Below are 72,089 nucleotides of genomic sequence, written 5' to 3'. Positions count from 1 at the left end.
AACTTTTGGATTTAGAATGCCAAAATTTGACAATAACTTTTAACAAAGCATCTCACTTGAATGTATAGTAAAATAGCAACAAATTTTCGAATTATGGGCTGAAGTTTATGTAAGGATCGAAGACAACCTAAGAGGGGTGTGAATTAGGTAATTTAAAAAACTAGCTAAGATGTGAGTTATCTTTTTGAACTTGCTTTCTTTTTCTAAAGAACCTCACAGAGAAACAATTGATGGACTAGCACAAGTAATTTGTGAGTAAAAGAAGTAAACAATATATATATTGCAAGATAGTAAATAAAGGGATAGAATGGCAAACCAAGTTTCAAACTTGACTAAGTTTGAATATCACTTTATATACCAAGTTTCTTCAAGTTGATCAATTTTCAACCAATCTCTTATGTACAAAGGAAGGATCACTTCCTCCTTGCCTCAAGTCTCACTCGATCAAGTAAGGAAGTTTTACAATCACTCAGATAACCCTCACAAAGCTACACTTTTGAAGAAATAGAATCACACTTGAAAAGCTAAATGAAGATTACATAACTAAGAGTACAAATCTTCTTTTTGGAGTATTCTTACACTTGAATCACTCAAGATCTGATGTAGACTTAATGTGTAAAAGTTATTTTGAAGAGTTGACTAATCTCAATTTATAGGAGACCAAAAAATTCTTCAATTAATGTTGTCAACGGATAGAAGGCAGCTGGAGAGTCAACTAGCCGTTGGTAGTGTCGGACGTCCAGTACTCTGATTTTCTGCGTCCGAACGAAGACAGTGAGTTCAAGACAATTTCTTAAGATTCTTAGGACGTCTGGTCCTTCCACAGTATACATCCCAAAAGTAAACTTGCAAATCATCCTTCATTTCTTTCGGGCGTCCGATGCTCCAGTGTTTTGCGTCCGAAGTATCGCAACATTTGTCGGACGTCCGGTACTGAGGTATTATGTGTTCGATAGAAATCAGTGATCATAGAAGATTTGGCTTATTATCTTCGGACGTCCGAGTGTGAGTTCTTCATGCGTTCGAAGTTACTCAATGGTTGTCGGTCGTCCGATATGGTCCTTTTGTGCGTCCGACAGCTATTTCAGTAATTTGCCAAACTTTGATCCTATTTTGGATTCAAGTCTTTGACCTTGTTTTTGTTCCAAATCCTGAAACAATCTCTTCAAAGAATATTAGTAACATCCAATTGTTTTGTAATCATCAAAAGTTATGAACTGAAATATACAATCTCCCCCTTTTTGATAATGACAAAACATTGGATGGAGCAAAAAGAAATTTAGAAATTTTATTGCAGCTCCCCCTTGCGTAATGCGAGATTCGTAACTCCCCCTCAAACTGACTCCCCGTTCCTTATAGATTTCATGACAAGAGTATTCGCAACTCCCCTTCACTTATAAGATCCATATCCATTTTCTCCCCCTTTTTGTCATCATAAAACAACCATATGATCAATAGATGAACCAACCAAATTCGTCAACATTCAATAGAAATTATCAATTAGACGAAATAGATCAAGCAAAACCAAACAGCAAAGGATAAAGACATTCATTCACAGCAAAGGATAAAAACATCCATTCATAGAAGAAACATAAAAAAAAACATCAGTTAACAGAATAACACCAGTTTTACAGACCAAAAGAGGATTATGATCCTCAATACATAGCATACCAAAAGTTTTTCAATGCAAAAGATGAACTATTGTTCTAATGAGTGCAGTGTCCTAGTAGTGCTTAGATGATGATTTTAAATGATCCAGACCTTCTCCTAGTTAGACAAAACTGCTTAGAATCCACTTGGTCTTCTTCTTCAGTCTCTTCATCTTCTTCTTCAGTTGACTCTACAGTTACAGGAGCTTTGCCTTTATCTTTAAATTGAGAGTTAGAAGCATGTGCCTCTGGAGTGGCTTCAGTACCAGGAGTATGCTCTGTGGGCTGAGATCTTGACTCTTTTTGATGAGCAATTTCATTGAATTCAGGGATTGGAGGCACAAGGAGATTCCTTTTTTCAATAAAAATAGACTGCTGGGTAGGGGACATGGTCATCATGAGACCATCTTCAATGAGCAGAACGTGTTGATTGAGGTTCTCAAGCAAGGAGATGACCTCAGAATTGGAAGAGAGTGACTTGCTGGCTAATTTTCTAGGGTGGATGGTGAATGGAGAGACATACATGGACTGATCACGAGGAGTCTTAGGAGTGACAGGGGTTTCGTGAAGATTCTTTCTCCTAGTTTCTGCAACAGTCTCCTTATAACACCAATGGCCCTCAAAAAATTTCAAATTTTTTCTTTCAAAATATGCTTGTGAGAAAACTGTTGAAGCACAGTTTTTGGGTGATTTTTTAGTAAAAGGGATTTTAAAATGGGCAAAGATAGGAGTTAGAAAATTTTCATAAGAGAGCTTCCTACGACTATCAGTGCTAATCTTGAGCAGAAATTTCCACATCACAAACCCAAAGTCAATTCTGACTTTTTCAACAAAACAGTAAAAAAGATAAAGCTCCATTTTGTTCGCATCAGTTCTGTAGCCATCAGTGGGCACCAACAGATTTGAAATGATGGTAAAAACGATCAAGTTCTGAGGGTTAAGATCTTCTAATCTTGCCTCAGCAGGAGTGTTGAAGTGTGATCGAAAATAGGTCATGAGTTTAGCAATGTGAAAATGATACTAAGCAGAGGGATATTCCTCATATGAAAAGAAATTTGCAACTTTTCCTTTAAAACCAACTTCAATACTTGTTTTCAGAATGAAATTCACAATGTCAGGAGTTAACGTGATGTCTACAGAGTTGACCCTAGAGATGAGTTCAGTGTGTGAATTACCCTTTCTGAGATTTGCAAAGAATTGATAAAGCATATCAGGGCAAAAAGTATTAGGGATGGACAGAAGATGAACCCATTTTTGGAACTCAAAGAGTTTAATGATAGGTTCGAGGTCAAGCTTATGAAATTTAGGAGGAGAAATGGTCTTTTGAGTGATGAATCCCTTTTGTGAGACCAATTTAAATTTGTCTCTGGCCTCATTATCAATGAATTTTGGCAGAGGAGAAGGTTCCTTAGCAGGCTGAGTCACTGGTTCGTTTTCAGAGCGTTTCTTTTTTGCAGTTTGCTTGGCAGATAACTCAGTATTCTGAACCTCAGGCCTTGTCCGTAGAGATTTTTTGGTAGATGGCTCAGGGGTGTGCTGAACCTCAGCATTTTTCTCTGCATTTGATTGAGCAGTGCTTCCCTTTTGGGCAGACATTTTTCTTTTCCCAGGTGATTTCATGACAGTTACTTCTGTGAGGGCCTCAAAATTTATTATTTTAATAATATTAGTATTATTACTCTTTCGTTTATTTATTTTATTGTTTTCCTTAATTTATATATATATTTTGAAAAGTTAAATAATAAATGTAAAAATAATTTTATGTTACAAATAACTTAATTGTGCACAATATTAAACTATTTGATTATTGCCAAGTTAAATTAATATTTCTTGATGTAGATTATGTTAATGCTTTAATATTAATTTTTTGAATTCCGATAGCTAATCTTAAGTGTTAATAATGATTAAGTGTTAACGGGAACCTTAGCATCAAGACGAAGTCGATATATTTTAGACAAAACCATTACAAGTACACTTAGTATACTTAGGACGTAAAAATCTCGATAATTGAATTTTTCGCGAGATTAGTACACTAGTAGGCTATCGAATTTCTTTTGGGGTAAAATCTTGGAGTTAGTTTACGAATGAGAGCTTAAGTGGAAGGGGCGAACAAGTTGTTAAAAGACCAATTTGGCCCTCCTCCATTTCAAATTAACCATGTAGCCATGGAACTTCCTAGAACAAGCTCCAAATACAAATATTTCCAGCATGCCGGCCTCATCCTTTACACTTAGCATTTCCATTCCAGTCGATTCCATTTTCTTTATCTGCTCCACCATTCCACCAACCATAAAGCCGGCTCACACCCCACTATCATACTCCACTATATCAACTACATACCACCACAACAACACTCCAATTCTATTTCTTCCTCCTGTCGTGAGCCGAGAGTGGGTGAGTGAGAGAAAGAGCCGAGCCTTTTATTCTTTTCCTTTCTGTCCGTAAACTAGAGAGGGAAGAGAGAGACTTGCTGTTCATTCTTCCTTCCATCTGTGAGCGAAGAGATTGAGAGCCAATTTCCTCCATCCTAGTCGCAAGTTTGAGCAAGGGAGAGGGAGAGCTAGCGGGCTGCAATTTCTGGACTGCCGAGAGGAAGAAAAATATTTCTGCTGCTAGCCGTGTGTGTGAACTCCAAGCTGAGGTAATTTTTGGACCTAGACTAGTTGTTTAGGGGTAGATGATGTTGATTATAAGCTTGCATGTGGTGGTTGTGCGGTTGGATGATATAGATTAAGTCACAAGAAAACTGGTTTCGAAAGAATTGGAGTTGCCGAATGAGTAAGCTGGAAATTTACAGCCTTAATTGGCCAATTTGTGATAATCTGAGTTTAATTGTGTAGTTAACTAACTAAGAACTGGATGATCAAGCTTTGCATGAAGTTAATTAGTTGTGAGAAAGCAAGAAAATTTAAGGAAAACAAAATCTGGTTGCATGCAAGTCAACCGAGAGGAATTGAATGAATTTCTGGTTGGTTAGTGTTTTTGATGTTGTTCAAACTTGGTTTTGGATCAAACCTGATAGATAGATCTTTATTTGGTGATGCATGTAAGTTTTATGGTGACAAGCTTGAGTTTTGTTGCTGGAATTCTTGTTTGGAGGACTGCATGGCCGCTGGAAAAATTTCAGCTTAGCCGATGGTGGTTCTTTTGAGTTTTAATGGATGTTTTGGTGATTGAAGCTGGAAAATCCTGTTGTATGCCCTATATGACCTATATCTAGTATTACATGTTGAATTTTCTGGATGGAAACCTTGTTGAAAATTTTGAAGTAACTTGCTGGAAAATCTGTTTTGTTGGCCGAGAGAGAGTAGGCTGAAACTCTCTTGTTAATTTCGAAAATTCCATGATAATTGGCTATAATCCTAAGTAAAACATCTTATAACATCGTGTTCTAGTTTTCATGTTTATGTTATTGATTTTTAACACTTGAAAAGCTGGTGAATTGGATCATGAACTGAAGGAATTATGGAAGGAAAATATTTTTCAGCATGGCCGAGAGAAAGGGGTTGAGCACTTGATTAGTTTTCCTTCGAATTTTAGCTAAGATTCTTGTATTGGATGTTTAAGAATAGTTTGTAGATTGCTAATCACCTTTTGCATGTTGAGTTGAAGTAAAAATTGAAGAAAATTAGGGACAAAGCTCTATAAGTAAACTACTATATTGCTGGATTTTTCTTGATTGTCGAAACAAGAAAAGAAAATCTGAATTCCTAAGGGTAATTGTGTGTAAGCTAACCATGACTTTCTTTTATGTTTGAGTTAAAATTCTACTTGACTTGTTGTAAGAAATATTTGTTTGATGCCAAGAGCTAATGATTGATGAAACTCTTGGCCATTTGAGTAATTTTTGCAAGAGTTTAATTTTTGGAGAATATGTTCAAGTAGTTGGCTGAAATGTACTTGGAAGGTCCATGGGTTGTGATTTGCGTTTGTTTTGATACCTTGGACTTTCTTTGTTGAATTTTGTTTGGAACTGAATCTGTTGACACTTAGGGCTAATGATTGATGAAGCTCTAGTGATATTGATGTTTGGATTGTGATTTTACTATATTGGTGACTTGGAATTCAAAGCGCAAATGAGTTGGAATCGTGAAATCCGTTTTAGTCTTTTGAATTCGAGTATTTTTGATCAAGCTTTATTGAAATGTTTTGTCTTAATATTAAGTTATATAAATTGAGCATAGTACGTTAATATTAAGATTTAAATGTCGGGACTTTTAAAACCTTACTAACTAGTTAAGTCTTTTCTTTGCTCAAACTAGCTTTATTACCTTTAAGAAATAATTGTATTAACTTTCAAACTTTAAGTTTTTCGTAAAATTATTCCTGGCTGGTTGGTTTTGAGGTAAGTTGTTAAAACATGAGATTTTAATACTTTTAAAAAGAAAGGTTTGGAAACACTTGTTCGGCAAGAAAACTTGTTTGAATTAAATTGGTTTTAGTTGTACCTCTAGAAAGAAAAGTAGTTTTAAAGGAATCATACGAAATATTTTATTATTTTACCAGCTTTAATTCTAAGAGATTTATTGATTTATTCCGAGAAAATAAATTAGTTTTATACCAGATAATCTTTTGTATTTAAATCAAGAGTTTGTATAGTAAAAGTTATAGTTTTTAAAACTTGGTTTTCTAGGATTTAGCAAGGACGTGGACTTCGATTCCCAACTTGACTTTTGAGCTTCACTTTTGGTGAGTGTCCCTGCTTGTTCTATGCTTATTTGGTTAAAATGCTTTCGTGACTCGATATGCGATAATTGGAAAATGATTGCTGGTCCATCGAAGTGAGCAGTGTGTACTTTATCACACTAGCCTTTCGAGTGGCGACTTGTTTGAAGTGTTTTTCATGAATATTCTGCTTGCGCTTACTATAAGTGTTGGACGTAAAGTCGTTGGGTGAATTTTTCGACCAGTCTATAAGTGTTGGACGTAAAGTCGTTGGGTGAATTTTTCGACCAGTCTATAAGTGTTGGACGTAAAGTCGTTGGGTGAATCCTTTGACCAGTCTATAAGTGTTGGACGTAAAGTCGTTGGGTGAATTCCTCGACCAGTCTAAGGTATACTCGAGTATTACCACTTTCGTGCTTGGCGTGCCGGCCCGTAGGGGTGGGCAAAAAAATCCGAAAACCCGAAAACCCGATCGACCCGCTCCGACCCGCTCCGAAAAATAGGATACCCAATCCGATTTCTACCAACGGATCAAATAGGGTCGGGTACCCTAAACATTCGGATACGGATACGGATCATAAAAAGAAAAACCCGCGGGTACCCGACCCAGGGGTATAATATATAAATATTAAAAATATAGGGGCAATTGTATAATATCTTAAGTTATTAAGTATTAACCCTAAGGTCCCTGACCTAAATGATTCCATTTTAGTGGCCGACACTCTTCAGTCTTCACTTTACTTTCCCCTTCTCCTTCTCGAAAACTCCCTTTCTCCATCTCTTCAATTTCTCAAGTTGAACTCAAGCCTGCAAGCCTCAAGCAGACGATTCAACAGAGACTTTGGATTTCGATTTCTCAAGCCTCAAGCAGAAGCTGTACCTTCATCTGGAGGTTTATTTTTTTGTTTTTTTGAGAATGCCGACCTTCAATAGCTTGAGCCTTGAGTTCTTTTGTTTTTTATGCTTTTTCATTTTAAAGTTGAAAACTTTGATTTGTTGAGTAGTCTTAGTGCTTGAATGCTGCATCTTGCTATTCCAGACCCTAATTGCTTCCAACAATTCATATGCATCACATTGCCTGCATCTTACGTTTCAAAGAAAGAAAGACTGGAAAATGCATATTTTTTTGGGACAAATAAAACAATCTTTTATTTACTGCAAGCGAGATGAACTCCAATCTTTTGGTCACGTCTTCTGTCATGAATGGATCAGAGAGAGTAAATATACAGAAATGTCAAGGAAAAAAAATAGAGTTTCGAACCGTTTATACCTCAATACAATAGACCATTGGTAATAATTGGTTGGGTTACATGTGCAAGTTTGGCCTGAAGATGGAGACTGAAAAAGCCACAATCTTCTAGTGTGGTTAATGTTCAAGGATAAAGCTTTTGAATTCTGACGATGAATGCCAATCTTCCATCACTTGCGTCAGTTTTCCATTTCTTTTTTACCAAAATTTATTATTCTTGATGCACTGAGCCCCTATTCTTCATATACAAGATTTTGCATTCTTTAAATAGGGGCGGGTACCCTATGACCCGCCCCTATTTTTTCGGGTATTCGAAGATCGGGTACTCGAGAACGATCGGAGCGGATTAGGGTCAAAAAAATAGCGACCCGATATATTAGGGTCGGGTCAGCCAATTGTCATTCGGGGCGGGTACCCGACCCGTGCCCACCCCTACCGACCCGGGATAGGGGTAAGATTGGTGGTCGGAGTTAAGAAAAATAAAAAGATCTACACGGACCTTAGGTAGTGAAAGTTGACGGAGGATCGACTACGGAAAATTTTGATCAAGCTCGTGGAGAAATGGTTCCTGAGAGCCCCTGTATCCTATCTTGTGCTGTTAAACGCTTTCCTAATTGGTTACTTTAATTGAGGATAATACTCGTTATTGTTTTATGTGATTGCATGTCTTGGGGCACTACTGAGTTTTAGCTCACCACACAATATTTGTTTTCCTTAACAGGTTTTGGCATTATAGAGACTTGAAGCCTACTTGTCGTTTTTGTGAATATTGTATTGAATCGGACTATGTAACTTTTGTTTTGGGTTGTCACTTGAAGCTGGAAAAGTGCAAACCTTAAGTTTTGGCTTGTATGAATTTATTTGAACTTTATGAGTTCACTGTGTGGTTTGTAATGTATATTTGTAGTAATGTATCAAGCTAGTTGGAAATGTGTTTAAGAATGATCTTTCAGATGTCCAATGACAATGTTATCTCTGAAGTTAATGTGTTCCTAGTATTTTAGTCGTTCAAAGGTGTGGATTATTCGGGTGACAAATTTTGTTTTGGTTTAAGTTATACGTGGAAAGGGTTTAGTCGGTTTTCTTGCGTGAGTCCTAGCGAGAGTTAGGCAGGCGACCTGCCAATCCTCTGGTTCACCTTAGGGAGAAGTGAGGCCGCCACAACTTCAGCATCGGTGGGTTCCTCCATTTCTTCTGCATTCCTACTAACTAGATTTTTTTCAGTGTGATGCTCTTCCATCTGCTCATCAGATGGCTCAACAGTTGGAGCATCTCGCTTCCTTTGAGCAGTTTGCTTCACCTTTCCACCTCGATTTGCAGTTTTCTTTTTGGATACTTTGGTGGAGGGTTCCACAATTTCAATATCCTCATCCCTAAGTCTAAAAGAGCGTCCGACCCCCGCAGAACCACCTCTAATTCTAACCATGATATAATGTAGTTGGATGTTGATGTAAGAAGTGGTGCAGAGTGTATGAGATAGATGAAGAATGCAATATAAATTAATGTTGATGCACGAACCAACCACAAGAAGTCAGTTTTGAAAGTTTAGGGTTTCGGATACAAATTGGGGAAATATGAGGCAGTTGAAAGTTGGAAGAGGTTATTATGTCCAGATAGCGGGCAATAGGGGTGTAATGGTGTCGATTGAATCAATTTCTTAGAACTTGATTAGAGGAGAGAGTAATTTGAAATTTGAATTTTGAGAGAGAACTGAAGGGTTGCGTCCGAGACAAAGAAAGTAAATGAACTTAATGAGGTTGGTGGCTACCTTATATGAAGCAATTTTTGAGTGTCGGACGGCCGAACGAAGTGACGCGTCCGACGCAATCGTCCGAACCAAAATTTTCTGAAAAAAGGGATGAAGAACACTGTCGGACGTCCGTTCTAATCTATCGGATGTCCGATAAGAAGTGACCAAAGAGAAACTTAGAGAATTTTTTCTGAGACACCCAGTTTTGTTCTCAGATACACAAATTGATCCAGTGGAAGGGTTTTTGTGAGGATATCAGCAATTTGATCTTTAGAACAAACATATTGAACACAAATTTCACCCTTGTGGACAAGATCGCGCATGAAGTGATGCTTAATGTCTATGTGCTTAGTCCTAGAATGTTGAATGGGATTTTTTGTCAAATTGATGGCACTAGTGTTGTCACAAAATATCGGCACATAATTATACACTAAACCAAAATCATTCAATGTGTTTTTAATCCACAACAATTGAGCACAGCAAGCACCAACAGCAACATATTCTGCTTCGATTGTAGATAATGAAATGACATTCTATTTCTTGCTGAACCAGGATACTAAGCAATTTCCAAGAAAATTACATATACCAGTTGTACTTTTTCTATCTACTTTACAGCCACCAAAATCAACATCAGAGAATCCACACAAGGGAAGTTCATGACACTTAGGATACTAAAGGCCAAAATTCAAAGTTCATTTTAAATATCTAAAGATTCTTTTTACCGCATTTAAATATGATTCCTTTGGACAAGAGTGAAAACGAGCACACAAGCACATAGCAAACATGATATCAGGCCTATTAGCTATTAAGTAAAGCAAGCTACCAATCATACCTCTATACTTCTTTTCATCAACTTTTGTACCTTTTCATCTTTGTCAAACTTGGTAGATGTGCACATGGGTGTTCCAACTTGCTTTGAATCCTCCATTCCAAATCTTTTCAGCAGTTCCTTGGTGTATTTGGTTTGATTGATGAATGTTCCATCTTGAGTTTGTGTCACTTGGAGTCCAAGGAAGAAATTTAATTCTCCCATCATGCTCATTTCAAATTCTTTTTGCATGATTTTGGAAAAGTCCTTACACAGTCTCTCATTAGTAGCACCAAATATAATATCATCTACATATATTTGTACAATTAGAAGATCACGCGAACTTTGTTTAGTGAAAAAAGTAGTATCCACTATACCTCTTTTGAAGCCATTTTCAATCAAAAAATCATTCAAACGTTCGTACCATGCTGTTAGAGCTTGTTTTAAACCATATAAAGCTTTTGAGAGTTTAAAAACATGATTTGGATAATTTTCATTTTCAAAACCAGGAGGTTGATCACCATATATTTCTTGATCTATAAAACCATTTAGGAAAGCACTTTTAACATCTATTTGAAATAATTTAGAATTTTTGAAACATGCAAAAGTCAAAAACATCCTAATAGATTCTAACCTAGCTACGAGTGCAAATGATTCTTCAAAATCTATTCCTTCCTTTTTGAGTATATCCCTTAACTACCAATCTGGCCTTATTTCTAACTACCTCACCTTTGTCATTCATTTTGTTTCTAAATATCCACTTAGTGCCAATTATAGGATGATCTTGTGGTCTAGCAACTAATGTCAAAACCTTGTTTCTTTCAAATTGATTTAACTCCTCTACCATGGCTAAAATCCAGTTCTCATCTTTCAATATATCAACAACATTTTTGGACTCAAAATATGAGACCAATGCAAAATTATCTATTAGTTGTCTAGAAGAGGAACGTGTTCTGACCTTTTCGGATAGATCACCAATGATAAGTTCCTTATGATGGTTTTGAACAAATTTCCAGGCTCTTGGAAGATCATTAGGAATGGTAGTGTCTTTGTCATTGTCATCCCCAGCTGGGCTGTCTTGATTTTTACCTTCCTTTGAATCATTTTCTAATGAAATTGTGCCTTGGCTACTGATTGTCAGCTTCTTTAGTTCTTCTTGAACACCCGCATCATCATTTTCACCACAACTTATGGAAATGTCACTATTAGATTCATCGAAAGTGATATGTATAGTTTCCTCTATAACCAGAGTTCTACGATTATAGACTCTAAAACCTCTCTTATTTTCACAATATCCCAAAAAGATCTTCTCATCAGATTTTTTATCAAACTTACCAAGATGCTCCTTGATGTTTAGAATGAAACATTTGCAACCAAAGACTTTAAAATAACCAACAACAGATTTTTTATCAAACAACAACTCATACGAAGTTTTGTTCAAGATTGGTCTTAAAAGGACTCTGTTCATGGTATAGCAGGCAGTGTTTACAGTTTCACCCCAAAAGTACTTTGGTAAATTGCATTCACTAAGCATGGTTCTAACAGCCTTTTGAAGAGTTCTATTTTTCCTTTCAACCACTCCATTTTGTTGGGGAACTCTAGCAATGAAAAACTCATGTGTGATGCCATTGTTGTCACAAAATTCTGGAAAGTCACAAAAATGAAATTCTATTCCGTTGTCACTTCGAATTTTTATGATTTTCAAACCAATCAGATTCTGAACCTTAGCAAATAGAGAAACAAAATTTTTAAAAGCATCATTTTTATGTGCAAGAAACATCACCCAAGTGTATCTAGAAAAGTCATCAATAACAACAAAATAAAATTTTTTGCCACCAAGGCTTGTGGTTTGAGAAGGACAAAAAAGATCAAGATGTAAGAGTTCTAAGGCTTTGAAGTAGAAACACATTTCTTGGATTTAAAAGATATCTTGACTTGTTTTCCAAATTGGCAAGCATCACAAATACGGTCTTTACAAAAGTTGAGTTTTGGAAGCCCTCTAATCAGATCCTTTTTGGAAATCTCTTATAGCAAATCCATATTCAAATAACAAAGCCTTCTATGCCACAACCAGGGATCCTCATTTGTTACTTTGAGACAACTGAGGCTGGAAGAATCAACTTTCTCAAGAGTAACTACATAAATGTCATTAACTCTTTTTCCTTTGAAAATAATGTTGAATTTTGAGTCAAGAACAAGGCATTCATGTTTTTTAAATAACACAAACAGATTCCTATCACATAATTGACTGACACTTAGCAAGTTATAGCTCAGGTTGTCAACTAAAAGGACATTGTGAACAAAAGTTTGACCATTCTTACCAACATCACCAATTCCAACAGTTTTGGTTTTATTATCATCTCCAAAAGTAACCTTTCCACTTGCTTTTGGCTTGAGCTTGATGAACTGTGATGTATCACCGGTCATATGTCCTGAGCATCCACTATCTATGAACCACTTTGATTCTTTAACAATATTTACCAAGTTCACCTCTTCATCACCAATGACCATGAAGGCCACTTGAGCAGATTTCTCTTCTTTTTCGACTTCACCTTCTGAATTGTAGTCATTCCAGGTGATCTGAAAATTGTTGAACCTTGGTTTTCGTTCAACTTTGCTCTCATTCTTCCTTTTTTTTGGACACTCATTTGCATAATGTCCAGATTGGCCGCATTCCAAACACTTATCAGTTTGCTTTTTATTAAATTCTAGTTTCCCTTTATTTCTCAAGTTGTTGGACTGATTCTGGAAGGAATTGCTTGAGCCACATTTTCTGAATCTTCTCTTGTTGAGTATTCTTTTGAAGCCTCTTGTGATGAGTGCAATGTCACTGTCATCACCTTCCATATCTTCTCTATCCAGGGAGGCTGTATCTTTTTCATCTTGTGAAGCTTTCAAAGCAATACTCCTCCTCATCTTTGTGTATTCTTCTTCCTGCACCTTGGATTTTAGTTTCAGCTCATAGGGTATTCAGATCTTTAGATTCCTCTATGGCAGTCACCTTGCTCTTCCAATCCTTTAATAAGGCATTCAGAATTTTTCTGTTTTTCTCACTTAGAGAGTAGTTTTTCTCAAGCACTTCTAGATTCTTGATAAGATCATTGAATCTACAGTACATCTTGTCAATATTTTCATGAGATTCCATCATAAAGGATTCATACTTAGTGACCAAAATGGACTTCTTTTGCTCTCTCACATTCTCGCTTCCTTCATGGATTTCTCTAAGTTTATCCCAAATTTCTTTCGCAGATCTGTAGCCTTTGACTCTAATGGATTCATTTGAATCTAGAGCACTATATAATAAATTCATAGCCTTGGCATTTAGAATAAGATGAGTTCTATCTTCAGCAGTCAACTCACTTCTTGTTTTTGGTCTCGGCCTATGGGTATCATCATCAATAATAGAGGCATCATATGGACCCTCATTAACAATAAACCATAACTCAATATCGATAGATTGTAAGAAAATGATCATTCTCTCCTTCCAACTCACATAATTTGACCCATTGAACATAGGAGGTCTGGTGACAGATTGTCCCTCAAAGAACATGACATTGTTGGTTGTCATTTTTACTCCCAAGCCGATTGAGCTTAATCTCTAGGAGACCAAGCTCTGATACCAATTGTAAAGATCGAAAACAACCTAAGAGGGGGGTGGATTAAGTAATTTAAAAAACTAGCCAAGATATGAGTCACCTTTTTGAACTTGCTTTCTTTTTCTAAAGAACCTCACAGAGAAACAATTGATGGACTAGTACAAGTAATTTGTGAGTAAAAGAAGTAAGCAATATATATATTGCAAGACAGTAAATAAAGGAATGGAATGGCAAACCAAGTTTCAAACTTGACTAAGTTTGAATATCACTTTATATATCAAGTTTCTTCAAGTTGATCAACTTTCAACCAATCTCTTGTGTACAAAAGAAGGATCACTTCCTCCTTGCCTCAAGTCTCACTCAATCAAGCAAGGAAGTTTTATAATCACTCGGATAACCCTCACAAAACTACACTATTGGAGAAATAGAATCACACTGTCGCGCCCCACTTTTCGAAAGTGAAATGAATGTGTGATGTGATGGTGTGTGAAGTGTGGTGTGAACGTGTGCAAAATGAAAAGTAAAAGGCCATGGGACTTTGGAAAGCGACGATTTGGCCAAATGAAATTTAAAAAGGGTTTTTTTAAATATGAAAAACGGAGTCGCCACTTGGTATAGATTTGGGGTGTACCAAGTCACCCAAAAAGTGTTTTTAAAGACAAAGTAGTAAAACCCTTTTTAAAACGACTCCTAGTCCACGTAAGCCAAAAAAAAGGTTCGGGGGTCACGTTTGACAAAGGGGAAGGCAAGGATAGAATCCAAGGCACCCCTTTGACCTAGCCAAGGCTAGTTGCGCGACTTAACCTTACCTTTCCTAATTTTCTACCCAATATATGTTCGCACGTTGGATATGACTATATGAATGCAAAACGGAAGGAAAAATGCAATCCTAAATTCTACGATGTCTCTTGTGAGGCTTTTGGTCCCAAACCACATGAATTGTGGCGGCCAACAAAGGAAAACCTCATAGAGGTCGATTAATGCAAATGAGATTCAAGCGTGCAAGTGTGAAAGTGTATGAAAGATGCAAGAAATGCAAGTGCAAGTGTGCGAAATTGTATAAAGGTGCTTGTGTGAAATTGTAAAACAAATTCAAGTGTTTTCGTGTGCAAGTGTATGAAAATAGAATAATAGATATATAAGGTAAAGTGGAATTTCATTTGTGAAGTGAAAATAAGCAAGTGATAGGTAAAATGTAGTAAAAGTATGGTTTGAGAAATGTGAAGAAATGTGGTTAAGAGAGTATGTAGGTGATAAAAATGAAAGTATGACCCTAGAGGAATGCAACAAGTCGGGTACGGGGGTGGACTCCTAACTTTTCGACTTGATTTTCCCTTTGATTAGAAGGCAAAACTAGCGTGCTAAGGCTATCGAGTAGCCACACTCGCTCGTTTCCCTTATCAGAAGGGGACACTCAAGCAAAATGAACCCTATAACTAGCATGAAATGCAAAAATCCTAAAATGGAGGGAAAACGGGTTCGAGGATCATGCCAAATGATAAAACTAAGGAAAATGCGTGATATGTGGTGAACAAGCAAATGATATGCTAATGAGGGGAAATCCCTAAGGGTCTAGCGTTGGACTAGCCCATTCTATGAATTCCGACTAGCGTTGGACTAGCGGAAACGTACATTCATCCATTCCATTCATTCATGGCTATGAAAGCAAGTAGACATGCCAAAACACTCGTAAACACATAGCACATAGCATTTAGCATGCTCGACTAGATGCAAGAGCCTAGTAAAGCAATTAAACATGTAGCAACAAAAACAAGCAACCAAGGGGAAGGGGAAGTGGACCAGATGCTCTCCGAGCCCTATCTATTACAAGCCAAGAGGTGTACACATACCCCATAAAACTTAAATAAAAGTAAAAGCAAGTAAATGCACGCAAGAAGGTAAGGAAAGCGGAGTAGGCATGCATGTTCACATAACACGTAGGAGCACGTAGAGTCAAATGAAATGCAAATGAAGGATAGAGTGTACCTCCCTTGAAGCGACGCCCTAACGTAGTGAAATTACTAACTTACCCTCCAAAATAATAAAAAGGTCAAGGTACCACTTAAATTATCAAATAATCACATGAAACAAAAATTAAATATGAAAAATGAAAGTTAAACACTAAATTGAGTCAATTAAAGTATTTACATAGACAAACCAACTATGTACAAAGCGATTAATGCAAGTGGGACTTAATTAGAAGGACATGAAAATTTCTAAGAGAGAGAGTAAAATAAAATACCAAAATTGATGACTTAAGATGAGACCCATAAAAATCAAGTGCAAAATTGTGTTTAGAACACAAATCCAAGCTAAAAAATTCTATTAAAACTTATTGAACCTCAAAATGCATCCTAAAACTCACTAAACGTCTTACCCAAAATCATGTCAAAGCAAACCCAAAGCAATTAAGATTCTAGAATGACAAAAGTGATTAAATTATTCAACTAATTGGACCATAACAAGGCAAGGGGGAACTTAGGGGGTTAAAGTGCAAGTGTTTTAGGACCTAATTGTAAGAATATGGAAAGTAATTGGGCCATAATGCATTAGATGGAAACCAAGAGGTTGGAGTGCGATTTTTGAAAATCATTTTCATGCAAAAGCCATGCAATCACGTAGAAGAAACTTTCTCTGCAACAAATTTCATTTCCAGCCGTGGCTTCTTTCTTTCCACTTAATTAGTTCAAAACAATCACCATTTCAATACTTCAAACAACTAGTGCAACACAATCATTAAGCACACACCTTATTTCCCCTTAAGAACCCCTTCTTTTTAACACCAAAGCCATGCAAATCAGATTTTTTTTTTAACAAAACATCTAACAACCCAAGCAACTTCAGCAGCCCGGACCATCTTCAATTAAAAACATCTAACATTCTAGATAACAAAAATGAAAGCTAAAACCGTAGATTATGAAAGAAAAAACTTCAGCAGCCCAAGCAATCCACGAAAGAAAAACACCTTTCTGCAACACCTTGCCCTTTAAGCTTTCCGCAGCCAACACAAAATCCGAATACCCATTTGTTTTTCAAACTCCAATTACAAACCCAAACACACACAGCTTTAAATTAGACAGCAGCCACATCACTATCACCATCCAAACAGGCAGAAAACTTAAAAGATCTCATGCAAATTTCTGGAAAGAATATGCAAACGTTGGACAAACAAAACTGCCGCAACTTTTCCTCAAAATGCAGATTCCTATGAAAACTTTCGTGCCAAAATGATTTTAAGTTTCAGCTTTCGTGCAAAATGATTTTAAGTTTCAGCACTTCGCATGGCAGATTCATATCAAGCTCATCATGCATACAAGGGAATGGTAAAACCAGAAAATTTTCATGCAAATTTGAGATGGCAAACTAAAAATCCAGCAACAAGAGAAATTTCAGCAGCCAAGCTATTCCTATGCAATTTTCACCCGCAAGCTGCTGCAACTTCATGAGCTCATAGTGCAACTTTCCCAGCCCAACATCAAGAATCCAAACAACGAAATGCACCATTTTCTAACACCCAAACAAGTAGCAAAATGCAGCAAAGAAAGTTGCAAAGACATATGTTCCAATCAGCCAAAGAATCGAATGAAACCTTCTCCATTTCTGGTTGCTAAATTCAAGTCAAAAGCAAACATTCATCCTTATTTCCACAGCATCCAACATCGAACAGATTTTCACTAGTAAAAACCAAAGCTAACAAACCCATCAATCAATACGCAATCTGACCCAAACGAAAATGGTATATTCAGTAAACATGCATCATGAGAAAACCATTAAATGCAGAACGGTGGAAAACCAGACAGCAAAGGAAAGACCGCGGCAAAGAAACATCAAACAGATCTTGTTCTTCGTGTAAAAACATGTTAAATCAAACCAGGGAGGGAGATATGGCTACCTAAGAAGATGATTACGGGTTCCGTTGAGAGTGGAAATGTCAGGAAGCGCTGCTGATTCCAAAAATAAAGCCGCGGACGTCGCCGCTACAGAAATTCGTGCTGATGAAGCTGTCACTTTGGCTCTTGATTTAGCGGTCTTCCTGTGATCTTTTCCCAGAGATTTGTGAACGAGATTTCCTCTATGACCTCCCAAGAGTGTGCAGAAATCAAAAGGTCCTTCAGAAAGCTTGAATCAAAACGGGAATCTGGTCCTAAAGTAGGCCAATTCACCAGCCAGGCCGAACTTTTGCAGAAGGGATTCCTGCAATTTTCCTTCTGTCATTGCCCGAAGCTTTTTCTTCTTGTCCTGCAGCTCACGGCCTCCCCTCCTCTTCCGTTTTCTATCTGCCCAGAAAGTCACTTTCTTGGTGAAGCTCTCTCGGCGACAATGGTGGCGGCCTATTTCCAATTTTCATCCGTCTCTCACACTCCTTCTCACCCTTCCTTAGCCGACAGCCTCTCTCAGCTTTCAACCCTCCTCAGCCTTTCTACCGTAACCCCTTTCTATCTTCCCCCATTTTTCTTTTCATCAGCTCTCTCCCCTTCTCTGTTTTCTTCTCCAGCCGTCCGTCCTCCCCAGATTTTTCCGAAACCCCTCTCCTATCCTCCCTTCGTTGCGGCTGCCAATCCCTTCTATTTATATCAAGCACTCAACCCTAAAAACCTCAGCCACTTCCTCTGAAATTTGCAGCTAAGGAGCTCCCCAAATTTCACTTGCAAGCTGCGGCAAAAACGCAGCCTTCATGCTGCGCGTTTTTTTTTTGTTTTGTTTTGTTTTGTTTTGTTTTGTTTTGTTTTTTTTTTAAACTTAATAAATACATAATATAAATAATAATAATAACAAAATGACAAAAACCATGTAATAATAATAAGAATGAAAACAAATAAATAAAAAAAAAACAAACTAAATAAATAAAAACAACAAAAATGTCCATTTTTCAATTTTCTTCATTTTTCCTTTTTTATTTTTCTCTTTTTTCAAAATAACTTAATAAAAATAACTAAAGTGCAAAAAGGTTGAATGTAAAGAAATAAACATATTTTTGTGAACAAATTTTTTTTTTCCTTTCTTTTCCATTGTTTTTTCCAAGAAAACTAAAAACCTATTTTTTGAATGTTTTTGCTTTTTCTCTCCAGCAACTCTATGCTAACTTAAAATTTAAAAACTAAGACTAAAAGTAAATAAAACTAAAAAAACAAACAAGAATAAATGACAAATGAAATAGATCAACTAAAAGGGCCAAAAATGAACTAAAATAAAATACCACTAAAAATGAGAAACAAACAATAACGAACTAGGATGCAAACAATCTAAAACACACAAAATCATAAAATAGATGCCACATACAAATTATTCAAAAATTTGGTGTCTACACACACTTGAAAAGCTAAATGACGATTACACAACTAAGAGTACAAATCTTCTTTTTGGACTATTTTTACACTTGAATCACTCAAGATCTGATGTAGACTTAATGTGTAAAAGTTATTTTGAAGAGTTGACTAATCTCAATTTATAGGAGACCAAAAAATTCTTCAATTAATGATGTCGACGGATAGAAGGCAGCTGGAGAGTCAACTAGCCGTTGGTAGTGTCGGACGTCCGGTACTCTGATTTTCTGCGTCCGAACGAAGACAGCGAGTTCAAGACAATTTCTTAAGATTCTTAGGAAGTCCGGTCCTTCCACAGTATATGTCCGACAGTAAACTTGCAAATCCTTCTTCATTTTTTTCGGACGTCCGATGCTCCAGTATTTTGCATCTGAAGTACCGCAATGTTTGTCGGACGTTCGGTATTGAGGTATTGTGTGTCCGATCGAGGTCAGTGATCATAGAAGATTTGGCTTATTAACTTCGGACGTCCGAGTGTGAGTTTTTCATGCGTCCGAAATTACTCAATGGTTGTCGGGCGTCCGATATGGTCCTTTTGTGCGTCCGACAGCTATTTCAGTAATTTGTCAAACTTTAATCCTGTTTTGGCTTCAAGTCTTTGACCTTGTTTTTGTTCCAAATCCTGAAACAATCTCTTCAAAGAATATTAGTAACATCCAATTGTTTTGTAATCATCAAAAGTTATGAACTGAGATATACAGTTTAGGCATGGTTCAAGGCTAGAAGTTTCCTCCAAAACAGGTTACATGCAAGTGGATTTCTAACCCAATACTCAACTTTCTTTCATGATTCAAGCATAAATCATGCAATATATCATAAAGTGACTATAAGACATGAATCTCTTTGAAAAACTTCAATAAAAATAGAAGCTTTAAGTTGGAAATTACAGCTCACAGCCCACGGTTTAGGCAAGAAAAATTCCAGCAAGTCTTTCTTCACTTTTGTCACCACAACAGCACCTCTCTTACTCACTTTCAACCACGAATCACACATTAATAGACTTGTAACACGACAAAAGGTATTATTCATGCATTCCAACAAAACTCTGCAAAGAAATTTTGCATCTAAGAGCTCAAAACTCAAGCCTCTTCCACGGTTCAAAGCTGGAAAAATTTCCAGCAAGAGAACAGTTTGAAGAAACGAATTTTCTCCCCTAAAACTCTTTATTTTTCACTCAAATCCAACATGCATGTTAAGATTAATGTATTATCAAGGATACTGAGTAGCAATGTGCGACTCTTCAGTCATAAACCATGAATAAAAGCTAGTAAATCTCTCTCTCTCTCTCTCTCTCTCTCAATTAGCTCAACAGATTTCCAACCAGGTGTTTTCAAAATTTTTCATCCAAGCTACTAATTTCTCACTCATTTCCAAGGCAAATACACCATACATCATTTTTAACATAAGATGAAGCATATGACATGAGTTCTTAGCAAAGAAATCCATCAAAGTTCCAAATACAAAGCTTCAAATCAAAACTATCCATCACATGCTTAACACACGGCTTCAACCTGGAGATTTCAGCGGATACAAGCTCACATGCATTCTATATTTACACCAATATTCATCTAACAAAAAGGATTCATGGATTTTCTAGTAATTTGCAGCAAAACAAGAACCAAAATCTGAAGCTTTCCATAGTTTGGTCCAAGCTGGAGAAAAATTTCCAACAACACACAAATTTATACCACCAATTTCTACCTTTATTCATCTTCAAATCAAGCATGCATCCACATCTCTCCGAAGTGTATGAAAAGATTGAAGTTTCTAGCCATTTTACCTTATTTTCTACTACCAAACAAGCTGGAAGCTAGCTCACTTTTCTTATTTCCCCTCGGCTGGAAATGGAGGCAAGACAAGGTTTTTCTCAGCTAGAAATGGAGACAAGACACTCTAGTTTCTCTCGGCTGGAATGGAGCAAGACAAGGGAAATTCTCTTAGCTCTCTCTCTAGTTTTCTCTAGGCTGAAGTGGAGCAAGACAAGAGAAATTATTTTAGCTTTCTCTCTAATTTTTTGTCTCGGCTGGAGCGGAGGCAGACAAGAGAAATTTCTGGTCAAAAGTGTTTTAATTCATGCAAAATAGTCTACACTTGGCACTCTATTTTTACCACTTGTCAAGCATGCATAAGTCAAGATCTAATCAAACAATTACCTTACACTTTTATGTTATTATGTTATACCCCTACTAATTTCTTATTCTGGTTAGTGTTAAATCCTATAAGGGTTGATCCTGCAGTAATTTAGGGTACATTCAAGTTGTTTAAACACAAGAAACAAGTAAACACGTAAATTCAATAAATTCAAGCTAAAAACATAAATTGCATAATTAATTTTAGGCTCTCATAGGGCCTCTTGTCATTTCACAACATTTATTAATGGGAGTTAAAGAACTATCAATGACCATGGGGTGACTATAATTTGGTCTAACCACAAGGTTTATTTTGTAATATGGACAAACCTTGAGGGAGGTATATATAACTAACCCTTCTTTAAAATCCAGGTTAAGTACGTTTTACCCTCTAAATTTAGAGTCAAGTTACACTTTGCCCCCTATACTAAAAAAATATGTACTTTAGCTCCCTTATTAACATCTTCAGGGTTGTGAATGAGATCACCATTTTCATTCCAAAACTAACCTTGATTGAAATTTTTACACGTGGAGCATAGTTTGTAATACCATTCTTACAGTCCCTTTGTTAACCCACTACAACAAAAAAGGGATTTGGCGAGGAGCAAAAGTCCACACCAAAAGCTTTGACTTCCTCGCCAATTAGTTTTAGCGAGAAAAATGCTTCCTCGCCAAGTTTCTCGCTAGATGCTCGTCACTAAAAGTCATTAGCGAGGATGCTGCTACGTTCTTCGCTAATGGAATAGATCAATAGCAAGGGTAGAACCTCCTCACTAATGGCTCAAATGCTATAGCGAGGAAAACTTTCCTCTCCACTGAAGTAAAAACTCCCCACAAAAACCAGCAATTCCTTACGACTAGTCAAGGTGTTTGGCGAGGAAAAATAGCACATCCTCACCAATAATATAGAATTGGCAAGGAATCTTCTGACAAAATTGCAATCCCCCAAACCAATAAAACATTTTTGGCCAGGAAAGTTTCTTCTCTAATTAGAAACCATCGAACCCTCACCAAAGATGATCAAATGCAGCTAGATGATTTTCTTGCAAGAAAGTTGCCAAAACCTTTGTGACTGTGGTTGCTACTTTTTCTCCAACCATGTTTTAGAAAGAGGTATCATTGTCAATACTGAGATATAGCAAAAATTTTATACGAAATAACAAACCAAATTGTCATTACAATTACAAAATGAGCAACAATATATAACAACCAATACTATCAATAGTACAAACCACAAAGATACTAAAATCAATATCCTAATTAGCCTTTAATATGTACAACCAAAATTGCCAGGGATAACAAATGCCAAGATAGACCCTGTGCCGACATACAATGAGTACCATGTTTGCATTAACTGGCAAAGTCTATAATCAAAGTGGCTTGTAAGAGCTTCATAGCCAGGTTTACTACAATCTGCCATCAACCTACAGAGTCCATGGAAAAAAATTATTAAACAGAAATTTACATTGGTAGTTAGATAAATTAAACCTGCATTTGCCTACATATATCAACTAAGACATTGATCCTCATATTGTTGCATAAAAAGAAATGAACTTAAAATGAGGGACTTAAAAAGAAATGCTAAGGATCACTTTTATTAACCATACAAGTACAAAATGTGAACTGAATTTTGAACTACAAGTTGGTAGCATGTACTTAAGATGAAGAAATCATTATGACCCCAATTGACATGAAACCAATTGTAAATTAAAGTAACACCAAGGCTGTTTTCTTTAACACAAAAATAGTTAATGCATTCACCCATTGCAGCTCAAGCAAAATTGAGAAGTAGGTAAGCAAGCATAACATTTGGACCACTTTTCATATACACTTTAAGAAGCCTTAACTCTCAAGGTACAAATAGATTCAAAAGTAATCAAACATGTTTGCAAGTATACATAATGCAGGTTAAGATAAAAAGTCTAAATAATTATAAGGTATAAAGTGCAGCAAATACACTAAAAGGCAATGAGTTCTCTAGAAGATTCACTCAATAGAAGCTTGGCATGAGCATTTTGAAATACAAAATTTGTATCTTGTTCATTTCCAACCTTAAATTGCTCTATCCAAAATTCATTTTAATTCTATATGTTGCAAAGTTTAACATAAAAGCACAGGGAAAGCATGAAATGGGCTTTGACAAAAGGAATTAGATTTTACTGCCAACAAGGCTTCCAAGGTGCAAATAGCCAATGAGATCCTTTTTTCTAATCCTTATTATTTTTGTTCAGTATATTCACTTAAAAGAAAACTACATTCTATTTACTAGATCTTTAGTTAAGAATTAAACAAAAAATTTAGTTAAATTATCAAAAAGCAAAAAAAACCAAAGGCATTAAAACTTGCACAAACATTCAGGATGAGAAGAAGTTATCTCCTAAGAGAATCACATGTAGTGCAATGAAATCATTAGAATTAGCCCAAAGGAAGGGGGAAAAAAGCTTCAAGAATGTTGGTCTTGCAACACTGAAACTACAACACCGAAACGCAAAACAATATATAATGATGAAACACCACAAACTAGTCCAAAGACAAGCAAAACCAACTACACCATCAATCCTAATCACCAACCGGAGTAGAAAACCATCCAAAATTTTAGTTAAGTCATCGAATAAATAAGGCTTGAAACATAGAACATGTCATAATCAATGCTCTGCATTCAAAAATTGTGTAAGAGACAGAGGGTTTGGGACAACGAAAGGGCACAACTAGGGCTAGGAAATGAGAGGAATGGAGGAATGGGAGCGAGAGAGGAGATTGAACAATAAGACAAAACAGGGGAAAAATGAAGTTATGGAAGGAAGAATTGTGAGGACGTGCAAATTCCTTATATTTTTCTTAAAAATTCCTTTTATTTGAGAAATATTACTTTATAATAGCCTTACTACTCAATCACCCCATAATAAGTGTAAATGAACATAGAACTTAGGGTTTTCCCTTTTGTTTTCAAGATAGTGCGAATTAGGGTTTTACGCCTATCCGTAGTATGACTATCCGGTACGGAGTGTGGATCAAATTTGGTGATTAAGAGTGGGTTTTAGATAACATCAAGTGTGTGATTAGAAGTGATAATAATAAATTAGTGAATTATAAGTTAAAACCCTAGTATACGCGATTTAAGAAAAATCGGCCCGAACCGACGGGTATCGCTCACTACCGATTGAACATCCCACTTGACCACCACTTTCCTACCATCACATATCCTTGATATTATTGCAAAATATCTCCCTCATCCTCAGCTCTCTCAGCTGAAAATGTTGACCCAAAAATACAACGAAAAGAAAAAAAATTGAGATGGATTTAGATGGCGGCAAGTGGCGGCCATTCATGGATTCTCGCCTAACTAATTTTCCTCCATATTTATCATCACAAAACACACAATTTCTCCTCATTTGCTTCCTACCAGCCGTGAGCAAGAGAGAGAGAGAGAGAGCAAGAGAAAACAATTTCAATTCATCTTGAGTTTGAGCCATTTAAGTGGAAAAACAAGATTCTAAACCGATTAAATCCTTCTTTGAGCACTTGGAAAGCTTGGTGTGCAAGAGGTTTACAAGAGGAGGTGGTGGATAACTCTTATAAGCATCTTTGAGAGGTATATAGGCTGACCATCATATTTATTTCCCTTGGTCTTGTCTAAGTTGAGTAGTAATTTGTAATCTTGCTTGTGATGCTTAATTCATGTGATTTTGGATGATTGTGGTGATGAATTTTGAGTTAGGGTTTTGAATGGTTCACTTGAAATTTCTATTATTTAGATGGTATATGGTATATGTAAGCTTGTATAAGAGGTTTTGGTAGTGATTTAAGCAAGAAATGAAGAGATTTCCCTTTGAAACCCCAAATTCCAGATTTCAGTTTTTCACCTTCCCTGTTCTGACTGGTTCTGTTTGACTAGGTTGAAGGCCGAATTAGGCTTAGAATAAAACAAGAAAGTTGTATAGAATGATGTTGTATAGCTTTATTTAAAATTTCAACTCAATCTGAGCACTGTATAATGTAAAAAGACAAAAATACCCCTGACTGCCATAGGTAGAACTTGAGGGACAGTTTTGACATTTCACCAATCTGACCGCGTCTGTTCACCCTGATGCGTACTGACTTAGCATTTGGCCAAAACATAGAAGTTATAGTGCTATGTCTTAACTTTCCAACGCCCCTGAAAATGCCACAATCGGACTTCGGTAGCCTGAGTTATTGTCAATTAACCATAGTGCGATTAGCTAACTTGTTTGCAAGATTCTGGTTTTGTACATTGAAATTTTGACCTAGCTACACTACAAACTGGACTGAGTGGTCTTCATCAAAGTTGTAGCCCTTTATATTAGCTTCAAAATGGTATAAATTTCATCCCAATCCGATAAGCGTAGCCTCAGTTGTGTCCGTTACGTAAAATAACATAAAATCTGTCTTTGGTTTCTTGACTCAAACTTCGTTTCTGCACATGTTCTTAGCTTGATTTTGTACTTATATGACCTTGAGCCTATTGAATGGCTATTGAAATGAGACGATTTTGTGTGTGACTTTGGGACTGATTGAGGAAATGAATGAAGCCATAAGTGGCTAGAAAATAGGTAAATACAAAGGGTGTGCTGCCCACATTTACGCTCAAGGGCTAGGTAGATATACTTGCGACTTGAGTAAGGCTTGAGAGCGAATGCCACTTGAACCATTTAGGATATTCGCATCTTCTTTATCGAGGTATATAAGTTAGAATTTGGCCAAACTTGTACCCTTGGGAAATGAAATAACGACTACTAGAAATACGTTTTCCTCGTTCTTTCAACTCAAATGGTATTTCCAAGTATAATTGCTACAAATGTCCCAGTTTGAAAAGTGAGCAAGTGTTTCACGAATATTCTCCAAACTAATTTCAATTACTTGATTCTTATTGAACGAAACGTTTAAGTTTCGAACCTTAGTTGCTTTTCAAAGTTCTTAAACAAAGTTTTATCGCAGATTTGGACTCCAAACCCGGAGTACAACCCAGACGGGATCACTGAGGCACTACATTTTAGTGAGTGCTTTCAAATATCTAATTGGACTTGACATTTGTGTCCTATATTTGACTAATGTAATTATATGATATATATGTAAGTGAATTGATGGGTCAAAGGTGTACTTTATCGCACTTGCCCTAATGTGATTTGTTCTCGTTCATCGACTGCAATTGAATTGCTATACATGCTTATGAATTGTATCTTGTCTGGAATTCTAGAAACCCTGTGGCTAGTTAGTCGATCGAGCCGGCAAGGGCCTGGTCGATTAGATAACGAACCCTGGGTAGTTAGTGATGTTGAGTGGAGTGTTATCTCCTCGACTAATCGGTATACTCGAGTATTACCACCAGTGTTTATCGTGGAGTTCGGGCTCGGTAAGGGATTTGATCGGTGGACGGAGATTGGAGTTAAGTGGTGTTCTACTGGACTAGTCTCTACTTGAAAGTTGACGGAGTGTCAACTACCAATTGATCAAGCTATGGTGGAGCCGATATATGAGCAATTGTATCCTTATATGTGAAATGTGAAAAAATTTCGTGTTTGGCTATATGAAGTGTTGTTACTCATTTCTTGACTTGTTTTGCTTGCTATTTCGCCATTATGCCACTGTTACTTTATTTGATGGACAATTTGATATTTGAAACTTTACTGAGCTTTAATTCACTTCTTTAGTTTTGTTTTCCTTACAGGAGTATGAGCGAGGTGTGAGACGTGTACAGACTAGTTTAGACTAGTTGTTTTGACTTTTGATTTGTACTCATGCTATCATTCGCTTAGGAGGCTTTGTACTTGGATTATATACACTTTGAAGTACTTTGGATGTATAGAGGCTTTGTATCTGGATTTATGCATCGATGTATATTCTAAGTTTGAATTGCGATGTTATTTCTTGTCTATGGATGTATGCGTGAGATATGAGTGAGTGACTCCTGGCGAGAGCTAGGCAGGCGGTCCGCCGAACCTTTTGGTACGCCTTAGGGGGAGGTGGGGTCGTCACAAGAATTCTAGTATAAAAAATGCTAGAGACTACCTGAAATCTTAGATCTGAATTTTTGATAGGCCGTTTTCATTTTGCCTTCCAGTAAGACCCCTATCTCTACTCCAACTGAGACGCCATTCACTCTAATCCACTGTAATAGAAGCCTACAATTTCAAAAAGTTTATCTTGCGATTGTTAAATTGACCAAAACATGCAAGAAAAAAACAATTGACGAAACAGAGATGAAAATAACATATCTGCTTAAAAAACCTGCACCATTGATTTTCTTTGAAGTCTGCCATTGCATCGGAAGGGTCTTTAAAGTGTGTTCATGATTGTATAAAATTTAGATCTGGATGCTAGAGAGGAAGAGGGGAACCATATGTCTACAGGAAACTGAAAATAGATAGAGAGGGAAAGAGAGAGAAAAGGAGAAAGGTGCAGAGTAGGTTGAGATTGAACTTTCGAGGGCTCTGGTTTGAGTAGAATATTTGGGAAAGTAGCATTTGCAAGTATGGAAGGCTTGGAATTCATGTGGTACTATCCTTTGTAAGTGTTGTGCTAGGAATGGTTAAAATTTTTTTGAGACCTCTTAAAGCTTAAAATGACAGCGTTTGGTTGTATTTTTATTTTGGGAAGAACAGAACCACTTCTTGCTATTGGTCAAATAGAGATTGGTGAGAACCTGTCCTCACCAAGTGTGGTACATCAGTATGGAACTACAAGAATTCTCACCAATACCCAAAAGCCTTGGCGCCACTATAACTAGAATTTGGAGGGAAGCTTCCCGCCTTCCTTTTTGGCGAGGATGTTAAGCGACGAAAGTCATAGCGCTAGCAAAAATCAAGCTGTCTCCAAGATTTGGTGGGGATATGCTCTGTTCCTCATTATCCGCACATTACAGCGTCAAGTTGTCTGTTCCTCGTAAAAAATTTTGTAGCTGATTCCCTTTTTGGTTGTAGTGACCGTTGCTCAACAAATCAGCATTATCAGCTTTTCTTGTATCTATTTAATCTTTCTGGACATGAACTCCAACAACAGAAGTTTTGGATGAGAACATCTTAGTGCCACACTTCTAGACAAAACATATTATTGTTTTCACAGAATTAGCCAAGATTACGTTAAAAAAAATTTAAAAATATTACATAAATTAGAGTTGTTCTAGGAAAGTCAAATAGATAAAACACTAGCAAGACATACACATTAGATTTTTCACTAGCAAGACATATGCATTAGAAAGTCAAATAGATGACATGTTTTCCATAGCAAACATACACATTAGATTTTCATAAAAGTTCAATAAAAATCATACCTTAAGGATTGCAAATCTAGTATGACAAAACTCTAAATTTTTTTTCTTTGTTATTTTCCTAGACAAACAGGATGCACCTCTACCTTAAATTTCCCCAATCTTTCATTGATTAAAAGGCCACTAATCATAATTTTACTGGAGAAATCGTGATTGGAGCAAAATATGAGTTGTAGTTTTGGGAGAGTTTTAGATGGTTCTAACCTATTGCTGATGACATTCAAGGTTATTCAGTCTTTCTTGGTTTCTTCTTTTAACGACAGGAGGAGTGTCTTATTTTTCAATATTTAGGCGCCAATATTTCTGCCTAATGGACAGAGTTGTCCATACGGATAATATGTATGGTTATTTATGTTAGTTCATTCAATTTTCTTACAAAAAATTGAAATCTATGCCCGTAAGGGGTCAAGCGTATATATTCCTAGTTTAGGAGGGGGAGGAGGGGTAAAGTGTTACTTACTCCCAAGTTCAAGGAGGTAAAGTGTAATTAACCCTAAAGAAATTTAATGCCAAATTTCTCCTCTTTCTTTTTTATTGGATCACCAAAATCACCATTTGATTGATAATATATAGTACTGCAAATCATCATTTGTAATGTTATATTTGTTTGGGTATATGATTTGTAAATTGTTGAAGGGCTGTTGGAGTTAATCGACCATGATAGCTAGTTGTTACCACAAATCTTTTTCTTAATTAAAATGACTTTCTCAAATTGAGTTTTAATTTTCACAATCAATACTATTATTTTTTTATTGTGCAATTAGCATTAGAACTATATCCTAACCATTCTTATATGACGGACGTGGCTCATGTTCTTATCAAACTTACTTGGTAGACTCGTAGATTTTGATTAATGAATGACATGTTTGGCAATCAAGTTGAAGAAGATTATACAAATTGCTCTAGTTGTGATTTTGAGAGACTATCATAGATTGTACAGGGGAATATTAATGAACTACTTAACAGTACTTTCATAATGTGTGATGATCTCTTGAAGGTTATAAGGTGCTTCTATTTAAGGTAAGATTATGTTTTATCAATAAAAAAAATTCTAAAAAAGACAAATGTGTTGTTATTGGTTGTGATCGAGGAGGTCAATATCAACATAGACTTAATATTCCAATTGAAGAGCAACAACATAATACAACTGCTCATTGACATATAGACAAAAGAGACTTAATTCCATTTCTTTCATTGTTCATTATCCATGCTAAGTGAGTTTTCGCCATCACTCATGTGCAGCGCACATGACCATCTTTTGAGTTTTTTTTTTTCACTCACAAATGACAAATATGTGATAGCCCCACTTTCCCCAAAGGCGAACCAGAGGGGTCAGCGGATCGCCTACCTAGCTCTCGCCAGGACTCACTACCATCCATAACAAGAATTACTTGAAATTTCTAAATTAACCAAAATAATATTCATTACACCTCAAAATAATATTTACATACCTCCAAAAGCTATTACATAGGTTCGCGTACAAAAGATTCATCATTTGGCGCCTATCTTAATTACAACCCAAAAATATATACACTACAGTTATTTCTACTAAAATAAAACTTAAAGTCTCTCAAACAGTTTAACAGTATTCTTGAGCACTCTCGGATCCGAATCCTGTTAAGGAAAACAAAATGTGGGATGAGCTTACGCCCAGTGAGCATTCCAGGTAAACAGGCTAAATAAGAGAATAACACAATTTAACATGTAAACACATTTTTCCAAGAAATATAGGTTCAAGTAAATCGATACTCAACTTTAAAAACTGGTAGTGGAGCAATTAATTGTAATAGGAACCTTCAATATAAAATACTTGATAAACAATAACATTCATACGTGCATTCAATCACTCGTTTAAGTAAATACAAGGATGAACAATACTTTAAACATTAAAAGGATACGGGGCTCACGTGGAGAAACATTCACCTTATAACTGCCAATAAACAATCCCCAACATTTTACCACCTTATAACCTCCGAACTCCCACCTTATGTCCTCCGAAAGATCAACAATCCTCTCATTTAACATTTACCTTATGCCCTTCGAAAAATCAACAATCCCCTCATTTAACATTAAACATTAAACATTATACTCAAGGCCTTTCGGCAAAGAGTTTTGAGCTTTGCACTTAACATTGGTAAGTTATAAACCCAAAGCTGTCCAGCTGATCCAACCTCGCAAATGGCAGGTCTCGGATAGGGTGCCAGCATAGGATTAAGCTCAGTTCAGCCGATGCGATAAAGTACACATCGGCCTACATTCTTGCACATTTATCACTCATTCATGCAATGTAAACATGCGCGCTTAGCAAATTAACAGGACAAGAAAATTAAACAGTCATTCACTTATTTGCATGTCATTCAAAGGAGAGCACTTAAGCAAATAATAACATTTTCTCAAGTCGTGCATAATCAAATAACATGCATTGGAACACTCACCGACAAAGCAGAGCAAATCAAATGGTCCCACCAAGGTTCTCGTTTTCCACACCAAAACCTATATTCAAGCAAGTACAAAACTTTAAGATTCCAACTAGAGCAACTAAACAAAAGAATGAATGATTGAGAGAGCTACTAGAGCGACTCGACTTCGAAGCGACAAATGACCCAAAACAGATTTCAAAAGGACATAAGTTTTAAAACCTACGCGAAGGTGCAAGTTCAAGGAAGTCACCAATATACGTTAGGTTTATGATTCAAGCAAGGTTTGGCGTGAAAAGAATGTTTCTCAGATCAAAAACTAAGAACAACAATAAATACATGAAAAGGGTACAAATACTGGAAATTTTCCAGTTTTATGGCAGTGAAAAATAGCTAATTTTTGCTCTCTTTGAGTAATCAGTTTACGACCAAATCGACACACAACTCTAGTATTATGTGTTGGCAAATAGTACAAGCAATTTCAAGTCTAAACTATCATGAATCGAAGGCGAAACAAGGCCAAAACAGCAGCCTTGTTCCATATCCAAAAATCAGGAAATTCAACTTAAAAGCCAATCAAAACTCAAGTTTTCTTCAAATTAAATGCATGGTTTTTGCTACAAATCAGTCCACAAGAGTTCTACTAAGTTTATAGCACAATATTGAGCCAAACTTTCATCAAAACAAACCAAAAGTGAAGAGAAATAAACTCAAGAAAACCGGTCAGCGTGCATACATTTGGAAACAGAATTTTCTCCAGTTTTGCGTGACATTGTTTGAAAAATCGTATTGCAAGTTTCTTAAGCTCAAAATTTATAAAATTTATACCATTAAAAAATAGACTCAAAGGACTACAATTTTCCAGAATACATATTTGTAAGATTCTGTCCATAAATCAATCAAATTCCAGTCTCACGTTGCTACTTCATCAAGCAGAAAAACAGAGCAGGTGTGAAAATTTAGTCAACTTTGGAAAATAATAGATATTCATAGAAATTTATAAAAATTCTGAAATTTTCACAGTAGAATCTAGTCTGAATCTAGTTTCAAACACAATAAGCAAAACTCAATTTGGATTTTTTTTCCACCAAGATATAACAGATTTACCAAGACTGTTCAGAGTCTCCTGCATGAAAATTTCCAACAACACTTCCTCTTATTTTTTACTCCAAAAAAACTACTACCTAAACACACATACATAACATCCACTTCTAGGGTAATGTTAAACCAATTCCTTGAGCACAAATATCACCAAAACAACACAAAAATCCTCACAAAATTGAAGCTAAAAATTCGGCTAGCCCAAGCATGAATTCCAACTTGTGGATGTTCAATTTTTACTTCATGTGCACCAAGTTAACTAAGCTTACTTTAACCATGATTCTTATGCTAACACAACCAAGAAAATCTAAAGAAATCCTCACCTAATACACCTAGCCATACATCAAACACATAGAAGGCATAAACATAAACACATGATCCAAGTTTCAAAACAAGAACCCAAGCCAAGCCATCAACAACCCAAGTATCTAGGTTATCTAAGCACCTTAATTACATGCATACCCTACTAATTTAAAGCATTAAAATTCATGATTTAAGATTTACCTCAAGCTCCTCAAGCTTTGCAAGTTGCACCAAGAACTCCAAGAATCACCTCTCAAGTAGCAAGCCAAGGTTGGGTAGAATCTAGTTGAACTTCCTCTTGAATCTTGCACTAATTTTCCAAGAACTAGACTTAGGGTTTATGTGAAGTTTTTCCTCTCAAGAGGTTCAGCCAAGAGCTCAAGACAAAAGGGCTAATGTTTTGTTAAATGGTAAAATTTACTTAAGAAGCTAATTGTCCAAGTCAAGGTGTTGTAGTGTGATGACACTTGGCCAAATTTCTACCTAGCAAGTTTTTCCCAATTTCTTTCCAATCCTAGTAGTTTACTTAAGTTCTAACTTCACCTAGGGTTTATTAGACATAACAAAAATTAATTCTCTCATTTTCTTAAACTCATTTTACCAAAGTTAAATAAAGTAAAGAAAATAAGGCCCCAAAAATGAATCATATCTTGAATGCTTAAAATAATTTAAATGCATATAAATGAATTAAAAATGGAAACATAAAACTTAAAATTCGGAGTTCTCACAAAATAACATGATGTCTATTGTCTAGGGTCAAGAAGAAGTTTTCTCTCTCAATACCCATCACTTCTTCATCTTCTTCTCTTAACACTAGTGGCAAGTAGTTGACTCTTTTCTCTTTGTCCATTATTTTCCCTTCTAAAAATTTGAAAGTTTCGCTTTCTTGGGTAAAATTAGAGAGAAAGTCTTCATGCCCATATATCAGAGAGAAAGACTTTTTTATTTTAATTTTTGTCGATTTTCTACAATGTTAGATCTGATTTTGTATCCTGTTGCTCTCCCTTGTTTTTAAAATCAGAAAATTCTTTTTTCAACCACTCTAACATTATGCTACTATTTTTCTAAAAGTTGGGTTCACTAGCTGTTCATCGTATTTTCAAGATTCTCTGAGCCTTCTGATCCCATGTTTGCTTCTAAATCATCATCTCTTGCATCATCATATTCTTCTATTGTGAGGTTCTAGAAGCATGTTTCCATAATTGATTTGTGCTATTCTATGTATACATCAAACAATTCTGAATATTTTGTTTTGGCTTCAAATTCTACTTCAGAAAATATAAGATTTTTTATATATATCTTCCATATTTTATTCTCGGCAAAGTGTTTGAATTCTTTGTCCTTCCACAAATATTTGTCATGTTTAAAGGCAAAAGTCCTGATCCTCCAGTGCCGAAACTGCTTCCAGAATGTCTTTCTACACATTTACAGTTTATAATGCTGGTCCGTCGTCAAAGCATTTCTGTCTGCTACTGATTGTATCCATATTCTATGAGCTGTTGGTTCTACATCATATGTTATCGATTTTGGTGGAGCCGATGAAATATTTACACTTACACATGGTGCTCCATATTCAAACTCTTTAAGTATCGCTATAGATAATTGTCTGATCGGGATCATTAGAGAGTAACTGGTTAAGTATTTCATAATCCATCATAAGTTGGGGTGTTAATTCTAAATATTCTATTTCTGATAATGGTAGTTGTACCACCTTATATTGTACCAGGTTTATATTAGCTGTTAAGATATAATAGGATAATTCATAACTGCACGGGGTATCATTAATTTTTAGAACTGTACAATTTGGCCTTATTTTCAAAGTTGAGTGGTTTTGGCATCTTGCTAAAGTTCTAAAGTATGTTTGGATGTATCAAATTTTTTTAAAGAAGTTATTTTCTGCCTTTTCTAAGATAAAGTTTATAATATTGATACGTAATGAGGATAACTCTTGGTGCAGTTTTAAAAAGATACGAGGGCCTAAATTTTTGAAAGGTCTTTCTAGAGATGATTTTCCCCTTAAAAGTACCACTTGAACTGGTCTTCCTGAAAGCTCCGTAATCTGCTGCTTTAATGAACCAATTAATTCTTTTTGAGAGTTTATTTGTTCATTATATCAACTGCACTTGTTATTTAATAATTTGAAATTTCTACCGATACATTCAGCGTCTACAAAATTCTAAGCGCTTGATGTTGTCATGTTTTACTGATAATGCAAAACTACTACTACTACTACTAATTTTTGTGTTTTGCATTACATTTCTTTGTAATTGAATTCTAGTGGTTTCATTTACAAAATAATTATAACCAATTCTACTTCTAGCAAATTCTAAGGCTTCACGAAACTTCTGAAAGTCTTTAAATAAAGGAGTGCTAAGATTATTTACTTTTTCTACTTCCTTAGGTGATGTAGAGTAAATTCCTGGTTGATTTCCATGAACTACCACATAACAAGAATAACTACTATTTGGTAATTTGCTAAAACAAAATGCTAAAACATTTAACCCCTTAATCTTTTGGTTTGCATTTTGTGCATTCCATAGATTATCTAGGATTATTTGCTGTATCTCTTCTAATTTACCTTGTGTTACCTTTGGCCTGAATTGAAGATTGGTGCCTTTGGGGTACCTGTTAAGGTCCCATTCTCTAATTTTGACAATTCCTGCCATTTCCTATAAACTTTAAGAAGAAATCAAATATTTGTTGAGTTGGTCTACTAGGCTATTATTTTTTCCTTTAATATGTTCAAAAATTACTTTATAATTATTATTTACTGAGGTATATTTAAATGTCAACCATCTACTTTCAGTAATTTGTTTGCTATTCTTATATGGTAAAATTTTACTATTGCTTCACAATCAGTTCTAACTATTATTTCTGATATATCTATTAAGAAAAGTCTAAGGCTATTTAAACCATATATTACCGCTAATATTTCCTGATCTATGCTACTTGTTAGTCATTTTTCCCTAATGTTCCACTACCATATGTGAATATTTCTTCTTCACTTTTATTACTATACTTATGTGGATTTCTTTTTAAAACTGCTCCTCATCCCGAGTTAGAATCACCTGTTTCTATAATAAATAATCTATATCTAATGGTAACCTAAGAGGTGGTAAATTTTTTACCACTAGCTTTATCTTTCCCACTTGTTTTTCATCTTCTATGTTGAAATGTTTTTGTCCAGTCGATGTTAATTCACAGTATAAAGGTCCTACCAATTTGTTTAAGTTTTTAATAAAGGGTATTCAGGAATTGTTGTAATTGTTTTGTATCCATTTTATTAGGAAATTCTAAAACTTTTGAGGTCATATGAGGTTGAAGTTTTATCTAGTCCTTTCTTAATTCTACTCCAAGGAATTCTATGTTTTGCCTAAAAAACTGAGCTTTGGTACTACTAATAATAACTCCATGCTTTAAAAATTCAGAAAGTACTAACTTTAAATAGCTAATATGTTCTTTTTTATTCTTTGAACGTACTAAAACTCATCTATATATACACAAACAAATTTATTATATTTTAGAAAAACATTATCCATTTTTCTTTGAAAGATTGATGGAGTATTTTTTATACCAAATGTCAGTACTAACCATTCAAAATATCCTAAAGGACAATTAAAAACCGCCCATTTTGTACTATCTGGATGCATTTCGATCTGCCAAAATCTTGATTTACAATCAAATTTGCTAAATATGTTATTTCGGTATTCTGTTTAATAATTCTATTTTGTTGGGGATATCATAACTGCCATCTATTGTATTGTCATTGAATTTTCTATATTCAATAACCATTATACTATTTCCCCTAACTATCTCACTATTTTTTTACTATGAATGCTAGACTCTTATGTGGACTATCAGATTGTCTAATTACTTGTAATTTTAGTAGGTCTTCTATATGCATTTTGAAGTCTTATCTATTTTTATTTGTCATTTCTATCTCTTTGGATTTTAATATAAAATTAGGATCCTTTAAATCTAATTTACATATTACTTGATTTTTATCCAAATGTTTCTGTGGGTTATTTCCTATTATGTCATCTTTTTCTAATAGGATAAAAAACAAAAAAAACCCCTGTGGTAAGCCTAATACACATAAAAGCCCCTTATGATTTCAAAATATATAACACACCACCTCATGCTTTGAACTAAATTGTAAAGGTGACGGAATCCGTTAAATTTAATGGAAATGACTTATTCGAACCTAAAAAAAAAAAATTTATACCTAATTTTTATCAAATATACCTATTCTACCCCCTAACCCTCAATTCTCTCTATTTAGAGAATAAAACAAATGATTTTTTTGAGTTGTCTTTTGCTTTATTATATCAGGGCATTTTGGTCATTTTGTTCATTTTCGTTAAGTTTAACGGATTCCGTCACCTTTATAATTTAGTTCAAAGCATGAGGGGTCGTGTTGTATATTTTGAAACCATGGAGGGCTTTTCTGTGTATTAGATTTATCACAGGGGTTTTTTGTTTTTTACCCTTTCTAATATTCTAACAAGACTATCTATTTCATCATTTCCCAATTCCAAATATGCATAGGTTAAAGGTAGATTTAGGAAATTATCATCTATTTTGATAAAATTTTCTTCCAATAATTCATCATCTTCTAGGTCTAGTTCTAGCTCTATATCTATAGATTTTATGTCATTTTCTAATCATTTTTCTAAAGCTTATTTACATTGTCGTGGAATTGTATGGGGGCATGGTCTACCACACTTCTGGGAGACCTCTAATGCTAAGGGATGAAAAGGTTGGTGTAAAATATACATGCTAGTCTTAAGGACTATGAGGCCATATTCGTTAGATAGTAGAAAATTCAGACCAATAATAAAAGAGACCTTACTAAGGGTTAAATTCCTAAATAATATTTTATTACTAACTATATTAATAGCATAACCATTAGCAGTATAGAAGGCAATTTTATGTTTTGCTAACATAGTGTCATATCTAAATAGTTTGCCATCCATTTGTTCAAATGGAGGAAGGGATCTAAGGAATCGGCAGAGAACAAGCTTATTATCTAATATAGTACTAGAACTACCAATATCTATAAGGTCTTGTACTTCTAATTGTCAGTCTTGAATCATAATTCTACATTTTATTATCATAGTAATTAGAGAATTATGTCCTAAGTATTCTATTTTAGGATGTGGAAATATTTCTAGTTGTTCTAAATTATGTAATTAATGTACTATTTTATTTTTTTCTTTTTTCTATTTGAATTATCCTTGCTTCTGACTCATCTATTTTATTTTCTAATTTAATAATCCTTTTTTCTAAGTGTTCCTTATCTGATTTATTAGATGTCAATGATCTCTATTCTATTAATTATAAATCTTGTTTTTCTAACCAAAATTTACCGGTTTCTATAGAGTAATGGTTACATTTATGTGTTAATGTTAGTATGGGATACTCTTTATAGAAGTTGCAAGGATGGTCATTTGAACCACTTCTATGTATCCAATTAAGTTTGCATACTATAGTTTCTACTAAGTTTTCTAATATTTCATCCATGTCTTTTAGGTATTTCATTTTATCATTATATTCTTCTTTATATCTTCTATCTGATTCTAAGAGTTATGATGCTAATTCTCCTTCTTCATCATCACTGCTAAACTCTTCAAGTGTTTTGTCTTCTATTGACACAATACTATAAATAGATTCTTGGATGAATAGATTCTGTGTCATCCAAGTATTCGTCTACTTCTAAAATATCATCATTAACACATTCTACTAAAATTGAAGTTTTATTATGTAAATTATTTCAACGATTGCATTCTTTTGCAAGGTGGTCAGTACTACCACAACTAAAGTATGCTAATTTATTATTATAATTTCTTCAAGGGTTATATTTGTATGAGCCCGAAATTAATTGTGTAATTTATTTGATTGTGTATTTATTTATTTATTGAATATGTTGCAATTTTCTTGTTAATTATTCAATTTACATGTTTACTTGTTTCTTGTGATTAAACAACTTGAATGTACCCTAAATTAATGTAGGATCAACCCTTATAAAAATTAACACTAACTAAAATAAGAATTTAGTAAGGGCACAACATAATAATATAAAAATGTGTGGTAATTTTTAGATTAACCTCTTGACAAATGGTGAAATGTTAGTGTCAAGTGTGAGATATCTTGCTTAAGACACAAAAAAAAAAAACCCTTTGGTCAAATTTTCTTTAGTCTTACTTCCATTTCAATCGAGGGAGGAACAGAGAAAAGCTCTTTAGTCTTGCTTCCATTTCAACTGAGGGATGAATAGAGAGAAGCTCATTACCTTTGTGAGGACCCGAAAAATTTCTTATTTTTATCAAATATTAATCGTTTAATTAAGTATTTAACCACCTGTTTCTCCCAAATAATTTATTACGACCATTTTAAATCCATTCGTATGGAATAATGTCTTCATTATACTTTTAAAACGCCCCGTTAACAACTTCAATTTTCAGAGGATTGTTTAGGTGAGAAATAATGAACACGAGTGTTTCAAGGTGATACTATATTCGAGAGTATGATTATCCTGGGGAAATTAAGAACGGACAATAGTAGATTAAGAAAAGTTAATCGAGAATTAAAGGTGAATAAGTTCTAAGTGAGCATATACTACTCACGCATGGATAGTTTTTCAAAAGACACATGGATACAAATTTATTTGAGATTTGAGGAGTTAATACTCGACTCATGTGAGGACTCGTAAAACTCCTATTAAAACCCTATTTTGAGCTTATTTAATTATTTACTTGTTCATTTATTCCGAGTATTATTTTCTAGATCTATTAGACCTAAATACATGGTAATATAATTTCGTTATATTTTTAAAGTGACTCGTTTCAAAAATTAATTTCCTGGAGCGCGTTTAGTAAAAATAGTGAATAGTGCTCGGAGATTTTTCCGCGTAGGAGCACAATAAGCTTGGAATATTGGAGACTTGTACTATGGTCCTAAAATAGGTAATCTTATGAATAAATACTCAAGTGATAGTTAGTAGTACAATTGTTATAAGAATTTCTCGGAAGTTTCGCGTTATAGCGTTAAAATTGACGGTACGCGTTTTCACACGCGTGACTTTATTTGAGGGACTTTAGACCCTTATTTCGGGACAATTAAGAGTGAATAATACTTACATGAATATAAATGCATTGGAGGTTCAGTGCACTAGTGAACCAAACGCGCGAGAAAATCGAGCCCTAAACGCACCAAACGAGCCTTAATGAGAGTTGACCTTGGAGTGAATTTGCACCACTCATTTTAATCTTCCCTTGGAAGCTAGAATTGATCATATTTCACTCTCTCTTCTCTCCCATAGTGCCGACCAGCCTTCTCCCTCTCTCTAACTCCCTTGCTTCAAAAATTTCTTCACCAAATCAACCACAAAACTTCAATCAATCTTCACCAAACTTGGAGATCATCTAGCAAACTACTTGGAGGTTGGATTTAGCTAGCTAAAGGGCTGCATTTTTCACGGTTTCTTGGAGCTCTTGAGGGCCGAAAATTTCTGGGTTAAGGCACTAAGGAGGTATAACTTCATCCTACACCTTAAACTTGGATTATGATGGTAGAAATGCATCTTTAAGCTATTGCATGTGTATAGATGGCTTGATATGGTTGTAAAATGTGAAAGTGGGCTCTTTGTATTCCCACACTTGGGTTGTTGTTGCTGACTAGAGGATTAATGTTGGATTTAATGGTAGTTTAGTGGTTATAATGATGGATTTATGGAGTATTATTGTTGGAAACTCAAAGTAGAGGTCATGACAAGAAATTTCCGAAACTGCCCCTGTTTTGTTCGGCCACTATAAGGCCAATTTTTGGTGATTTATTGGCATGAACCTGATGTTTATATGTTATACTATATGTGTAAAAATTTTCGTTGGAAAACATTAACGTTTGGATGGGCAAATGAATTTATTCGTGAACTAGGCAAGTTGAAAAATTATTTTCGGGTAACCCTGTCCAGCGGTAGCATTTTGGCCATAACTCTGTCCTCGGGTGTCGAAATCAAGTGCCGTCGGTGGCGTTTGAAACTAGACATTCTTGGCTTTAATTTGAGATAAAATGCACGTTCTTATTCTTTGTGAGTGATCCGAACCAAATGTTTTAAGATAGCTGTCCTGTCTCTCGGATTTGCTGGAATGGTTTGTAGAGGCAGCAACTTGAGGCTCAATTTCGAGCTGGTTGCTTGCCAAATTTCAGAACATTTTCTTCTGTGAACTTTTAGTCCTATGAATGTATTTTCTAACACCATAAACCATGCCTCATTCTGAGTTAAACTGATTGAGTTGTGACTAAAACAAGAGGACTGCCCTGTTTTGGAAAAACGTAATATTTGGACTGATTTGGGACAAAAACTTGGGAGTGATCTTATTAATTGAAGTTTTGATGCTAAACCATTACCAAAGGTATCATGGATGTATCTTAGACCTTTATTTCACCAATGAACCATGGTTGGATAGCTTTCTTGGTTAAACGATTTGAAATTGGGAAATGAAAGTCAAAAGGCAGATTGCCTTAGAATTTTTCCTGAACTTTGGTTGACTAATTAACTATCTTTCCGAAGGTATTTTTCTCTGAAATTTGATAGGGCGGTACCTTTCATATAGGAGTAAAGTACTGCCAAATTTGGTACCAATCCAAGTTCGTTTCGATACCTAATTAAATTTCTAGTGTTGGAGGTTCAAATCTGGAAATTCTTCTCCAGTCTTGAATTTCCCCAACTTCGAGCTACCGTATCTCGGTACTCGAAACTCCGATTCTTGATCCGCTTGTTTTGTTATAAACCTCACTTGCAACACTACTTGAGTGACAAATTTCAGAGGCTGGTTTGCAACGTGTGAACCGTGCCGAATTTTCAAAGTTGGCCGAAATCCAACTGAATTCTGCCTTGTACGCCGAGTCTGTATCTTCAAGCTCACTTTTGAGTACTTTCCACTTAGATTCATGGAAAGGTGTCTTCTAAGAACTTTTAACACTTTCCAAAAGGTTTCCAACGGTATAAAGTTTACTAATTTTGGGCTTATATTGAGAGAGATTCGAATTTTCAAATATTTAGGATAAAATTGAAATTTCTCAATTTTCAAGGCAAAGGAGTTTTTCCAAAACTCTTAATTCTCTTAGTATTATTCAAACGTTTTGCCCTCGATTTTCATGATAAAAACTCAAATAATATTGTACATAATAAAAGGCAAGTTGAACCTCGATTTACGAGTAATTGAGGTTCATTTTGTGAAATAATCTTTAGATTGTACTAGTGTACAATCTTCCTTGATAATTGGATTATTGAGTGATTATCCACTATTAATTGCCAGGCGCACAAGGAGACATTCAAGAGGATCTTACTGTGGATACTTGAACTCCTAGAAAATAATTCTTATTGAATTGCTCGGTGAGTGTCAAGTGTGTGAATCCTTGATACATGTTTATTTGTGGTAATTGTTGGGATTTTAAGAAAATAAGGGCGGGTGTGTACTTTATCACACTCGTTCTAATTTCAAATGAATGATTGAAATGTATTGAATGAATGACTGAAATGCAATGGTATGTTATGAATACACACGTCGATGGAGTGAACCTCCTCGACTTTTAAATGAATGGGGGACGCCCAAACTCATAGGCCGTCCTTGGACTCGAGCCGGCAATGGACTTGGTCGGGAACTTGGGCGAGCCATGAGATTTATAAGCTCGACCTAATGAGAGGTCTTGCTTGGCATACTTGTGGAGTATCGCCTTATAAATGACTTGTGGGCCCTTGAGGTGTACGGTGGACGGAGGGAAGTAAGTGGTGATCTACGGAAATGGAAATACCGACCCGGTTGACAGGAGGGTTAACGCGGGAAGGTATACGAATGACATCGGCAGAGCGAGTGGAACTTAGCTCCTGAGAGCTACTATATCCTTGAATTGTTTCTTATTACTTTTCCTGCTTGAATGGTTGATTATTGAAATATCACGGTTTTATGCAATAAATTTGGGATTGCTATTTGAACAATGTGGTTGCATGTGTGTTCTTGGCCTCACGAGCGTTTAGCTCACCCTATAGTTTGTTTTCCTTAACAGGACCGAATCTTGGAGAAGTATGGAGAAACCCCTCGTTGTACTTTTGTTAAGACTCCTGCTATAGTTTGACTAGGCCCTGGTTTGAGTTGTACTTTTGGAATTGAAATATAAAAGTTTGGGCCCTGATGTGTATTTCGAATTTAAGACGTATTATGATCTCCGATGTAATGGTTACATGTTAAGTGACTTGTTAAGCTTGAACGCTTCCGCATTATTGTATTCATGTTGCTCTCTTCGAAATGTTTAGTTCGGATTTAAATTGAATGGAATTGTTTGAGTCCTGGCGAGAGTTGGACAGGCGTCCGCGGATACCCTTTGGTCTGCCTTAGGGAGATGTGGGGCGTCACAACCTTACTCCATTTCAGCCAAGGGAAAACTAGGGAAAAGCTGAGAAAATTTCCCTTGTCTTGCCTCCACCAGCCAAGAGAAACTTGAGAGAGAGAGAGAGAGAGAGAGAGACATGGAAGAAAACATGAGTCTTGCCTCTATTTCCAGCTTGTTTGAACTAAGGAGAGATCAGCAAGGTGAGCTGACTTCCAGCTTGAGCTGGGGCAGAAAAATATGGTAAAATGGCTAGAAACCACAACCTTTCTATATACTTTAGGGGGATTTAGATGCATGTTTGGTTTGAGGTTGGATTGAAGCAGAAACTTGTTTCATTGCTGAAAATTTCCCAACTTGAACCAATATAGTTAAAGGGTGTTCCTTTTCAAGTTTTTGGTTCATTTTGTTGCAAGTTTGCTAGAAAATCATTTAATCCTTTTAAATAGATGAATCTTGATGGAAATATGACATGCATGTTGTTAGAACCGAAGACAACCTAAGAGGGGTTTAAATTAGGTTATTTAAAAACTAATCAAATTATGAGACACTTTTTTTGTTCAATATGAAATCTACCTTCTTTTTTAGGTGATTACTCAACGAATTAATTAATGAAAGAGCAATGTCACTAGGGAGTAGAAGAGATAAACAATTAAGATTCACAAGATGATAAATAAAAGGGAAAGAATTGCAAACCAATTTGACTACCAAACTTCATTAAGTTGATGAAATACAACCAATCTTGTGTACAAAGGAAGGCTCACTTCCTCCTTACCCCAATCTACACTCGGTTAAGTCAGGAAGTTTTACAATCACTCAGGATAACCCTCACAAAGCTACACTATTGAAGTATTTTTCTCACAAATGAAAAGCTTACACGAATCTTATACTACAAAGAGTACAAATGTTATTCAGAGAGTAATTTCTGACTAAAACTACTTTTAATCTTTTGTATTCTCAGTGTGCAAAAGTCCTTTTCAAGTTTCTGACCATGCACTATTTATATGAGACCAAAAAGTGTTTCATTAATGCTTCCAATAGATAGAAGGCAGCTGAAGAGTCAACTAGCCGTTGGGAGTATCGGACATCTGGTACTTTCGATTTTTACATCTGACAGCAGGTAGAGAATTTGAAAAATCTTTTTCAGTTCTTTCGGACGTCTGGTAGCTCTGATGCTTATGTTTGAAAGCAGACAAAGAGTTTGAAGGAATATCTTAATTTTTTCGGACGTCCAATAATGGAGTTCTTCATGTGTCCGAAAGCAGGCAGAGAGTTTGAAAGATTATTTCAACTCTTTCGGATGTCCGGTGAAGATGTTCTGCATCCGATATGATCTGGTATTGTTTTTGCGAGTGTCCGACAGCTTTCAACTTTCTTTATCTCTTTCCATTGCTCTTGTTCTTTGAATCAAGTTCCTTCATAGTTGAAAGGATTCTTATTGAAAAGATATTAGTATCATCCAATTGTTTTGTAAACATCAAAAGACAGGGACCAAGATTAACATTCTCCCTCTTTTTGATGTTGACAAAACAATGGATGGAAAGAAAGAAGAAATGAGCATAAGTTCCCCCTCATTCATCACATCCAAAACCTTTAAGTCCAACTCATAATATCAGAAGAGCTTCCCCTCAGAAGAACTCCCCCTCACACATAGCATCCATTTCTCTTCCTTTTTGTCATTATAAGATGAGAGAGTAAAGTCCAACAACCAAAATGCATGATGTAGCAGTCATATACACCAAAATTCAGCAACCAATATCAGCCAAAAACAGAGAGATAATACCAAAAGAAATACCAAACAAGAGATATCCATTAGCCATTTAACTGGAATCCATCAATGTTAACTAAAATCAGTCATATCAATTAACATTCATACCAAAACACAAAACACAAGAGATATCCATTAGTACAGATCACTAGAAACATAAAAAGAAAAAGTACAAAAGACCAAGTAAATGCATCCTAAATTGTGATCTTGGATGATCTGGGTCTCCTTCTTGCAAGACGAAATTGAGAGGGATCCAACTCATCTTCAATCTCTTTATCATCTGCTTCACTATCCTCAGTAGCTGGAGCCTTGCCTTTGTTTGAAGTCGAGGGATCAAGAGGAGTAGGCTGAGAGTTCGAGCCATGGACTTCAGTAGTGGGAGGAGTGGACTTAGTTTGTGGTTCTTTTTCTTATGGGATAGGAGTTGACTCAGTACGTGGCTCTTTTGGATGTATATGTTCATCCTCTTGTGGGACAAGAGGCACAAGCAGATTTCTCTTATCCAGGAATGTAGTTTGTTGCTCAGGTGTCATGGTCATCCTCAGATCATCTTCAAGGAAAAGGACATGTTGCTTGAGTTCCTCAAGTAAGCAAATGACTTCATGATTGGATGATGTGGGTTGAGCAGAGGATCTTCGAGAATGAATAGAAAAGGATGAAGTGACACGAGACTATTTGGAAGGTCTAGGAGTGACTGAGGCTTCATGACGAACTTTGATTCTAAACTCCAAGACAGATTTCTTATAACACCATTGACCATCAAAGAACCTAATACTCTTTCTCTCAAAATAAGTTTTGGTGAAAATAGATGATGAAGATTCTTTTGGAGATACTCCAGTGAAAGAAATTTTGAAATGAACAAAAATTGAACTTAAAAACTTTTCATAGGAGAGTTTCCTACGACTGTCAGTGCTGAGTTTTAACAGAAATTTGCACATGATAAAACCAAAATCAATTTTGATTTTTTCAACAAAGCACTAAAATAGATAAAGTTCTATTTTTTTGGCATTAGTCCTATGACCATCAGTAGGAACCAGCAGATTTGAAATGATTATGAAAATAATCAGATTTTGAGAACTAAGATTCTCCAATTTGGCTTCAGCAGGAGTGTTAAAATGTGTTTGAAAGTAGGCCACCAGTTTTCAATATGAAAATGGTGATAAGTAGTTTGGAAATTCTTCAGATGAGTAAAAATTTTTTAATTTATTTACTACGATAGCCATCTTCAATTTTTGTTTTCAGAACTAGATTGACAACATCAGGAGTAAGAAGAATGTTAATGTCATTAACACGTAAGACAATTTCAATATGAGAGCTGCCCTTCCTAAGATTGGCAAAGAACTGATAAAGCATTTCAAGGTAATATGTGTTGGGCATAGACAAAATGTGAGATCATTTTTGGAATTCAAATACCTTAAGAACAGGATCTAAATCAAGCTTATGAAATTCAGAGGGGTTGATGGTTCTTTGAGTGATGAAACCTTTCTGGGAAATCCATTTAAACTTGTCTCTAGCATTATCATCGATGAACCTGGGCAATCTGGTGGGCTATTACGCAGTCTGATCAATGTGTCGCGCCCCACTTTTTGATGTGTGAAAGTAGTGTGTAGGAGATGTATGTGAACGTGTGTGAAAGTGAAAATAAAAGGCCGTGGGATTGTGAAATGCGACGGTTTGGCCAAACAAAGGGTTTTAGATAGAAAAGGAGTCGCCACTTGGTATAGAGTTAGGGTGTACCAAGTCACCCAAAAAATGATTTTTGTTTTTGGAAAGAAAAGTAAACAAACCCCTTTTAAAGAATTTTAGGTCTACGTAACCAAAGAAAGGGATCGGTGGTCACATTTGATAAGGGAGAAGGCAAAGGCAAAGCCTAAGGCACTCCCTTACCCTAGCCAAAGCTAGTTGCGTGACTTAACCCTTCTTTTTCTAATTCTTCTACCCAAAGTATGTGTTGCATGTTGGATATGACTAATGGATGCGAAAAAGAGAAAAATGCAATCCTAAATCTAAAATGTCTCTTATGAGGCTTTTTGGTCCCAATCACATGAGTTGTGATGGCCAATAAGGAAAACTCTCATAGAGGTCACGGGTAATGCAAATGAAGACCCAAATATGAGTGCAAGTGTGAAAATGTAAGAAGAATGCAAAATAAAATAAAAAATAAAAATTCAAATGTAAGTGCAAGTGTGCAAATGTAAGAAAAGTGCATGTGTGCCAATTGAGCAAATAAAGGTGTTTGTGTGCAAGTGGATGAAAATATGGTATAATAGTAATAAATGCATATAATTGCAACTGGGTGCAATTTGTGAGGTAAAAATAAACAAGTGATAGGGAAAGAAAAATGTGCAAACATGGCATGTGGATTGAGAAAAATATAAGTAGTAAGAGAATGTGGATAAAGAAGGTGAGAAAGTGATATGATAAAATGAGAGTGTATGAATTTAGAGGAATGCATCAAGTCGGGTACGGGAATGACTCCTAACTTCACGATTTTAATTTTCCTTTTGATTAGAAGGAAGAACTAGCGTGCTAAGGCTATTTTGTAGCCACACTCGCTCGTTTCCCTTACCCAAAGGGGACTCTCAAGCAAATTTACCCTATAACTAGCATGAAAATACAAAAGCCTAAGATGAAGGGGAAAGGATTGGAGAAGCATGCCAAATGCTAGAAAACTAAGAAAAATGTATGAAATGTAGTGAAACATGCAAGTATGTACCAACGAGAGGGGACGGCCTATTGGGTCTAGCATTGGACTAGCCCTTTTCTAAAATTCTCTCACAAGCATTGGACTTGCGAGAGCTCGAGGAGAAAAACCATGACCAGCATTGGACTAGCCATGGTGACGCATTCATCCATCACATTCATCTATGACTATAGAAAGCAAATAGACATGCTAATCACCTATAAACACGTAGCACATAACACTTAGCATGCTCGACTAAATGCAAGAGCCTAATAAAGCAAATTAACACGTAGCAACAAAAGCAAGCAATCAAGCTAATGAACCTATTACATTTGCTAACTAAAACAAATGGGGAAGAGGAAAAATGAATAAAAATGCTCTCCAAACCCTATCTATTACAAGCCAAGAGGTGTACACATACCCCATAAAAGAATAACTTAATAAAAGTAAAAGTAAATGAAATAAATGAAAGAAATTAAGGAAAGACAAGGAAAGCAAAGTAGACATGCAATTCTCACTTAGCACGTTGGATCATATAGAGGAGAGACAAAAAAGGAAAAAAGAAGTTATACCTCCCCGTTTGTGATGTTAGTAAAGTGAATAAGACTTAACTTGGGTTAGAGTCACCAAAGAAAGAGTTAACTTGGGCTAAAACTATCAAAGCAAGGGATTAATGCACCACTTTAAAGATAAGTAGAATAAAAGACAAAAAGGAAACTCAGAACACCTTAAAAACTTCAAAAGATGTACTAACAAACCACCAAATTCTTCCCTAATTGCGACTTAAATGCAGTCAAAAGATGCTTAATTTCAAAGGAGGAAGATTATTGACCAAACTTCTAAGATAGAAGAACTTCTAAGAACTCAATTGCAAATATTAATCAATCATGCGAGTCCAATCGAAACATTTAAAAACTTCAAAGGTCCCAATAATAAAAGGCCAAATAACGGTTCAAATTGCAATCAACTTAGGACTTAATTGCAAGAGATTGGAATGTAATTGGGCCATAGTAGCATAGACGGAAGCTAAGGGGAGTAAAGTGCAATTTTTCTTGGACATTTCCATGCACAACATGCAATCCACGAAAAAAAACAAGCTTCTGCAAACTACTTCAGAAATTTTCTTTTCTTCCGCCCCCATTCTCACGCAATTCCTTATGCATTTTGGACACATTCATACAAGCAAACCAAGAAGAGACATGATCAAATTGTTATCTAGATACAATACCAGCTCGGAACCAAAAAAACAAAAACAAAAAAACAAAAAAAAGCAAAAAAAAAAAAAAACAAACAAAAGACTAAGACTGTGAAACATTGGGTTCAGCAGGCTGATATATTTTCCAGCAATGTTTAGACATGTTTCAAGCTTTTTCCTTAACCCAAGCACACAAACATCAACACCAAACCTTCCATTTCATCCCTTCAACACCAGATCAAGCTAGCAAAAGATGACTAAAACCAGTTTTGTGAGCTGTTGCGGGAAGAAAAAGAAAGCAGCAAAGTGTGAGGATAAAATGCAGCTTTTTTTTCATTCAACCAAGAACTCCAAGCTCTCATCTTAACAGAATGCAATGATAAAACACTTCATGGGCTAGATTAAGGCAATAAAAATGACCCAAAACACAGAGCAGCAGGAGACACCCGAGATTTCATGCATCAAGAAACACTACAAATATCATTAGCGCCATAACGCAACTGAATGTAAGATTGCGACAGAGGTACTAACGCTCACGGCAAACATGCCCACAGATTCAAAGACAGATTCCAACGAAACTTTCTTCTTCTAGGAGACTTTAACTGGACGCTTTCTAGTTTTAAACAAATGCAGTCAAGACAACTAACAACAACAAAACTCAGCACGGTTGAAACTTATGTTGCAACAGAATTTTACTGTGACTTTTGCAGCTCAGCCCCCACGTTTACATTCTTATGAAACCCGAACTGAACCCATCATTTTGTCAGCAAAAAAAAACATATAATCCTTGACCCCTGATTGCTTACAAAGACCAAACAGATTAAAAAAATAAAAATCTGAAACAAAAAACGAGAGAATCTTAAAAACCAAAACAGATTAAAAGGTCATGCAAATCTGATAAAAAAAATGAAAAATCTACAATTCGCTGGGCTTACTTGTCACAGACATTGGCCATAAACACCAAACAAAAGCATCTTAAATTTATCATAGAGCCCCTACCGAGGAATCCAAACTACTGTCTCTAAATCCCCAGGTCAAAACCCTATGCGTTCCTTAACCATGAATCAAGACAGGAAACACAGAAAAATCCAAACTTGGCATGGGTTCTGGACTGAATATACCTCAGTAAAGACCTGCCGGTGATGATGGAGGGCTGAAATGGTGGTAGTCGTGAAGGCTAATAGTTCCAACAGCTCCTTTGCTCCTTGGGGAAATAGCGCCAGACCTCTTCTCCTCTTTGCTCTCTCCCCCCTTTCGGTTATGGTTGAGAAAAGATCGAAACTTTCCACTCTCCCTCTCGTTCTTTTGGTTTGACCAGAAATCTCCTAGCTTTTGCCCAGCCGTCACTCTCTCACTCTTCTCCACAATCTCGGCCACCAGCTCCTATTTTCATTAGCCGCCCCATGCTAACTCTACTCAGACCCTCACCTCAGTTGCAAAACCATCTATGCTTTCTATTCCTTCCGCCGTTTCTGAAACCCTCAGTTCTTCCCCTTGATTTTTTTCAGTCGCTCCCTTCTTTTCTTTCTATCTTTTCTCGGTTCCTTTTTCCCTCTTTTGTTTCTTTCTTTTCTTCTTTTTTTTCCACTCTTCCTTGAAACTCTATACTGCCCAGCCAAAACCCTTCTCAATCTCTCTTGCCCGAACTCCCCCTTTTTTTTTTCTCTCGGCCTTTTCTACTTCATCCAGCCGCCAACCCCTTGCTTTCCCTAGCCGTCCAAAAACTCTCTCTAGCTGTCTACCTCCTCCTCCCCTTGCTTAGCTGCGGCTGTTTTCCTTTTATAGGAGTCGATGGCCCCAAAACCCTCACCTCAAAGGTGAGGATTAAGGGTGGGTTTCCACCAAAACTTGAGCCATCCGATGACCATTGGGAGAAAAAGAAAAAAACAGAAAAATCCCTCGTGGAAAAAAATGGTGGTGAAATGATATTTCTTCATGTTTCTATATTGCTGCATGCGCGGCTTCTTTTTCTCTTTTTTTTTAATAACTTTATTAATAATAAACCATATAAATAAAGAAAAATAACAAATTAAATAAAATCGGATAAAATGAACAAAACTAGGAATAAAAGATACAACAAAATGCTAATAATTTTCCTTCTTTTTTTTGATAAATTCTATGCTAAAATGACTTAAGAATAAATAAAAGACTAAAAGTAAATAAAAATTAACATGAAAAATAAAAATACCAGTAAATAAAAATACACTAAAAATTTGGTGTTTACAGTTTGCCCCTCTTTGTCTGAGTTTTGGAAAAACTTGAGACAAAGAAGTAGACACCAAATACTTACCTGTGATTATTCACTGCAAACCACTTGAACAACTGACGCTCTAGCAATGAGGACTAACCCCTTAAACAAAATATTTTAAAATGAACTGACCCAGATGGCAAACTTAAAATGGAACTGACTCAATCCAGAATTTAAAAAACGACTGACCCGAACGAGAAATTGAAATCGTGGAACTGGCCCGAACAAGAAATTTAAAAATCATGGGACTGATCCGAACAAATTAAAATCGTGGGACTGATCCGAATAAAACTTAAAATCATGGGACTAACCCGAACAAAATTAAAAATCATGAGACTGACCCGAACAAAAGTAAAATCATGGGACTGACCCGAACAAAATTAAAAATCATGGGACTGATCCGAATAAAACTTAAAATCATGGGACTGGCCCGAATAAAACTTAAAATCATGGGATTGACCCGAATAAAACCTAAAATCATGGGACTGACTCGAATAAAACTTAAAATCATGGGACTGACTCGCATAAAACTTAAAATCATGGGACTGACCCAGATAAAACTTAAAAATCATGGGACTGACTCGAACAAAATTCAAATTGGAAATGCACACTAGTGGGACTGACCCATGTTTAGTGGCAATAAAGATGAAATGCACGCTAGTGGGACTGACCCATGTTTAGCGGTAATGATGATAAAATGCTCACTGGTGGGACTGACCCATGTTCAGTGGCGATGAAAAACAAAATGCACACTAGTGGGACTGACCCATGTTTAGTGGCAATAAAGACGAAATGCACGCTAGTGGGACTGACCCATGTTTAGCGGCGATGCAAATAAACTGCTCACTAGTGAGACTGACCCATGTTTAGTGGCAATAAAGACGAAATGCACGCTAGTGGGACTAACCCATGTTCAGCGGCAATGAAAATAAAATGCTCACTGGTGGGACTGACCCATGTTCAGTGGCGATGAAATGAAACGCACGATAGTGGGACTGACCCATGTTTAGCGGCAATGAAAATAAAATGCTCACTGGTGGAACTGACCCATGTTTAGTGGCAATAAAAATGAAATGCACGCTAATGGGACCGACCCATGTTTAGCGACAATGCAAATGAAATGCTCACTGGTGGGACTAACCCATGTTCAGTGGCAGTGAAATGAAAGGCTCACTAGTGGGACTGACCCAACGGCTAGTGGCGGTGTAAAATAAAATGCTCACTAGTGGGATTGACCTAATGGCTAGTGGCAGAATAAAAGAAATGCGCACTAGTGGGACTGACCCAACGGCTAGTGGCAGAATAAATGAAATGCTGGTATATATGAAGAAACTGTATCAGACTTGCTCGAAAAATTATCTAAAAATTTGCCCCAATATGATGAATTGGTCAGTGGGATTAAACCCGAGCCTGCCTTTGACAAATTAGTCAGTGAGATTACACCCGATCCTGCCTTGGATAATCGGTCAGTGGGATTACACCCGAGCCTACCGTGAGAATTAAAACACATACATCAGTGAGATAACTCAATGCTAACGGTGGTAGAAGAACAGAAACACACATGTTAGTGAGATAGACTCGATGCTAACGGTGGAGAAATCAGTGAATTAAATGTGGTTGTCAAGAATGGGAAATGGAAGGGTGCGCGGCGGGCGCTGAAATTTCGTCAACAAGAAATTGAAATTTGTCAAAGAACAAGAAATTAAATTCAAGTTTGACATTTTTTTTGAGAATCTTTTCAAAAATAATTTGTCCAAACTTCCACCAATTATTGTGCAACCGATCAATTGATTTGCATTACGGCATGGTTGCTCCTCCTTGAGGCCTTGATTCGTAAGATTCTGACTTACGTTTTTTCGTCGATTTCAGCCATGAGTACCTGCACAGGGGGCTTGCCAAAGTACAACATGCACTTTATTTTAAAATATTGCAACTACTACTCATGGAAAGAGCAGTGTGATTGATTTGAAAGTCTTGCTTGACTTTTGACGAAATCCTCAAATGGACTATAAAATATTTGCCCCTGTGTGGGCTTATTTTGCAAAATCTCTCAAATGAAAATTTACCCCAGTGTGGGCCCATTTAATTGCAAAAATTTGTTTGGATGACTCTCCATTTATTTGAACAAAGTAAGAAACTGCACTTCTAAAATTTAGAAAATAGTCATATATACAATGTGAAGAAACTTAAACGTCGCGTTTGAACACATACAGAAATTTCATGATGAATCCCTCAGAGTAACACCAAATTCAAGAAGATTTCTTTCTCTTTTTTTTAGCATTGGTGCTTAGGGTAACGGGTTACCACTTCTGGTTGACTCATCTTTCAAGACCAATCAAGTGGGCGTTATTTCTGATTTGGAAGTGGCTAAAGGAAATGGGAGGTCAGGATTTGTCTTATTTTTGTGCCCCAATTGTATGTAATCTATTCAATATCACATCTTAGTAAAAACAAATAGTTTGTCATCCTCATTTCTTAAGAAAACTTAGTCAATATATAAGCTTTAGGCTTGCAACATATGGGTAGAAATAATAGTTAAAACATGTGAAAACAGGTTATAGTCTTAAGATCACAGATGATTGATGGATTCCTCAGAAGTATAATTCTCACTTCGAGTTGTCATGAAGGATAAGTCAACGATGGACTTTATGGGTTTGTAATGCGGCTTGAAGAAGATAGTTGAAGAATAAGACTTTCAAGGACATTGCACCGAAGATCGCATTTTTTCGAAATTGCCCCTATTTTGGACTCCAAGATCCTGAACTTTGTTTGACTCTTATTATCACTCAACAGGAACTTTCAGCATCAAATCTTTTTGCATTTTTCTTTTGCATTTATTTTTGCTTTTTTCTTTTCAAAGGTGTCCTTGCGGGTTTTCACATGAAGAGCTGTGTCAACCTCACATCTAATCAATTCCGAAATACATCTAAAAAATTCCTTGGCATCAGTATATGAGCATCACTTGCCAATTAGAAAATTTCTTGACAGAAATATTGCAAAGAACAGAAGTCAGGACTTTCGGCTTTTGTAATGGGGTCACGTGGGGTGCTTAGAAAAGTTAAGGCTTGAAAGCAGATTTCTTAAGCGGTTTGAATGACCTGAGATCGCATTATTGCGCCAACCCTGTTTTAGGGTTAAATCAGAACTTGCCCCAGTTTATTCTCAATTGAGGCTCTTTTCTCTTTCATTTTGTTCTCTTTTTTCGGCTTTCTGCCATTCTTTTGAACTTTTCAAAATTTGTCCCAGTTCATGTTCAACTGAGGTTCTCTTTTCTTCTTTTGTCTTTTGATTTTGTCGTCTTATCACTTTTCACCTTTTGAGACTTTTCTTCTTTTTCAACTCAAACTTGCCCCAGTGTGGGATTTGCAATTCTCAGGGGTTGCCAAACGAAATAATTTATTCTGAAGGCTCAAAAGAGATAACTAGGGATAGAATGTTGATTGGAAAAGAAGAATGCCTGACTTTTAATCAGTTCCTTACATTAACTCTGAAAGGAAAATTTTCATTAATGCGAAATTTTTTTGCATGCATCTGAATCAATTAACCGAGGATGACTTCCGTTTGTCCATATCCGTGAAATATAGAGAATCCGCCGGACAACTCTTCTTTCTTTTCTTTTTCTCTCTTTTCTTTTCTCTTTTTTCTCAAAATTAAAGCTCAGGTAGAATCAAATTTTCCCATTCGGGGTTTTCTCTTTCTTTTAATTTTAGCATTTTGCCTTTTCTCCTTTTTGGGAAAATTCTTCAATCTCCTTCCCCAATGTGGGGTGCGATCATAGGTGCTTTGAAAAGAATCACCGATTTTTGCTCAAATGAGGATGCAAGGGGTAAAACAGTGTTTAGGTTGTAGAAACGATGGCCAAAGCATCATTCTTATGCTTCATGACAACCAAAGTAACGAACTGCTAATTGAAAATCCATTTCCTTTTGATATTTGAAAATTTTTCAATGTAAGGTAGTGATCATCAAGGCTCTTATTTGAAACGAAATTATTCTTTCAAAGGCTCAAATGGGAGAGTAAATGATAAAATCTGTATGGGTAGAGAAACGAACGCTCGAAATATCATTCCCAAATTTCCAAAATAAACAAGGATAATGCACATTTTTGCTTTCACTTAGATGTGAATTGAATATAACTAGACACAATGTACATTTTTCAAGCAAAGATTACCCCAATTTGTAATTTATGTGACTGATTTTATTTTGGGATTTATAGAAGTGGGCAAAATAGGAATTGCACAGTGAAGGAGAAAATGTATCTCATTGGGCCTTTTGAGTGACCGCTCACCCTTTTTTCATTTTTTTTTAACTCTGAGCACTCTTATTGTATAGCTCGGATCACCAATTGAGTGTACGTAAGGATTTTAGAAAGCATACACTCGTGAAATTTCAGGCTGGAGGTTGAGGAAATCTCAATTTAGCTTTATTTCCCAAAATTCATTATGAAATCTCCAATGAACAAAAGAATGAAATGCACATGAATACAATAATTGTGAGAACCCGTATTTTTTCCCTTAATGTTTTTCCTAGGGTTTTTTCCCTTTAATTGCATGTTTGCTGCATTTTCTGGCGTAGGAAAATTTTCTTGGTGGGTTTTATGAGTAAGTATAGTTTTTAAATGATTTTTTCTAGCACGGGGTAGTTTTTGAAAAATTACGGATATATATTGGATGTGGGACCCACTAGTGCGAAAAGTTCGGAAAAATTCGGCCAATAAGGTTAAGTTTTAGATACTGGTTGAAATTTATCGGGTGTTAAGAGATAAGTAGAGAAGGTGAAGTGATTGATGTGAGAGGAAACAAAAGGATAGAAATGCATTTAATGGAGTGACAAGTGTCACATTTTCATTGGTTGAATCATAAGACAACTATTCACCTTTTGACCTTTCTTACCCATTAAATAAATATCTCAAAAATTGACCAAAAATTCACTATTTCTTTCTCCATGTTGGCCAGCCACCTTAAGCTCAAGAAGGAAGAAAACTCTTCAAAGAAAAACTCTCCATCTAGTGCAAATCATTCAAACCAAGTGCTTAAATTTGTTTCTACTCCATAAAATCCCTCCATTTAGTGCTAGTAAGTGTTTTTGTGGAAGTGTTCAAGGAAGCTAAGGTGTTCTACAACTCCTTTTCTCTTGTTTACTAGGTAAGTGGTGCTTGAACTTCCTCCTACACCTAATGATGCTTAATTTGTGCCTAGTGGTTGCTAAAGTGCTGAAATTTGTGGTTTATTTCTTGGTTTGAGATGAATTGGTGAAGTTTTTATTTTATTGATGAATTTTCTGGTTTAATGTGATCATGATGTTGTGGTTATTTATGATGGTTGGTAATGAGGGATAATGACTCTAGTAGGTGTAAATGATTGGTAATTGCAACCAATTTTGGGTTTGGAAGGAATTTGAGGAAGTTAGGGTTTCATAACCCCCTTTTCTGTCCGGTTTTTTATCTTATAATTAGAGGCCGAATTGGCCTTTGCTTAAAACATCAAAGTTGTAGGTATTGATGTGTTTGAGGTGTCTGTAAAATTTCAGGTCATTTGGAGTAGTGTAGAGTGATATATGTCGATTTTACAGTTGCTGTTCTGGGTTGATGATAATGTGCGAACTGTGTCTGAAATGGGTTGATTTGGCAGGGATTGTTTTGGATTTTGTTGTTGGTGTCTTCTGATGAAATGTAGCTTGATGTCCTAGCTATCATATGCCTTTGGAATTTCGGCATTTGGACCTGTATAGACTGAGTTGTACTGATTACAGCATAGTGTGATTTGTAAACCCGCAATTACGGTTCTGGTTTGGTATTCTGCATATTTGACCTAGTTGTGCTAGGATTTGGACTGAGTGGCCTTCTACATTGTTGTAGCCCTGTCTTTTAACTTCGAGATGGTGGGTCTTACACCCTCATCCGATAAGCGTAGTGTAATTTGTGCCATTACCGCATAAGGAGGCCAAAACTGTTTTGTTGTTAGGGCTAATATAGTTACATTTCCTGATTTTCTGGTTTGCTATCATGCTTATATATGCATATGAAACCCTATTGGGGTTGTGATTGACATGGCTTTATGACTCGTTATCGAGTCTCATGGTATTTGTTTACGTGTTCTAGGGCGTGACGGTGGTTCACGACATTCTCTTGACGGAAGTGCATGAAACAACACTTAATTGATAAGTGAGTATACTACTCACTTGAATGTTACAATGTGGCTTTGCTATATGTGATTTTGATGCCTTGAAGGCTTATTTGGCTATTGGAATTGATTGAGGTGAGGGTGTACTTGACCGCCCTCACCCCTTGTGATACCGTTAATGACTGTTTACCGCTTCACTGATATACTGCACTTGCTATATGAGATATTGAATTCACTTCATGAAAAACTGATTTGGTGTCGGTTGGACGAGTATCCAACGGCCCTACTGTATTACTGAGCTCGACCCCGTTGGTAGTCACTTGAATCGAGCCAGCGAGGGCTTAGTCGTGAAAATTGACTCGCCACGGGGACTGAAATGGGAATCTTGTGATAATGAGACCCTTGGTTCCAGTGTACTCGAGTATCACCTAAAGTTACTGCTTGGAGTGCGGGCCCGGTTGGGGTATGTTGGGTGGAAGGAATGGAAGTGAAGTGGGTTCTACGGTTGGTACTCATAAACGTTGACGGAGAGTTAATGAGATTGGATCAAGAATGTAAGCGTGGAAATGGGCTCTTGAGAGCCGTCCGTATCCTTTTACTGACTTGTTTTACTTCTTAATTGTGTACTTGAAATGAAAGATTATGCTTATGTGATCTTTGTTGCTTATGTGGTAGTAACTCACTGGGCTTGAGCTCATTCCGTTCCATTTGTTTTCCTTACAGGAAAATGATCACTTTTGGAAAGGTTGCACTAGCAAGTTGAGCTCATGTAAATGTATCTTTTGAATAGCTCTTTGAATGAAACCCTAATGTGTATTGGGTTCACTTTCTTTTGATTGGCAAACCGAACATGTATATTCGTAGTGAATGATTTTTGATATGCCGCATTGGCTTGGAAATGTTACATTTCAATGTATGTATGTTTGGTTGAATTTCGGATCAACTCGTATTTCAAACGGCAAAAGAAAAATTTTGGCTACTCTCGGCCTAGTATCTGGATCCTGACGTGGCCGGTACTGTTCACCATCGGCTTCGATTTTTTTTTCATTTTTTTTATTTGTGATTTTGACTTGTTTACGCGCGTGGGTATGTTCCGGAACGTATTAGATCGACGTGAACTGATCCGTAGTCCTGGCGAGAGCTGGGCAGGCAGTCTGCTAACCCTTTGGTTCGCCTTAGGGGAAAGTGGGGCTGTTACAAGTGGTATCAGAGCCACTTCGTGTGGTCTCTGCGCGGAGTGAGACTGGACCAAGTGGTGTTGTGGTCCTAATTTCATGAATATGTCTAAGTGCTCGTTTGAGTGTAAGTTATGAACCGGGCATGTGATAAGTGTACGAATCATTATCATGGGACTCGAGGAAGTTAGGTATGTATGTCGGGTAGGAATCTTTAATAAGGATGGTATACTCTTGGGACCAGCCGGCTCGAGATGTGAATTATCTTAGACGAGATTCTTGCGCCCGGATACGAAAGATATGAGGGCCTAGGTTAGAAAGGATTTGGTGAACTAGAAAGGCGATTCTATGGAACTTCGTGTGGTTTGTTCGGGTGTGGTTAAGCGTGATCGACCTTGATTAAGATATAAATATTTGGACGAAGCCCTAGAAGGGGAAAAGCTTTTCGTGAGTTCTTTTGTACTTGTGACCTAGGTGTCTATAGTACTTTTGGGAGACCCTTTTGTTTCATGGAATGACTTCGTATGTACTTGACTGACTGTTCCGTATAATTGCTTAACCTGGTTATGTGATCTATGTATATGTGTTATGTGTTTAAATGCTCTTCGTGGTAATTGTTTGAGTTACTTATTCTTGTTTCATTGTTCCTGTCTGGTGCTACGGAAAGGAGGGTTAGGTGCCCTTTAACAGTATATTTATTTGGTGACCTAGATTGACTTAGATTGATGGAAGGCACTCGGAGTGGTCAAGGCCGTGGACGCAGAACTAGACAACCCACACCGGTTAGGGGTACGGGGGAAACCTCTACTGGACCCAATCTGGAACCGCAAGTAAACCCTAATGTGCAAATAGCTACTGCTATGCAGCAAATGACAGACTTGCTAGCACAAGTGGTGCAACAACAGGGCCAAAACCCAAACCCTAACCCTGGAAACCCTGGTAACCATATCGAGAGCGAAGACAGATCTCTCGAACGATTCCAAAAGTTCGTTCCGCCAAAGTTTGTTGGGGGACCCGACCCAGACGTTGCCGAAAGATGGCTTGAAAAGATGGTGGATATATTTGCAGCCCTACACTACCCTGACGAACGGCAGGTGACTTTTGCCGTGTTTCAGCTTGAGGGGGCAGCCCGTTCCTGGTGGAACGTAATTCGGCAGAAGTGGGAACGAGAACAGACACCTAGGACTTAGGTGAACTTCATCAGAGAGTTCAATGCGAAGTTTTTCCCTCCTCTAGTTCAGGAGAGGAAGGAAGACGAGTTCATTCGACTCCGCCAAGGAGCTCAAACTGTGGCGGAATATGAGAGCCAATTCACCCGCCTATCCAAATTTGCGCCCGAACTCATCATGACCGAGCAACGAAGAATACGGCGATTTGTCCAGGGCCTGAACGTAGAAATCCAGAAGGATCTCGCGGCAGCCCAAATTAACGTCTTCAGCGAAGTAGTGGAGAAGGCACAACCAGTAGAGAATGCTAGGCTCCAGGTGAAAAACTTCCAGGCGAAAAGAGAGGATTTCCTGGAAGTAGTTCGGGGCAGGGGGATGAAAGTACCCCTCCCAAGTTTGGGCGGGGAATGGGAGGAGTAAGGATGCCGGGAGTGTCACAAGAGAGCCCGTCAAGAGGAGGCTAGGCTTCTACAGCACGCGGACCCTGCGGGTATTGCAGAAAATTAAACCACTCGGAGGACAATTGCTGGAAAAAAGGAGGAAAATGCTTGCTCTGTGGGAGTGCTAAACATCAAATTGCTAACTGTCCAACTCGCTTGCGCGAGCGGCAAGGGACTCTGCCACCAACTACTACCAACCCTGCCCGGCCGAAGGGGGACAAGGATGGATCGAAAGTGTCCTCTCGGGTGTACTCCTTAGAACAACATCAAGTCTTTGACCCATTAGAGGACGTGGAAGGTAATAATTTACTGAACCTGGCCAGTGAAGGGGTACAGATCTGTTAGCTAGTTATAATGCTCAATTTAATCCCGGAATAGTCAATGATAAGGAATTTTGAGGACGAAATTCTTTTAAGGGGGAGAGAGTGTGAGAACCCGTATTTTTTCCCTTAATGTTTTTCCTAGGGTTTTTCCCCTTTAATTGCATGTGTGCTGCATTTTCTGGCGTAGGAAAATTTTCTTGGTGGGTTTTATGAGTAAATATAGTTTTTAGATGATTTTTTCTAGCATGGGGTAGTTTTTGAAAAATTACGGATATATATTGGACGTGGGACCCACTAGTGCGAAAAGTTCGGAAAAATTCGGCCAATAAGGTTAAGTTTTGGATACTGGTTGAAATTTATCGGGTGTTAAGAGATAAGTAGAGAAGGTGAAGTGATTGATGTGAGAGGAAACAAAAGGATAGAAATGCATTTAATGGAGTGACAAGTGTAACATTTCCATTGGTTGAAGCCTAAGACAACTATTCACCTTTTGACCTTTCTTACCCATTAAATAAATATCTCAAAAATTGACAAAAAATTCACTCTTTCTTTCTCCATGTTGGCCGGCCACCTTAAGCTCAAGAAGGAAGAAAACTCTTCAAAGAAAAACTCTCCATCTAGTGCAAATCATCCAAACCAAGTGCTTAAATTTGTTTCTACTCCATAAAATCCCTCCATTTGGTGCTAGTAAGTGTTTTTGTGGAAGTGTTCAAGGAAGCTAAGGTGTTCTACAACCCCTTTTCTCTTGTTTACTAGGTAAGTGGTGCTTGAACTTCCTCCTACGCCTAATGATGCTTAATTTGTGCCTAGTGGTGGCTAAAGTGCTGAAATTTGTGGTTTATTTCTTGGTTCGAGATGAATTGGTGAAGTTTTTATTTTATTGATGAATTTTCTGGTTTAATGTGATCATGATGTTGTGGTTATTTATGATGGTTGGTAATGAGGGGTAATGACTCTAGTAGGTGTAAATGATTGGTAATTGCAACCAATTTTGGGTTTGGAAGGAATTTGAGGAAGTTAGGGTTTCATAACCCCTTTTCTGTCTGGTTTTGTATCTTATGATTAGAGGCCGAATTGGCCTTTGCTTAAAACATGAAAGTTGTAGGTATTGATGTGTTTGAGGTGTCTGTAAAATTTCAGATTTGGAGTAGTGTAGAGTGAGATATGTCGATTTTACTATTGCTGTTCTGGGTTGATCAGAATGTGCGAACTGCGTCTGAAATGGGTTGTTTTGGCTGGGATTGTTTTGGATTTTGTTGTTGGTGTCTTCTGATGAAATGTAGCTTGATGTCCTAGCTATCATATACCTTTGGAATTTTGGCATTTGGACCTGTATAGACTGAGTTGTACTGATTACAGTATAGTGTGATTTGTAAACCTGCAATTACGGTTCTGGTTTGGTATTCTGCATATTTGACCTAGTTGTGCTAGGATTTGGACTGAGTGGCCTTCTACATTGTTGTAGCCCTGTCTTTTAGCTTCGAGATGGTGGGTCTTACACCCTCATCCAATAAGCATAGTGCAATTTGTGCCATTACCGCATAAGGATGCCAAAACTGTTTTGTTGTTAGGGCTAATATAGTTACATTTCCTGATTTTCTGGTTTGCTATCATGCTTATATATGCATATGAAACCCTATTGGGGTTGTGATTGACATGGCTTTATGACTCGTTATCGAGTCTCATGGTATTTGTTTACGTGTTCTAGGGCGTGACGGTGGTTCACGACATTCTCTTGACGGAAGTGCATGAAACAACACTTAATTGATAAGTGAGTATACTACTCACTTGAATGTTACAATGTGGCTTTGCTATATGTGATTTTGATGCCTTGAAGGCTTATTTGGCTATTGGAATTGATTGAGGTGAGGGTGTACTTGACCGCCCTCACCCCTTGTGATACCGTTAATGACTGTTTACCGCTTCACTGATATACTGCACTTGCTATATGAGATATTGAATTCACTTCATGAAAAACTGATTTGGTGTCGGTTGGACGAGTATCCAACGGCCCTACTGTATTATTGAGCTCGACCCCGTTGGTAGTCACTTGAATCGAGCCAGCGAGGGCTTGGTCGTGAAAATTGACTAGCCACGGGGACTGAAATGGGAATCTTGTGGTAATGAGACCCTTGGTTCCGGTGTACTCGAGTATCACCTAAAGTTACTGCTTGGAGTGCGGGCCCGATTGGGGTATGTTGGATGGAAGGAATGGAAGTGAAGTGGGTTCTACGGTTGGTACTCATAAACGTTGACGGAGAGTCAATGAGATTGGATCAAGAATGTAAGCATGGAAATGGGCTCTTGAGAGCCGTCCGTATCCTTTTACTGACTTGTTTTACTTCTTAATTGTGTACTTGAAATGAAAGATTATGCTTATGTGATCTTTGTTGCTTATGTGGTAGTAACTCACTGGGCTTAAGCTCATTCCGTTCCATTTGTTTTCCTTACAGGAAAATGATCACTTTTGGAAAGGTTGTACTAGCAAGTTGAGCTCATGTAAATGTATCTTTTGAATAACTCTTTGAATGAAACCCTAATGTGTATTGAGTTCACTTTCTTTTGATTGGCAAACCGAACATGTATATTCGTAGTGAATGATTTTTGATATGCCGCTTTGGCTTGGAAATGTTACATTTCAATGTATGTATGTTTGGTTGATATTTGGTTGAATTTCGGATCAACTCGTATTTCAAACGGCAAATGAAAAATTTTGGCTACTCTCGGCCTAGTATCTGGATCCTGACGTGGCCGGTACTGTTCACCATCGGCTTTGATTTTTTTTCATTTTTTTTTATTTGTGATTTTGACTTGTTTACGCGCGTGGATATGTTCCGGAACGTATTAGATCGACGTGAACTGATCCGTAGTCCTGGCGAGAGCTGGGCAGGCAGTCCGCTTACCCTTTGGTTCGCCTTAGGGGAAAGTGGGGCTGTTACAATAATTATCCCAAAAACTTTATTGCTGAAAAAGTTTAAAACAAAATTTCTCGTTCAATTACAATACAAATGAGAAGAGAAAAACTTCTAAAGAGCTCCACATATATACACTTTTTATCTCCTTTTCTTTTGGGCCAAAAATATATTAACAAGTCAAATATACAGAATTTTCCTTTGAAAAACAATTATGAAATCTCTTAGAGGCTTTAGCCTAATGCTTTCATCGCAGGGTCTGCCCAAGAGTCAAGTAATACTTTTCACACTTTCCGGATCAAAAAAAAAATTGTTATCAGATATAGAAAAAATATTTTCACTTTATTGAAATATTTTTATGAATGCAGGGGGAGGGGGGAAAAATAAAAAGAAAGAAAAAAAATACCCAAAGTTAGTAAGCAAAATTGCAGAGTCGGTATGCATGTCCTATGGGGGGAACCTTTTTTATGCCAAGGGTAGGCCTAGCATGAAATGCAATCCTCTAGGGTAGGCACCATACCATACCTGATGAATCCGATCAATTGATTGAGTAAAAAAAAAAAAATTGAAAATTTTGGCCAATTGGAGTGAGAAGAGACATTTGTCTTAAAAATGAGGACAAAATCCGAATGGATTGCTTGCTTTGGTCAACACATAAAATGATGTGTAAAAGAGCCTACTCTTGAAAGGATTGCAATGTCTTGACTAATTTATTCAGTGAATCTTAAATTTAAACCCTAAAGGGAATAAACAAGTCAAATGGATAGGATGAAATTGATGATTTATTCAAAATTGACTAGATTACCTTAAAAAGGGTAAAATGGTCAAATGCATTGAATGAAACTTGATTATTTATTCAAAATTGAATGGATAACCCTAAAAATGAATTACACTAATCAAATGAATTGAATGAAATCAATTGATCAAACAGATCGAGTGAAATGATGATTTATTCAAAATCGACCGAATTGCCCTAAAAATAGGTAAACTGGTCAAATGGATCAAACAAAATTGATGATTTATTCAAAATTGATAAGATTGCCCTAAGAATGGGTAAACTAATCAAATGAATTGAATGAAATTAGTGCTCTATTAAAAAATGACTAGATTGCCCTAAAAATGAACAAATTGATAAAATGGACTGGATGAAATTGATGAATAAAATGGTCCAATGGATTGAATGGAATTGACGGCTTATTGGTAGTTTCAAAAATTTATTGCGATGCATTAGTCTATGAGCCTTCTAATATCAAATTTTGGCCTCAAATTATTTATCGTCTTAACACTGAGGAATTATTTGTGAATTTCTTCAAGTCAATGTCCTTTAAGCAAGGGATTTTTACCGACTATGTTGAAAATGGCCAAAAGATGATTGTTAGATGCTCATATTCTAATGTGCAAAAAATTGCTTTGCCATCTTTGAAAAGATCGGATCTTACCTTACCTCGTGCACCACCCCTTCGGATAGTACAGGAAATGTAAACGTGCAAGTCTCATTGGATTATATATCCGAGACATAGGGTGGTTTAATCCTGGCACGGGATCCCCTAAATGGCATTCCCTCTAAGGTGGATGCATGATGCCAATTTATTAAAACAATAAAACATGCAATTATATCATGACCTAAAAGGACCCTTTGTATGCCAAGGTAGGCCAAAAATGATATGCCATTTTTAATTTACGAATGAAATATACCAAAATTTCTAAACGTGCAATAGCCTAAGGGTAGGTCCTAAAAGAGGATCATGCCAGACCTCTTATTTCCTAATGTTTGTGAATGCAAAAGACAAGAGACAAGGACACGCCAGTTCAACACATAATCACATAACACGTTGGACAATTAGATGATATAAAAAGCAACAAAATTAAATAAGGAAAGAGGGGTAGGACCCCTCCCCTCGTGCATAGTGTCCTTAATAGGGTAAGGTCGACTCTACCCTAGGTAATGCTAATATGGATGCATGAGATTTGGCTCACTAATGCATCTAGACTCGATAAGGCTTCGGCTCCCAAACCTTCAGACCTAAAGGCGAAGGGTCATCACTCCCAGGGCCTTCGATTGGTGGCTCGAGTGATCCCTTAGGTAGCGCTATGGGCGCAAAGCACACCATCCGCCTACCCAAGGCAATCGATCCTAATCCTACAAGGAGGTGTGGGAAACGCCCACGAAAAAGAGAAAAAATAGGGTGACTAAAACTACGTATGCACGTATGAAGTGCTTCGTTTGGAGGGGAGGGATCGAGAACCAACGCGAAGCTCTAGGGTAAAATTTCCCCCACCCAAATGCAATGCAAAGCGCGGGATAAAACAAGTAAAACATACATCCAAGCAATCAATCATACATACGTGAGTGAGGGAGTAGTTTGATACGTGCGCGAGGCAAAAGGTCCTAAAATGGAAAATGCAACCCTAATATCCAAATGCTACGCATAACAAGGGTAGAAAACAAAAAAGAATGGTTAAATCAAATGCTTGGACCCACTTAGGAGGTCCCCAGTGGAGTCGCCAAGCTGTCGCGCCCCACTTTTTGATGTGTGAAAGTAGTGTGTAGGAGATGTATGTGAACGTGTGTGAAAGTGAAAATAAAAGGCCGTGGGATTGTGAAATGCGACGGTTTGGCCAAAAAAAAGGTTTTAGATAGAAAAGGAGTCGCCACTTGGTATAGAGTTAGGGTGTACCAAGTCACCCAAAAAATGATTTTTGTTTTTGGAAAGAAAAGTAAACAAACCCTTTTTAAAGAATTTTAGATCTACGTAACCAAAGAAAGGGATCGAGGATCACATTTGATAAGAGAGAAGGCAAAGGCAAAGCCTAAGGCACTCCCTTACCCTAGCCAAAGCTAGTTGCGTGACTTAACCCTTCTTTTTCTAATTCTTCTACCCAAAGTATGTGTTGCATGTTGGATATGACTAATGGATGCGAAAAAGAGAAAAATGCAATCCTAAATCTAAAATGTCTCTTATGAGGCTTTTTGGTCCCAATCACATGAGTTGTGATGGCCAATAAGGAAAACTCTCATAGAGGTCACGGGTAATGCAAATGAAGACCCAAATATGAGTGCAAGTGTGAAAATGTAAGAAGAATGCAAAATAAAATAAAAAATAAAAATACAAATGTAAGTGCAAGTGTGCAAATGTAAGAAAAGTGCATGTGTGCCAATTGAGCAAATAAAGGTGTTTATGTGCAAGTGGATGAAAATATGGTATAATAGTAATAAATGCATATAAGTGCACCTGGGTGCAATTTGTGAGGTAAAAAATAAATAAGTGATAGGGAAAGAAAAATGTGCAAACATGGCATGTGAATTGAGAAAAATATAAGTAGTAAGAGAATGTGGATAAAGAAGGTGAGGAAGTGATATGATAAAATGAGAGTGTATGAATCTAGAGGAATGCATCAAGTCGGGTACGGGAATGACTCCTAATTTCACGATTTTAATTTTCCTTTTGATTAGAAGGAAGAACTAGCGTGCTAAGGCTATTTTGTAGCCACATTCGCTCGTTTCCCTTACCCAAAGGGGACTCTCAAGCAAATGTACCCTATAACTAGCATGAAGATGCAAAAGTCTAAAATGAAGGGGAAAGGATTGGAGAAGCATGCCAAATGCTAGAAAACTAAGAAAAATGTATGAAATGTAGTGAAAAATGCAAGTATGTACCAACGAGAGGGAACGGCCTATTGGGTCTAGCATTGGACTAGCCCTTTTCTAAAATTCTCTCACAAGCATTGGACTTGCGAGAGCTCGAGGGGAAAAACCATGACTAGCATTGGACTAGCCACGGTGACGCATTCATCCATCACATTCATCTATGACTATAGAAAGCAAATAGACATGCCAATCACCTATAAACACGTAGCACATAACACTTAGCATGCTCGACTAAATGCAAGAGCCTAATAAAGCAAATTAACACGTAGCAACAAAAGCAAGCAATCAAGGTAATGAACCTATTACATTTGCTAACTAAAACAAATGGGGAAGAGGAAAAATGAATAAAAATGCTCTCCAAGCCCTATCTATTACAAGCCAAGAGGTGTACACATACCCCATAAAAGAATAACTTAATAAAAGTAAATGAAATAAATGAAAGAAATTAAGGAAAGACAAGGAAAGCAAAGTAGACATGCAATTCTCACTTAGCACGTTGGATCACATAGAGGAGAGACAAAAAAGGAAAAAAGAAGTTATACCTCCCCGTTTGTGATATTAGTAAAGTGAACAAGACTTAACTTGGGTTAGAGTCACCAAAGAAAGAGATAACTTGGGCTAAAACCATCAAAGCAAGGGATTAATGCACCACTTTAAAGATAAGTAGAATAAAAGGCAAAAAGGAAACTCAGAACACCTTAGAAACTTCAAAAGAGGTACTAACAAACCACCAAATTCTTCCTTAACTACGACTTAAATGCAGTCAAAAGATGCTTAATTTCAAATGAGGTAGATTATTGACCAAACTTCTAAGATAGAAGAACTTCTAAGGACTCAATTGCAAATATTAATCAATCATGCGAGTCCAATCGAAACATTTAAAAACTTCAAAGGTCCCAATAATAAAAGGCCAAATAACGGTTCAAATTGCAATCAACTTAGGACTTAATTGCAAGAGATTGGAATGTAATTGGGCCATAGTAGCATAGACGGAAGCTAAGGGGAGTAAAGTGCAATTTTTCTTGGACATTTCCATGCACAACATGCAATCCACGAAAAAAAACAAGCTTCTGCAAACTACTTCAGAAATTTTCTTTTCTTCCGCCCCCATTCTCACGCAATTCCTTATGCATTTTGGACACATTCATGCAAGCAAACCAAGAAGAGACATGATCAAATTGTTATCTAGATACAATACCAGCTCGGAACCAAAAAAACAAAAAAAAAAACAAAAAAAAGCAAAAAAAAAAAACAAACAAAAGACTAAGACTGTGAAACATTGGGTTCAGCAGGCTGATATATTTTCCAGCAATGTTTAGACATGTTTCAAGCTTTTTCCTTAACCCAAGCACACAAACATCAACACCAAACCTTCCATTTCATCCCTTCAACACCAGATCAAGCTAGCAAAAGATGACTAAAACCAGTTTTGTGAGCTGTTGCGGGAAGAAAAAGAAAGCAGCAAAGTGTGAGGATAAAATGCAGCTTTTTTTTCATTCAACCAAGAACTCCAAGCTCTCATCTTAACAGAATGCAATGATAAAACACTTCATGGGCTAGATTAAGGCAATAAAAATGACCCAAAACACAGAGCAGCAGGAGGCACCCGAGATTTCATGCATCAAGAAACACTACAAATATCATTAGCGCCATAACGCAACTGAATGTAAGATTGCGGCAGAGGTACTAACGCTCACGGCAAACATGCCCACAGATTCAAAGACAGATTCCAGCGAAACTTTCTTCTTCTAGGAGACTTTAACTGGACGCTTTCTAGTTTTAAACAAATGCAGTCAAGACAACTAACAACAACAAAAACTCAGCACGGTTGAAACTTATGTTGCAACAGAATTTTACTGTGATTTTTGCAGCTCAGCCCCCACGTTTACATTCTTATGAAACCCGAACCGAACCCATCATTTTGTCAGCAAAAAAAACATATAATCCTTGACCCCTGATTGCTTACAAAGACCAAACAGATTAAAAAAATAAAAATCTGAAAAAAAAAACGAGAGAATCTTAAAAACCAAAACAGATTAAAAGGTCATGCAAATCTGATAAAAAAAAAAGAAAAATCTACAATTCGCTGGGCTTACTTGTCACAGACATTGGCCATAAACACCAAACAAAAGCATCTTAAATTTATCATAGAGCCCCTACCGAGGAATCCAAACTACTGTCTCTAAATCCCCAGGTCAAAACCCTATGCGTTCCTTAACCATGAATCAAGACAGGAAACACAGAAAAATCCAAACTTGGCATGGGTTCTGGACTGAATATACCTCAGTAAAGACCTGCCGGTGATGATGGAGGGCTGAAATGGTGGTAGTCATGAAGGTTAATAGTTCCAACGGCTCCTTTGCTCCTTGGGGAAATAGCGCCAGACCTCTTCTCCTCTTTGCTCTCTCCCCCCTTTCGGTTATGGTTGAGAAAAGATCGAAACTTTCCACTCTCCCTCTCGTTCTTTTGGTTTGACTAGAAATCTCCAAGCTTTTGCCCAGCCGTCACTCTCTCACTCTCCTCCAAAATCTCGGCCACCTGCTCCTATTTTCATTAGCCGCCCCATGCTAACTCTACTCAGACCCTCACCTCAGTTGCAAAACCATCTATGCTTTCTATTCCTTCCGCCGTTTCTGAAACCCTCAGTTCTTCCCCTTGATTTTTTTCAGTCGCTCCCTTCTTTTCTTTCTATCTTTTCTCGGTTCCTTTTTCCCTCTTTTGTTTCTTTCTTTTCTTCTTTTTTTCCACTCTTCCTTGAAACTCTATACTGCCCAGCCAAAACCCTTCTCAATCTCTCTTGCCCGAACTCCCCCCTTTTTTTTTTCTCTCGGCCTTTTCTACTTCATCCAGCCGCCAACCCCTTGCTTTCCCTAGCCGTCCAAAAACTCTCTCTAGCTGTCTACCTCCTCCTCCCCTTGCTTTGCTGCGGCTGTTTTCCTTTTATAGGAGTCGATGGCCCCAAAACCCTCACCTCAAAGGTGAGGATTAAGGGTGGGTTTCCACCAAAACTTGAGCCATCTGATGACCATTGGGAGAAAAAGAAAAAAACAGAAAAATCCCTCGTGGAAAAAAATGGTGGTGAAATGATATTTCTTCATGTTTCTATAATGCTGCATGCGCGGCTTCTTTTCCTCTTTTTTTTTAATAACTTTATTAATAATAAACCATATAAATAAAGAAAAATAACAAATTAAATAAAATCGGATAAAATGAACAAAACTAGGAATAAAAGATACAACAAAATGCTAATAATTTTCCTTCTTTTTTTTTTCGATAATTTCTATGCTAAAATGACTTAAGAATAAATAAAAGACTAAAAGTAAATAAAAATTAACATGAAAAATAAAAATACCAGTAAATAAAAATACACTAAAAATTTGGTGTCTACACAATGCGTTTTCTTTTCTCAATGTGTTTTGCAGACCCACGAGTCGATTTTCTTAGTGATGGCACCACAATTTCTTCATCTTTAAGTCGAATTGTGCGTCCGGTGCCAGAAAATCCTCCTCTCAATCGAACCATGATGAAATGTAGGATGATTTTCTTGCAGAATGTGATGAGAATGTGGATGAGATGAACTAATTTGGCTATCTAGGGTAGAATGAATGCTCGAATCTATCAAAAAAGGGTGAGTTTTTGAAGTTAGGGTTTCTAAAGAAATTTGGGATCAGTTGAGTATTTTGACAGTTGGAAAAGAGTTTAAATGGTAATCAGTTTGCAAAGGAGCAGTTGTGTTATTTACGAAGTCAATTTTTTGAAATTTATTCCGAGAAGGAACGAATTTGAAATTTTGAAAGTGGAGGAATGGGAAGAGATGCGTCCGAGACAATGGTTATTTTTGAACTAAATGAAGGAGAAGGCATCTTTATAACACGCCCTTTTTGAGTGTCAGACGGCCGAATGAAAAGAATCGTCAAACACAACCGTCTGACATAAAACTTTTTTGAAAAATGATTTAGAATACTGTCGGACGTCCATTCATCTGGTATCGAACGTCCGATAAAGTTTGATCAGAGAAATTTTAGAAATTTTTTTTCCAAAATGCCCAACTTTGTTCTCAAAGATATAAACTGATCTAGAGGTATGATTTTTGTAAGAATATCAGTAATTTGATCTTTTGAACAAACATATTGTGCACAAATTTTACCCTTTTGAACAAGATCACAAGTGAAATGATACTTTCTGTCCATATACTTTATCCTAGAATGTTGAATGAGATTTTTTGACAAATTTATGGCACTTGTGTTATCACAATACATAAGCACACAATCGTACACCAGACCAAAATCATTCAAGATATTTTTCATCCACAACATTTGAGTACAACATGCACCAGCGGCTACATATTTCGCATCCGCTGTAGACAAAGAGATAGCATTTTGTTTCTTACTAAATCATGATACTAAACAGTTACCAAGAAAGTGACATGTACCACTAGTACTTTTTCTATCTATCCTACATCCACCAAAATCGGCATCCAAAAAATCACATAATGGAAATTCATGACATTTTGGATACCAAAGATTATAATTCAATGTTCCTTTTAAATATCTAAAGATTATTTTAACAGCAATCAAATGAGATTCATTAGGACAAGATTGAAAACGAGCACACAAGCAAACATCAAACATGATATCAGATCTACTTGCGGTTAAATAAAGTAAACTACCAATCATACCTCTATGCTTCTTTTCATTAATTTTCATACCTTCTTCATCTTTGTCAACTTTGGTAGATGTACACATAGGCGTTTCAACTTGTTTTGAATCCTCCATTTCGAATCTTTTGAGAAGTTCTTCTGTCTACTTAGTTTGATTGATTAATGTACCTTGTTGAGTTTGAATCACTTGGAGTCCAAGGAAGAAATTCAGCTCTCCCATTATACTCATCTCAAACTCATTTTGCATAATAGTGAAAAAATCCTTGCACAAACACTCATTAGTAGCACCAAAAATAATATCATCCACATATAGTTGTATAATTAGAAGATCATTGAAACTTTGTTTAGTGAAAAGAGTGGTACCCACAATACCTCTTTTGAAACCATTTTCAACCAAAAAACTACTTAAACGTTCATACCAAACTCTTGGAACTTGTTTTAACCCATACAAAGGTTTTGAAAGTTTAAATACATGATTTGGATATTTCTCATTTTCAAAATCGGGAGGTTGGTCAACATAAATTTCTTGATCAATAAATCCATTCAAAAAAGTACTTTTAACATCCATTTGAAAAAATTTAAAATTCTTGAAACATGCAAAAGCGAGAAACATTCTAATTGATTCTAATCTAGTTACGGGTGCAAATGTTTCATCAAAATCTATTAATTCTTCTTGAGCATACCCTTTAGCCACTAATCTAGCCTTATTTCCCACAATTTCACATTTATCATTCATTTTATTTTTAAAAATCTATTTTGTACCAATAATAGGATGATTATGAGGCCTTTCAACTAGCGTCCAAAGATTGTTTCTTTCAAATTGATTTAGTTCCTCTTGCATGGCTAAAATCCAGTTTTTATATTTCAAATCATCAACAATTTTTTTAGGCTCAAAATGCGAGACTAAAACAAAATTATCCATTAATTGTTTAGATGAGGAGCGAGTTCTTACTTTTTCGGATGGATCACCAATAATAAGTTCCTTGGGATGATTTTGAACAAAGTTGGTACTTTAAACCTGGAAATTGCCTATTTTGTCTCAATTTTTCAGCAAATTTGAGCTACTATATCTTGGTGCTCAAAA

This window comes from Coffea arabica, chromosome 6c, assembly GCF_036785885.1.
Source record: "Coffea arabica cultivar ET-39 chromosome 6c, Coffea Arabica ET-39 HiFi, whole genome shotgun sequence".
Lineage (NCBI taxonomy): Eukaryota > Viridiplantae > Streptophyta > Magnoliopsida > Gentianales > Rubiaceae > Coffea > Coffea arabica.
Note: the sequence above shows the minus strand (reverse complement) of the source record.